Consider the following 72,089-nt stretch of genomic DNA (forward strand, 5'->3'; position numbering starts at 1 on the left):
AGGAAAATTGGCATAAATGAGCTAAGGTAGCACTTTCCCCCTGCTGGGAACAATTCATACATTTCCTCCTGAGTTCAGGCAGTCCTGGCCCCCCTCCTGAAGCGTTCACATGGAGCCGAGCTGGGTTTCTAAAAGTGGGGTCACCTGTTTCCTGTATCTCCGTAGCTCACACCCTTGTCTAATGTGGCACAAGAGCAATGCACAGGCACCACGTAATTAAGGAACAACCGATCAAAGGAGCTGGAGCTGTCATCTGTGAATCTCACATCCCTTCTCCTCCAGCACTTGTATACACTGCACACTTCTTGAGCAAAGCATCCCGTCTGTGGGATGCCCTTAAGCAGCTGTGAGTGGAGCATCCTCCTCCTGCTGCCTCAGCAAAGGAGCACTCACTGCTCCTCAGTCAGCGATGATTGCATTTTGCAGGCACATTTGGGTTGGCAGGTGAGTGATGGGGAGACAAAAGCTCCTTTTGTGCTCTGACGGTGGCAGTGGGAAGGCTGGGGAAGGCGAAGGGACTGCAGCAACGTGCAATCTTTCCTCTCAGCTACGGACAGATGATGACAAGAACAGTTTCAGGACTACTGGGAAGGAATCAAAGTGGCAATGTCATACATGCTCCTGGCCCAGTATAAACTGAGATTCATTCTGAATTCTCAGCCCTTCATCACAGGAGAGTTAGGTGTACTGGTTTGTTGTCTTGGTCCTTTCAAGAGTGGGATGTTGCCTGAGCTGCTGCCAGCTTCTCCATGCTCAGCTCTTCTTCCATGCACGGCTCCCTTTAATTTTGCTTTGTCTAAGCTTGGACTTTGCTCATTCATATTTCTCCTTTTCCTACAAGGGAAGCATGGTCCTAGAGTGGGCTACAGCATCATCCCAGGTAGGCCTGAGACTGACAGACTTGGAGCCATGCCTCCCCCTCATCAATTCATGAAGCCCCTTTCGAACTCAAAGCTTGGTTGCAGCTCTCTTATTTTAACCTCTAAATGCTTTGTGCAAATATTGGCTCAGTTACTAACTAAAACTAACAATAGCTATTTATTTATTAACACCCTAGAATACAACAAAAGTTTGAGAGCTAATAATGAATAGCGAAGTGAATGAAGCAAGTGGAGTTTCTGCCTCCTGGTTTTGTAAAAAAAAAAAAAAAAAGAAAAGTCTAATGTCTAAAATATTCATCTGTCTCCATTATTTTTTCTGTTCTTCTGAAGTTCAGCTGTTGATCTTGAGTTCCCCTTTGCAATTAGGCTTAGAGGATCCCAGCAGCACCCTCCTTTATTTCCAGAACAACTTATTTTCCTGTTCAGAAGTGGGTCCTGTTCTTCGCTGACCACTTGTCCCGCCTTCCATTGTCTTCCCCACTGTGGCACCAAGGACAGAGCTGCATGTACCAAAGCTTCTGCGTGACTCGTTTTCCCACCTGAAGTTTGCATTTTCTTTTTCCATCGTGGTATTCACACGATGGGTGCTGTGTGCTGGGTGAGGTCTGGGAATCAAAGGCTTCAGAGGGGCATGATACACATGGCTTCCCTCACTCCATGTCAGACGAGGTCTTGTTTCAGGTGGCTTGGCCAGTTCAGACCCACCTGGGACCTTTCCCATGTAATGCAGAGTGGCTCATCCATCCTGTATCTGTTACAACCATTTTTTTTTTCTGAGTGTAGCAGAACACTAAAAATAAACCCATGGCTCTCAGGCGGATTTCAACTGCTCCCATTTTCCAGTGGGAATCTACTTGTTTTGTACACTAGTATCAGTAATGAGCGGAGCAAATTTATAGCAAAGAAAACTTCCCAGCTCTCTAAATTATTATTGTAATGATATATTGTAAACCTGCACTACCAAACAATTGGCTTAGTTGTTTTACATTTATGGCAAAGATGATTTAGATCTCTAGTGGGAAATAAAATGCGAAGAAGTGAAGTTTATTATAGAAAAATACATTAAGAAACCATCTTTCAGGCAGAGTAGTGGGGGAGGTGAATGTGTACTGGTGATGGCTGTTTCAAGTGTCTTGAAATATGAGTTATTTCACCAGTTTAGCTGAGTATGCCTGTCAAGTATCTGTGAGGCTGAAATGCTGACCTCTAAAGCTGAACTTGCTCTGGAAGTATGTTAGATGTCTGTCATTCCCATGAGCTGCCAAGATCTATCTGGGAATTCATTGTGTACAGTCTGCATTGTACGAGGCTTTGCCAGACTCAAAATCAATACTTTGTGTGTGGTCAAACAGCACTGACAAGATCTGGTGTGGGAGACACAAAGTTTATTATTTGAACAGCTAGAAAATAAGTCTCTTCCAGCAGAAAATTATGAAAAAAAGAAAAAAGATCCCCAGCAAAATTCAATAGCAAATTTTGAATTTTTGATGTAAATCTAAATTTTTTTTTTTTTTTGTCCAGTGTTTTTCTCACCTGAGTTGCTATCACTGGAGTGTGCCTCAGGCTGTTGGTCTTATGGTCGTGGAGATTTTGGCACTGGTGAGGAGCTGCAGTCCCTCGTAGCACTGACATGGTCACCAGGCGGCAGGAGGAGCTGCGACCACAGCAGAGCATGGAGACATGAAGAAGCTGCTACAGCTCTGAAGGCAATATCACAGCAATATTTCAGCTGTGGGGAGCTCAGCAAGAACATACTGTTTCCATGGAGCATATGCACATTTTACACACACAAAAAATTGGTTTAGACAAAACCCCAAGTTTCTTTCAAAACACATTTGAGGCAGAATTTTTAACCAGCATTTTCTGTATCATCACATCATCTGAGACTGCAGTGCCTTCCCTTTTTCCAGTGTCTACATTTCCATCTCTTTGTCTGCCTGCTGAGCCTACAGCCATTTTCTGCTTGTAGTGGATTCTGCTTTTTGCAGAGGACATAAAACACTGTGCTCTCATTCTCTCTATTCTCTCTCTTCAATACTCAGCCCTTCTTATTTATTTATTTATTTATTTATTGCAGTAAAGAAAAAAAAACACAAGTGGAGAGTACTGCCTTTGCTTTTTTATGTATGAGAAATAAAGTAGGAAAGCAGTAGCACACAGGTACAGAACTTGTATACATTTAAGTGACACTAAACCTGCTGTTTCAAAGCATAACTACTATTGTCTATTAAAGTCACTTATGAACATTAGTAACACCACTCAAGAGTAGTTTGCTTCATAATTTAGCCCTACTCCTCTGTGACAGAAGGAGCAAATAGAAAAATGAAAACTGGTTGTGCATTATAAAACTCAATTGACAGAGACGTTGTTCTTGGAAGGTCTGACTACAAGACGGGTGGGTAATTGATACTCGTGCACAACTTAAAAATGGGGGCAATGCCTGGCCATGTTAATACATCTGCATTAAACCACTAATGTAGCTGTTGCTATGCCTACAACAGGTGCACCTGCACTGGCAGTGATACAGAGCTGGTGGTTACAGCTCTACCCTGGGTGTAGATGGCTCAGTCTCCTCTGGCTGGGCAAATGCCCCAGCCCCTGGACCCAGTGCCAGGGTGAGCTCATAGACACCCAAGAGCTCCCTACTCAGCTCTTCTGTGAGGACTTTGTCTCCTTAGCAGTTTCCTCCCTTGCCGTACTGCTTGGCTCGGGAGGTTCCTGCCATCAGAGCTGTCCCACTGACCTTCCAGAGCAGCTTGCCTGCTGGCCCCTGGTGAGGGGACTGCTCTCCTCACAGGCACCTCATGGGTTTTGTGGGAATTTTTGCCCACAGTGATGTCTATAAAGTGCATTACTGTTTATCTACATCCTTTTCTCCTTAGTCACACCTAGAACTCCTTGTAGAGCTTGGTATGTTGGCAGCTGCCAACTTTGTTCTACAACTGCCATGGTGAATCAGTCCTAACAGGCACATTTTTTCTTATACGCTGCCTTTCTAGATATATATTATAGTAAATTAGTTTAGAGACCTATCTACTCCTGGTGAAAGGCATGGCTGGTGGACACCCAACTGTGCATCCAGTAAGTAGGGGGCAGGACCTGACCACACGCTTTCCTGTCTCAGCACAGGAACGACTTTTAAATGATGCTTACTAAGAGCATGAACCAGCAGAAAAAAAATAATCAGAAAAAGCCAACAAACATCTTGCAAGAGGAGCTCCCTCCCTGATAATCTGAGCCACCAAGTGAAACTGGATGTGTAAAATGGCTCACACACTGATTTCCGTATTTCTTTAAACTGGAGAAATGTCATAGACCTGGTGGAAGGCTGGGCCTTTGTGGACAGTCAAAAAATTCAGGTGGACAGTATCTGAGCTGGCGTCAGGACTGCCGTCATACACATGGGTTTTCATGAATGTGAATACACTTACAAAGATGACAGGAAAAAGCCTGGAAAATAAATAATGGGAGATCACAGAATAGAATCATAGAATGATTCAGGTTGGAAAAGCCCTCTAAGATCATCTAGTCTATCCTTTAACTGAGTATGGACATGTCCACCAATAAATCATGCTACGAAGTTCTACATCGATATGTTTCTTGAAGACCTCCACGGACGATGACCCCACCACTTCCCTGGGCAGCCCATTCCAACGCTGCACAACCCTGTCAGTGAAGAAATTTCTCCTAATGTCCAACCCAAACCTCCCTCTGGCACAACGTGAGGCCACTTCCCCTCATCTTATCACTTGGTGCTTGGGAGAAGAGCCTGATCCCCGCCTCGCTACAGCCTTCTTTAAGGTAATTGTGAAGTACAATAAGGTCTCCCCTGAGCCTCCTCTTCTCCAGACTAAACACCCCCAGCTCCCTCAGCCGCTCCTCGTAAGACTTGTGTCCCAGACCCTTCACCAGCTTTGCAGCCCTTTTCTGGTTATGAAATCGGAGACAAATCTAGAACAAAGAAAATAAACATCTGCCTGTCCTGCATGGGGTAAACAGAGTAGCAGAGTACCAAGAGAAGACACATATGCCCCCTTCATGAGCAAGTTCAATCTTAAAACTTGATTTTTTTTTCTTCTTGCTTTTTTATTTTTCTTCTTTCTACTCACTGCTATCTGTGAGGCTGTGCCAGAGCCTCATTCCTCCAGCTGTTAGGAGCATTCTTCCAATTTCCAGCCTAAATTTATGTCTGGTCAATTTATAGACACATATCCTTGTGATAATATTGCTTTTAGCTTAAATGGCTCTCTTCCTCCTTGGAGTTTCTGCCAGTGAATTTATAGAGAGCAATATCCCTGCTAGCAGGGCTAGATTAGGAAAAAAAAAAAAAAAAAGGAAAAAAAAACAAAGGAAAAAAAAAAAAGAACACCTTCTCACCCCAAACTCTTTATGTTTTTCACCACGTAACATGTTTTTTCTCCATTGCTCATCATTCAAGGAATGCCCTCTTCAATTTGAGCCCTTCCTCATGACCACAAGTGAGCAGCGAGGGCACAACGAGAAGCAGATGGAGAGAGAGAGGCTGCTGCTTCCCTGCTGGAAATACTCTCCTGATTCATTTTGGACTGCATTTAAATGTTGATTATGTGCACGACACCTTCATTCTGTGATCAGACAGTGCATCAAGATCCATTTCGTCAGTCGCTGCTAGCTGATGAGCACTGGGAGAGCGGCGTGCAGCCATCCCTGCAGCCCCACGGCCAGTGTCTGCGGCAGCCCGGCCACCCCAAAAGGCATTCAGTGTCCTTCAGGGTGTTACTGGGGACTAGCAGGGCCACTGAGCCTGTCCCCATTCAGGCAGGCTAAAATTACACAGCAGGGAAATCACTCTTTGAAGGGACTCACACACAGTCGGTATTTCTTCCGCGTTCCTTCCTGCTGCCCTGCCTGCTACTGGCTCAACAGATGGCAGGGTGCAGGTGTGGGATGCTGAGCTTATCCCCTTGCCTTGTTGTCTCCATACAGAGGGGAAAATGCTTAGTTGAGGGCGCTTTGGAAGACTTGGTGGGTCACGGGGGCCCGAGCTCCTCCCCAAACACGCCACTGGCAAGGGCATGCAGTTACCGAAATGCAAGCCTTGACCCCAAGAGCGGGTCTCTGTGGGGATGAGTGCGGGACTGAAGGCTTGGGCATGTGCACTGCTCTGCCTCTTACGCACCCTGGGGGCCTACAGAAGTTGTTCCTGCAGGCCAGGCTTGGCAGGGCAGAACTGGCCTCAGCTTTGTGAGTCTATGGAGCAACAGTGGGGCCTGACCTTTAACTCTTGCAGGGGGAAAAGATTTTTCCATGGGAAACCTGCAGAGTACATCACAGCCTGGCAGTAATGCCATGGCCCCTTGTGCCCTTTATCACTGTCTCCTCAGGTATTCCCCATTTGTTTTTTCTCATTTGAGTTCTCTTTTCTGAGCTCACTGCTTCACATTCGTTTTCATTGAATTTTCTCTTACTCAGTTTGCAACGTTTCTCTTATTTATTGAGGTTAGTTTTGAACTCCAGCCCTGCTCTCCAAAGTATTTGCTCCTTACAGCAAAGGTTCACCCACAAATTTGTAAGTGCATTTGCTAGTCCATCATCCATGTCGTTAATAAAAACGCTGAACACAACCTGACCCCTGCAGGGCTCCACGTGCAGTGCCCAGCCAGCCCGGCAGCACACCTGCGATGACTGCTCTTTGAGCACTGTTTTGAAGCGCTGCTTCTGTCTGTTTGTCTCCTCTGCCCAGAGCTTCCCCCTTTTTGTTTAGTTTCATTGTCAGGGCATGTTCCCCTCTGGCCTTTGTATTTATAGGCAGCCTTTATTGAGTGCTCTCCCTGAGCAGATGTGCAGGCAGCCACAGGAAATCTGTGCAACACGGTGTTCAGATAGGCAGCTTAATAAATCACAGGTGCCGTGAAACAATCCGTCTCTGAAGAGCTGATGCAGAAGGAGTCACAGCCACATCAATGGGATGAGGAGCATATGCTGAGCTGTCTCTTGTCTTGCCAATGCTACAGCGACTGTCTGGTGGCACTGGGACTGAAATCACCTTCATGGGGGCATGGGCAAATGGGTATGGGGGCTGTCCTGGTATCACAGCCAAGGCTTTTGCTTTTTCTCCCCACGTCCTCTGCAGAGATCTGTATTGCCCAGCGATGCCATGTTGACGATGTAGCAAGCAAAGCTCCCCCAGATGTATAGCTTTGTCCTCTTTAAAAGCTGTTCTGGGCTGGTCAGACAGAAAATGTCAGGAGGAAACAAAAGGACAGGAACAGTGTGGGCGCCTTTCTGAGCAGGAGCATCCATCACTTGGAGGACAGGTTCAGGGTCTGTCCCCCTGCACAGAGTCAGCCAGGAGCCTCCTGCAGCTCCCTTTGACTTCAGCAAGAGCAACATCTCAGCATCTCCCAGGCCCTGGTGCTACCTAGCCTCTCAACAGCAGGCTCTGGAGGCATCAACATTACTGAGTGATGACACGATAACAGGGACAAGAGGATATGTTAGAATAATACAGCAGTGGAGAGGACATGTCTCTCTGAATGCTCCTCTCATCTTCAGCCAGCAGCTATGGGTTTGATGCAGGAGCCCAGGGTCAGGTTTCTGGATGGTTCCAGTAAGAATTCAGCTCTTGGCAGGTTATACTGGTATCTACAGCAGCAGATCTAAACATCTACAGCAGCAAAACAATGGAGACCAAGCAGAGCAGCATCACGGTGCCTGTGGGCCAAGCCTTGCATACTGCACCCAAACATCTGGGCTGCTGCTGTGACTCCAGCCCCTTCTGCCACCTCGGTAAGAAACCAGGCGGTGTTTCAGCTCCCTGCTCCATCACTGGGGAGGGAGAGGGGCTGGGGGGGCTGGCTTCCTCTTCCCAGCTGGCAGAGCTCTCCTTCCCCAGCAAAGTGCAGCCCTGCTGTCCATGGTGACACCGGATGGGGTCTGTGTGTCCCTGCTGAGAAAGCGATGTCCTGCCCCAGGGTGGTGGGCAAGGGAAGGAGGCTGTAGGACTTTGCTTGCGTTTGTATTCCAGCTCTCTCCAGAGAGCACACCCGTTTTGTGCTGACTTCTACAGACCCAGGCTTGAAACCCTGCGCTGGCATGAGAGCAGAGGAAGAGCTGATGCAGGGGATTTCTGTTAACGACCCCCATGCAGGGCAGCTCTTGCTATGGAACTGCTACATAAGGGGGAGGTATGCACATGCAACCATTAAAAATTAGAATCAGAAGTGATTCCTCAACCCTGTCTCTGAAATCCAGACTAAGGCTTTGCAATACACAAGCACTGAAAGCAATGACTTTTTGATCCCAGATGCTTGCCTGCCTCTCCCTTCCCATCCCCCTATCCCAGCAGGGGTTCCCTGCCCCATCTCCTAGATGCCTAATTATGCTCTAATTATATGTGGGTCAGGCTGTGTACAAGGTCTAAGACATGACAGAAACACACTGAAAAGATGGGGTCATCTATCCCAAGGGGAAGAGCAAAAAAGTGCTGGCCAGTGAGGGCTTGGAGGAGGAACTGGGATAGAAGGGGCTGGATGGTCCTAGGGCCATCCACGCCACAAAACAGGAGCAGCATGCAATCACGGCAAGTATTGGCACTCAGCAGGAATTTTACCCCTGATCTGGGACCAGAAACCCGACCACAGGTGATGCAGCTCAGCACTGGTAGCTCAGCTCTGTGGCTGAGCAAGAAGAGGCCAGAGCCCCCTGCACACATACAGACCTGGGCACAACCAACCTTCAGCCCCCGTGCTGAGAACCCCTCAGCTGTTGCCACTGAACACCCAACAAGCCCTGTGCACCCAATATAAGGTATGCACTGTCCTGTAGCTGCCATGGCCTAGCTTGAATACTTAATTTCAGGGTGACCCAGCCCTCCCAACAAATCCCTACATGCACAAACAATTGGACTCTAACCCCAATACTGCAGCATAGCTCAGTCCTTGCACCAAGCCACTGTACAAGCCAGCAATGGGCTTCCAGCTCTGTTTTAGCCTCATTTTGAGCTGTCAAGCATACAGCAACCCAATATGAGCACCAATCATGGCATGTCTGTAACCGTGAAGTCCAGGACAATCCCACTCCTAAGTTTGCAGACACAGTCAGGCCATGAAGCTGCATTGTCCTTGCTGTGTACTCCCGGATCTCAGCAACACCACAGCTCAACACTGAGCTCCCAGCTGAACACTCAGACCCAAGGATGCTCAGGATCAGAAAATCTCTTCCTGCCTACTCTGAACTTCTAGCTTGGCTCAGCTTTGACTCTTCATCATGCAGACAACCAAAAGTTTGCACATCCCACCTTGAAAAGCTCAGAGTCTGAGCTGAACAAGCCTAATGGATTGTCTGCATTGAGTAATCCCATGTTACATCAGCTCCCATCACCAGCAGTGTGCACAAAGCCCCCAGACCACCCCTCTGCCCAGGCTGCTGCCCTGCATCTCACAGACCCCTGGGGCTGCCCACTGCTGTGTGCTCGCCATGCTGAGATTGATCCACAGCAGTCTTTGTTCGAGGGCTGTGTCACATAGATCAGTGACAGCGTGCACAATGTGTGGGTGTTTGCTTTGTCAGTAATACTTCATCATCTTTTAATTCATTAAATATGTTTGTCATTCATCTCTATTAGAGGTTGACACTGCTGCTGTTTGCTCTGCCCTGTGTCAGTGTGCTTGTAAATTTATACAATAACCAAGAGAAAATCACATTTGTCTTCTTTTGGATTTAGAAAATGTACTTTAGGAGATGAGCTTTTCTTCATGTGTTCCCAAATCTCACAGCCTTCCACCCTCCGACCTCCCCTTCACCCTGCCCACCTCCCAGCCCCATCTATGCACTTCCCAGTCTCGCTCCAATACATCCATCACACATCCCAGCCCCATCCAGTACGTGTTCCAGTCCTGGGATCCTTCAGTCCCAGACCCTCTTATCTCCCACATGCATGTTCTCCTTTGCTCATGCCACAGTTTACTCCCTGCACCCTCCTACCCTGTCAACACACCTTCAGGGACCTGGGACCCATTTATTTTCTGAGAGATGGGTGCTGAGTTGAGAGGGGCCTTTCTGCCATCTCTCTTCTGGGAAGCTGATTCAGGGCCTGCCTCACCCTTGGTGTTCCCTGTTAAATAGAAGGATAATGTCATGCTCTACTGGCTACAAGGCTCCCTGCCACTTTCATCAATATCAGAGGTACAAATCTGGGGGTCTCAGCAAGGCTCAGCACTCAGCAGTGAGCTGAGACAACGCCTCCCAACGAGTGGGACAGACATCATAATGTGGCAGACACCACCTTTTCAATGTGCACTGCTACCCTCAGAATCAACAGCCGTGGGTGTGTGTGCATATGCCTGTGCATGTATGTGTGCGGGGATTATACTCTCTGGTTGCCCCTGGCTCTTCCGGCCCTTCCTTGATATCCCACCTGCAGTGCTGTGTCCAGTTTGAGGCTCCCCAGTGCAAGGAACGCATGGAGATGCTAGACTGAGTCCAGAGGAGGTATCAAGGTGGTCAGGAGCTGTAGGATGGGAGATGCAGAGGGATTCCCATAAGCCTGGAGATGAAAAGGTGAAGAGATTTTATCGGTGCCTTCACTCCTCTGATTTGAGGGTGTAGAGACAGAGGTGCACAGGGATGGGGCAAAGAACTGAGCCCAAGATGGTTGTGAAATTCCAGCCAAATACAGGAAGGAAATCTCCCACAGTGAGGGTGGGCAAATACTCAAACAGGGACACAGAGAGGTTGTACAGTCTCCATCTCCGGAGATATCTGAAACTTTGCTGGATGAAGCTTGACTAACCTGCTGTAGATATGCTCTTTGCAGGGATTTGGACCAGAAACCTTCTGAAGTCCCTTCCAACAACATTTGATCAGATTATTTCTTAATTTTCTGTCTCCAACCCCTATTTGGCTTATACACTCTGCCTGTTCCCCGGGTGAGGCAGGACCAGCATGCAGCCAGTAACAGCCTGGTCCTCAGAACCCTCCATGGCCAGGGCTCCAGCAGAGGCACCAATTAGGCCTGACAGATTAGCAGCTGAGAAGGTGCTGAGCAGGGTGATTTTGAGGTTTGAACCAGCAGCTGAGAAAAGGCAAAGGGAGCAGATCCCATTACTGGGCTTTGTGGTGGGAAAATGTCCTGTGTTTCAGCACATGCCGTCTTAATGATACAGTTGTGTTCAGCAGCTTTGAAGACCCAGGTGCCCCGATGAAAAGACTGCTCACTTTGTCTTTGATTACGTTGGATAATTAGGAAACGCAGGTCTTTGTGTCTTTAAAAGATGTGTTTGCTTTTGCTAAATGACACCATGTTCTGCTTGCTCTTTTCTATTAATCCCTAAATACTGTAACGGTGTGTTGCAGACAGAGATTTGTCAAGACTAATTCTATTACTGGGCAATGTTTGCTTTAAACTTTTATCTATTAAAAATAACAGGCATTTGCAGAAGGGCTTGCAGGAGGAGCAGCAAACCCAGAAGTACCCCATTCACAGACAAACCCTTCTAGCAGGCTGCTCCCCTGTTCTTAAGAAACCTTTCCCACTGAAGCTTGCTGTTCCTCTGGAAAAGAAAACAGGGCTAACTCTTCATGGATGCAGAGGAAGAACATGTCTAAAGCAGATGGAAGTGCAGCCTGAAGGTTAAAACTGTACTCACTCGTATAAAGTGATGAAAGTTCACACCTAGATTTCTGCAGTGTCTCACACCTGGATGAGACATAGATCCTCTGGGAGACATGCGTGGCTTTGCCCCGTGCCATTCCAGCTCCCTCCATTTAACCCACCCTCCCTGCTAGGTCACCTTTGTCTGCAGGAAGGAGCATGGGGAATTCCGACTGACTTTCTTGGATATCTTTACTGCATGGGAAAACACTGGAGGATAAAGGGATCCTGTACATTAACAATAACTGTTGCATCTGCACTTGTGCTTCTGCCACCTGTGCTGATGGTAGTGCACAGCAACAAAATACTGGGAGACTTCTGCTTCTGGCTTATTCACTTGCTCTGGAGCTTTGCTGTGCTTTTACCTCCCATTTGCAGCTGCCCAGTGCTGTGGCAGTCACAGCACAGTATGCTTGCTGTCAGAGCCACACTGTTGAGCAGTCCAAATAGATTTGTCTGGATGATCTGGGCTGGGAGCTCTATGGGGTATGCTGGTCAGGTCCTGCTGCACATGGTGCATCACACTCAGGATCCCATGAGCCTTCACAATGTGTCCACCTGAGGATCCTCAGCTTTCCTTGTGTGCAAGATCAGAATGATCAGCCTAAAGGCTTTGGATTTGCTTTGTTTATCCACAGCCTGTTTAATGTTTTGAAAGCAATACATCATGGATTAGGGTAGTTGCTAATACTCTTTCTGGCCCATCAGGGTTTTTTAAATCACTCATCCTATGCCTTTCATTCAGTACGCAACAATCACACCATTTGCTCTATCACGGCAGAGACTGATGCTTCTGTCTAAGAGCAGCAACATCCCCTGTGTCCAAAGGACCTGCCTTTGTGAGCATGTCTGCATAGCCAACTACCATACAGCTGCAAGCTCCTGCAGAGCACAGACCCAGCTGTGCTTGGATGTGCATGCTAAGACAGGAGAGCTCTGCAGCTGTGGGTGGGTGCTAGCTGTGATTACTATGTCTGTGGTTACAGAACAAAGCGTGCACCAAGGCAGCTGAATTGGTGTCAATGTGCAGCAAAAATGCAGCTGTCATGGAGTCTGAAGCAGGACAGACTAGAGGACCAGTGGTGCTTGTAATGAAAGGAGTCCTCTGAATGGGGAGTCTCAAATTCTGGTTCGTGTTTGCTCATATATTGTTGACTGCTGAATATAAATGGAGTCACAGGGCCAGGTGCTGCAATGTCAGTTTTCATCTGCCCTCTGAACTGTAATGACCAGTTAAGCGGTTCGCAGCCACCCAGAGTGCTCTGACAGAAGGTGCTGTGTGCAGGGCAGAGTTCTGGCACCTTTACTGCTCCTCTGTCCAGTCATCTGCAGCTCTTTAATTTCTGACATGGATGGGTCCCAGAGGAATGCTTTTCCTGAATCAAATGTTGGCTCATCCTACCTGTGCCCCATGAACATCAGTGTAGTTTATAGGGCAGTGAGAGATGGAGTTTAGCACAGCAGGCTGTTATGTGATGCTGATACTCCTGTGAGTCAGACAGAGAGAAGAGCAGATGGAACAATGGCTCCATATTCAGAATGCAACTGATTTGATCACACCGGTCTTTATGCTGACAGAAAATCATTTCAGGACAATGACAGAAATTGTTTGCATCTTCTGAGTCTCTGCTTGAGAGAGATTTGGTCAGTCAGTGTTTCTGGGAACAGGTTTTGGGGTGCCCAGGCTTGGATCTGGAGGATAATATGAGTTTTGCACTTTGTTTTCCCTAAATCTTTTCCCTCTTTTTGTGAACAAGCTGTAGTCATCATTGCTGGGGCAATCAAAGTCATTGGGAGAAGCATCAGTGAAACTGAGCTCCTCTGTCAGGGCTGCTGGGGCTGCTGAGTTTCAGCAGCAAGTAACTTTTATCTGCTCACGCTAATTCAGCATTGTCCCTTCAAAATGTGATCTTGTCACTGAGCTGAACTGTCTGAAGTCTGCTGTGCCAGGTGCACATCTGTGCTCAGATCCACTATTAACAATCATGAAACTGTGGCCTCAGTGAAATGAAGGGCACTCTTATCTCATCTCTTGAAAAAGTCGATGAGAAATGAGACAGTGATGACAGAGAGGCAGAGCGCAGATCTCAAGCAAGGCTCAGTCCATGAACCTCTCCACGCAGGAGGACAGAAAACTGTGCTCCCCTCTGAGCCAGGAATGCTTACCCTGAGACCTGGTCCTGCACTGGTCCCAGTTCTGCATTGGCACAAATTCTCAGACTACACCCAGCCTCTTATCGTGCACCTTTCATCCACCTGTGGGTTACAAAGTGCCCCAGAGCACCTCCATCTAAAAAAGAAATACTTGGGTAAAGAGGAGCTGTTTGGTCTGTCTCTACCATTTTATGGGAAAAGGCAGAGCCAGATATTATTACCAAAATGCTGGACAGGCACTACAACTGTAAGATGAGAGAACATTAAGCCACTCTACTGCAGCATATGGATGTTGTTGAAAAGACCAGAAAATGCAGTGGTTTTTTGTTGTTTTTACTATTGTTTGTCTGTTTTTTTTTTTTTTTCCTCTTTTACTTAGATATTGCCTGGTCATCAGCAGGTGAACCCCTAAAGAAGCTCTCCCTCACTGGGTTTGGGCCATGGGGCAAGAGTGCCCTCTGGCATGTCCTGCAGGAGCCTGCCCAGGCTACTCAGATGTGCCGCAGATTCCTCCCCACCCCTGGGCCTGAGCCGCCTCCCCTGCAATAAGGATCTGGGCTGGATGCATTGCTGGGCACCAGGCTGGGGGGGAGTACCATCATGGACACCCACCCCGAGTACAGATTCAGCCTTAACTGCTTGTCAGAGGTCTGCCGCCCATCACTGCTCACATCCTCATGCCGACGGTGCAGGCTCAGCTGCATCCCCGTCCTTTTTCTGGCATTTGCTGAGCAGGCTGTCTACAAAATGCCTCTTCTCCGAGAAGCTGAAAGAGAGAGAAAAGTACAGGCAAGGGGAGCAGACTGCGTGGCAGCAGCCAAGACCTGCCTTCTCCTGCCCCCACCCCATGTCCTTCCCCTCCCTGCCTCAGCCCTTCTCCAGCACTCACGGCATCAGACAGCCCACCTGCGAGGGTCAGGGCATGTACCTCAAGGCCTTTACTCCTCCTGGGCTGGGGCCACAAGGTGGACTCCAGGCTCGATCTGGACAGTGAGCGCCTTGTGCCCAGACAGCACCACTATGCACCGACCAGCCAGCTGTGTGGGAGGGAGAACCCCCACAGCTGGAGCCAAACAGGAGACCCGTGACCCCCACCCGCTCCCTGAACAGCTCCTGCAGCTGTGCTTGGCGCTGGCTGGAGCAGCCTGACGGAGAAATCATGCACCCCTCCTGACTTCAACAGACCTTGCCAAAACTAGGTTCAAGCAGAGTCCAGTGTGCTCTTAGCACAGCTCTTACATACACGGACCCCCATGGAAACTGAGCAGCCCTCACATATCCCACGGCTTGCGTAGAAATATTGCTCACTGGCTCCAGATAAAACATCTAAACAAATGCCTTTAAGAGAATGAGTCTAACAAAGGTTAGCTTTGAGAGTTAACTTTGGTACTTGGGGGAATCTGCAGGCTGCTGCTCTGTAGTGATGGAGCAGTGCTTTAGAAGACAATATCTGCACAGCAGCCAAACTGCTCCTGTCTTGGGCTGTTCAAACTGCCCCTCACAGAGCATCTCCCCACCCTTTTCTGTCCCTATTACCAGAGATGTGGCAGTGGCTCCTATGTGGCCCTTCCAGTCGCCACAGAGACTGAAGGAGGATTCATAATCCCCGTCTACATGCAGATGTAGAACTGATGTTCGTGGAGTCAGTGCTGGACACAGAAAATGACCGTGGTCAGCACCTTCAACTTCCAGCTCTCATGCACTTGCATCCAGCTAAGCCTCTGCTTTCTTTCCAGCTTGCCAGTCATCTTCCCTCTTTGTTATAGATAAAGCTGTGGAAGCTTTAAATATTTTTTTATGGATGGCAGAATGTGCATCCGCGAGATTTGGTCGAAAAGCCTTTTACGTGGAAAAACTGTAGAAGCTGGTGCGACAGGAAGGCTGGTATTCTCTCCATCTCAAAAGTAAACAGAGTCGACATGCACGACATGCAGCTGGGTGGGATTCTGCCCTCTTGAGTCCTGTGCTGCACCCCATGGTCCTCAGGAAGTGTTGTAGACCACGTAGAGAAAGCAGAGGTCACAGAAATGCTCATTCAGGTTTCTTGGCAGGTTTTCCCAAAAGACCCAGTTTAGGGACATAAATGGAGCATTTGAAGTTATTAAAATCATCAGCATACAGGAATGTCCCACGTCTTGCCATGACAATGCCGAGGTCTGCTCCGCGATCAGAGTCCAGGCTTTCCACGTCCCTCACTGGCTCTCAGCTCCCTGAAGGGGCTTGTGCAATTGTCCAGCCCTGCTGGTATCGATAATACATAAGTGACAAAATAAAATAGAAATTACTAATTTCAAGCTTCACTGGTAGTAAGGAAAAGAAAATCAATGCTTGGCAAATGGAACCAGGAGAAACTGGAAGAAAAGGAAGGCTCTCTCCTAGCTTCAGTAGCTTGTCTGTGACAAAGGCGGGGGGTGAAGCTGTAAAAAGGGGTCTTGACAGTGTTGCTGTTTCAGCTGCGGCATGTTAAAGCTGGCCTTTTGCATATTAATGGCAAAATAAGCTCCCTGTTTGTTCACACAGCTGTCTCAAGTCCCATTGACGTTGTGTCTGTGCTGTGCCCCTGCAGAGTGGCAGCGAGCTGGGCTGCACGGAGGCCCATGCTGCCCCGGCAGGGCTTGCACCCATTTTGCAGAGCAGGAGATGGCCTGCAGGAGGTAGCCCCAGTGGTGCTGGTGAGGTCCTGTGCCCACCCGCTCCCTCAGCTGTGCGCCTCAGAGACCTCTGTAGCCCATGGGCAGGATGGGTGCAGGAGGCACAGCAAAACCGGGGCGGGGGGAGAAAGCAGCCGGGATGCAAAGTGCTTCAGCCAAAAGCCAGGGCTCAGTTGTGCACTGCAACATTTGGAGAAGCTCATCGAATTTACAGGCACATCGGCTCCCAGGGTGCTGGGAGCTAAGACACAGAAGTTCAGAGTCAGATTTCAAAGGCACAGCTCACATTTAGAGACCCAAATAAGGGGCAGATGCTTGAAAAAGCTTTGGTCTTGCAGATGTCATTGTAGCACTGTAACAAGATGTCCTGGTTTCACTTAGGACAGAGTTAAGATTTTTAAAAGGCTAAGGGTCTAGGGGGGCTGAGGGCACAAAATGCGATCACGGGCTGCAGAAACTCTCCCTGAAACGAGGTGGAAATGATTAGGAAGTACTCCTATGGTGAGCAGATGAATAACGTCTGTTTAACTGCCTGTAAAACAGCCAGGTACAGATAAGTCCTCTCAGCCTCCTGACACAGGCAGAAGCATATTTTCAATTAAACTGAGAGATGGAAAATCCAGTGTTGATGAAAGGACATTATCTTTTGCACCGTGAGGTGGGATTCAGCTCCACGAGCTAGAGACATCTAAAACACAGACCTCTGCACCTGAACTGGCTATTTGAGGCTTCTCTTTAAGACAGTCAGGGGAGACAGGCATTTTCAAGTAGCAATTCGTCTGGCCAAATACAAATATCCATTTGCGGAAGCGATAACTCCATGCCTCACGCTCTGCTGACTGTATCTGCTAGATGTCTGCTGATAATAAGACTGACTAGGAAGGCCAGCTCAGGTTAGACACCTTGCCTAGTCACTTGAGTTTTTCTGTGGAATATTAAACCGTGGAATTTATTTCCACAAAAGGTTATGGAAGGCAAAAGATAAACTATATTCAAACAGAGACTGGAATAAATATGAAAAACAGGAATAGCCACAGTTATTACAGGTGATGTTAAGAGCATTTTGGAACAGATATAAAACTGCTTGCCTCTAGTCTTAAACTCATTTTAAACTCTTAGGATTACAATTAAGATCATCACACGGGGCACCCTATTTCATGTCTACCTGCTGGGTGATCAGAGGTAGGCTACTAATTTGGATGGACTGTGAATCGACTTGAAACTGTCAATATTTTTACCTGCACATGGTCTCCCAAGGTTTCCTGAAACTCTTAACAGCTGGTACTGAATTGCAAGTAGTGTGAAATCAGAAGTTTAATGGAATAGTATAGATTAGACTGGAATACAGCAGAATACAGTAGAATAGGATAGAAGAGGACTAGAAAATTAAAACAAATACACCTGTGAAGGAAACAAAAAGCACACGGAAAAGGATGCTTTGAATACCATCCACGAGTGCATGACATAGAAAATGCTCAGGCAGGTAGGTGGTTAACTCTCTTGGTCTCACAGTGGTTTTGGCATACAATTAGAGTTACTGTGGGATCAAATTATAAACCAGACAGTGCAACCCATCTGCAGGCCAGTGAGCAGCTTTATGAATGGTCCTAATGGAGTCAGCATAACTAGTTAGCATGAAATACACTCCACAGCACACCAAGCTGAGCCTCAGGACTGCTCCTTTCAAAAGTGACTAGAGAAGCAGCAGCACAGAAGAGAGCACGGTATGTAGACAGGAGCTGTCATTCCTATGGCAGATTCAGGGAACTGCGGTAAGCCACAGTACAGTTCAGAGCCCAAGAACAAACTGGCTTGGTTTTATGAGCTATAACTGCAGTGGCTTGTTTAAAAACATAAGAGAGAGAAGCACCCCTGTGATGAGGCAGTATGAGTGAGATTGGCTACGTGCCAGAAGCTATTGCCTCCTAAACCAGTGGAAGGAAGACCAGTTAAAATGTTGGGTACATGAGAAAACAAGCTCTGTCCACTGGATGATGCCGGGGAACAGCTACAGGTATTTAATTTCATATTAACTCAAAACTGCATCATTAAAGAAGTGATCAATGGACAAACCAAATGTGTTGCCCTCACTCTGAGCAGATCAGATCTGAACTTCAGCCTAGTTTCACAGAAATCATAGAATGGTTTGTGTTGGAAGGGATCTTAAAGACCATCCAGTTTCAACCCCCTGCCATGGGCAGGGACACCTCCCACCAGAACAGGTTGCTCAAAGCCCTATCCAGCCTGGGCTCGAACACTTCCAGGGATGGGGCATCCACAGCTTCTCTGGGCAACCTGTTCCAGTGCCTCAGCACCCTCATAGGAAAGAATTTCTTCCTTATATCTAATCTAAATCCACCCTCTTTTAGTTTAAAGCCATTAGCCCTTGTCCTGTCACTACATCCCCTGACAAAAAGTCCCTCCCCAGCTTTCCTGTAGCCCCCTTTAGGTACTGGAAGGCTGCTATAAGGCCTACCTGGAGCCTTTCCTTCTCCAGGCCAAACAACCCCAACTCCCTCAGCCTGTATCCATGGGAGAAGACTGTGCTGTGTGTTTCTCTAAACCATGGTTACCTAAACCAGCCTGATTTTGTTGGGTAGCTGGTTCTTGCTGTGAAAAGTTCATTCCTCTATAACAACCCATCTGTGACCACATCTTCTGATTCTTCTTCACTTGATAGTGGTTTTTGGTTTAACCCGGGAAAGCTAATTTGAGAATGTCTCAATCTGACAAAGCATCATGCAAAAATTTGTATAGATATCCTCTAGCATTATATATACTCTTCCTAGTGCTTCTGTGTAGATTTTCTGGTTGTTCTTCAGGTTAAGACCCATCTTTTAACTTTGTGTTTGTATAGCACCTATTGAACAGTTTTGACCCATGCCGTGGGCTCTTGGGTCTGTGGACTGAATTAATTGTCCAAGCATTCTGCCAGTATCCTTGAGTGAGGGTGTTTGGTTTTGTTGTAGCTATTCTTATCTTCCGAAACATACAAGGAATTAACATAAAGAGAGCAAGGGACAGAGAGGTTGGCTACAGCCCGGAGAGGGTGCTGCAGACCGCCATCATTCAGCAAGCCAGGCTGGCTGTGGCTGGTCTGTAAAAGTGAGAGACTCAAGGTAAGAGGTGACCAATTAGGGCAGTAGGTGTTGTCTTACAGTGTAGCACCAAAGCTACACATAGCAGGTGGATGGGGAAGTGTTGCTGCAAAGACTCTGCAGGAATACACTGGGCTGTTTGCAGTAGCTGAGCTGCTCATCGTGGCAGCATGGAGCAGGACATAGATAAAAGCAGGCTGCTGTCAATTCCCATTGTCCAAATGCTACTTGTGCACGGACGGGAGATGAGAAGCATACTCCACCTATATGAACATGGAACAGGTGGGGACCTAGAAGCACTCAGTGACCCTTTAAGACAGGCTTTTGCTCCCAGAACATCTTCCTCTTGAGTTGTAAAATCTTCCCCTAAGTGAAATTGGTTGTCTGAGTTATAACAGCCATCAAATACAGAGCAGGCACATGGAATCTTCCACCTAAACTGTAGCAATTACACATATCAAAGAACCGCAGCATCACAGAATGGCTGAGGTTGGAAGGGACCTCTGAAGATCATCTAGTCCAACCCTGCTGCTGAGCTGGATCACGTAGAGCACGTTGCACAGGATGGCATCCAGGCAGAGTTTGAATATCTCCAGAGAAGGAGACTGCTCAACCTCTCTGGGCAACCTGTCCCAGTGCTCTATCACCCTCACAGTAAAGGAGTGCCCCCTCATATTGAGCTGGAACCTCCTGTGCTTCAGTTTGTGCCCGTTGCCTCTCGTCCTGTAGCTGGGCACAACTGAAAGGAGACCAGCTCCAGCCTCTCAACACCCTCCCTTAGATATTTATGTACATTGATGAGGTCTCCTCTCAGCCTTCTCCTTTCCAGGCTACTCAGCCTGTCCTCGTACAACAGGTTCTCCAGTCCTCTAATCATCTTCATAGCCCTCCCCCTAAGCTCGCTCCAGTATTTCTGTGTCCCTCTGATACTGGGGAGCCCAGAACTGGGCACAATACTCCAGGTGTGGCCTCACCAGGGCTGAGCAAAGGGGTAGGATCACCTCCCTCAACCTGCTGGCAACACTCTTCTGACTGCACCCCACGGTACCGTTGGCCTTCTTGGCCACACGGGCACATTGCTGGCTCACGGTGTAGTGGGTTTACGTGACAAGGTTTTGGTAGCAGGGGGCCATAGGGGTGGCTTCTGTGAGAAGAATCTAGAAGCTGCCCCATGTTAGATAAGGGCCCCGCTGCTGACTGGAGCTGAGCCAATAAGTGATGTTGTTTGCGCCTCTGTGAGAGCATATTTAAGAAAGGGAAAAAAATGCTGCTACACAGCAGCTGGAAGAGTGAGAGGAGTGAGAAACAGCCTTGCAGGCGCCAAGGTCAGTGAAGAAGGAGGGGGAGAGGTGCTCCAGGCGCTGGAGCAGAAGTCCCCTGTGGCCTGGGGTGAGGATCATGGTGAAGCAGGTTGTCCCCCTGCAGCCCATGGAGTACCACAGTGGAGCAGGGTTCCACGCTGCAGCCTGTGGAGAAGACCATGGTGGAGCAGGTGGACCTGCACTGACGGAGGCTGTGGCCTGTGGAGGACCCCCACCGGAACAGATTCTGGGCTGGAGCTGCAGCCAGTGGAGAGGAGCCCACACAGGAGCAGGGGGTCTGGGTGGAGCTGCCGCCCATGGGGGACCCAGGCTGGAGCAGTTTGCTCTTGATGGATGTGCCCCATGGTATGGACCCATATGTGGAACAGTTCTTGAACAGCTGCTGCCTGTGGGAAGCCTACGCAGGATCAGTTCGTGAAGCCCACAGCACAGGGGGAGAGAGTGACCGAGAAGGAGTGGCAGAGACGAAGTGCTATAGACTGACCGCAGTTCCCATTTCCCTGTTCCCCTGCACTGCTCGCAGGGAGGAGGTGGAAGAGGGTGGATGGGGGGGAAGGTGTTTTTGGTTTCTTTCCTTTGTTTCTCACTTCTCTAGCTTGTTAGTAATAGGCAATAAATCTTACTGTCTCCCTACTCTGAGCCTGCTTTGCCTGTCATGATAATTGTGGAGCAATCTCCCCATCCTTATCTCAACCCTTGAGCCCTTTTCATCGTATTTTCTCTCCATTCCTCTTTGAGGAGGGGGAGTGAGAGAGTGGCCGTGGCGGAACTTGGCTGCCCACCCAAGTAAAACCACCACACACGGTCAGCCAGCTGTCCCCTAGGATTGCCAGATCCCTCTCTGCAGAGCTGCTCTCCAGCAGGTCATCCCCCAGCCTGTACTGGTGCTTGGGGTTATTCCTCCCTAGGTGCAGGACCCTGCACTTGCCTTTGTTGAACTTCATGAGGTTCCTCTTGGCCCATCTCTCCAGTCCGTCAAAGAAGCATGCTATAAGCATGGCTCAAGACCCATATGCCCAAGACACAGTAGGAATAGAGAAGAGCCTGTGGCAGGCACTGCTTTTGGGACATCTGATACAAGGCGTGGAGTAAGAACCATCATGTTTCCAGCTAGAACGCACTGAAGGCTGTTATATGGGTTTGGATAACAAACAAGAGGAACCGGAAGCCATCGTGCAGCAGGCAGGCTATGACTTGGTTGCCATCACAGAAATGTGGTGGGACCACTGTCATGACTGGAGTGCTGCAATGTCTGGCTACAGGCTCTTCAGAAGGGACAGGCAGCACAGAAGGGGTGGTGGTGTGGCTCTCTATATTAGAGAGTGTTTTGATGTTGTGCAACTTGAGGCTGGGACTGATAAGGTTGAGTCTCTGTGGGTTAGGATCAGAGGGACGGCCAACAAGGCAAGCATCCTGGTGGGGGTCTGTTATAGACCACCGAACCAGGATGAGGAGATGGATGAGGAGTTCTACAGGCAGCTGGCAGAAGTTGCAAAATCATCAGTGCTTGTTCTCGTGGGGGACTTCAACTTCCCAGACATATCCTGGAAGCACAACACAGCCCAGAGAAAGCAGTCTAGGAGGTTTCTGGAGAGCGTGGAAGATAGCTTCCTGACGCAGCTGGTTAGAGAGCCTACCAGGGGAGGTGCCCCGCTAGACCTTCTGTTCACAAACAGTGACGGACTGGTGGGAGATGTGGTGGTCGGGAGCTGTCTTGGGCAGAGTGACCATGAAATGGTAGAATTCTCTATTCTTGGTGAAGCCAGGAAGGGGATCAGTATAACCGCTGTCTTGGACTTCCAGAGGGCTGACTTTGAGCTGTTCAGGACACTGGTTGGCAGAGTCCCTTGGGAGGTGGTTCTGAAGGGCAGAGGAGTCCAGGAAGGCTGGGCACTCCTCAAGAAGGAAATCTTAAAGGCTCGGGAGAGGTCTGTCCCCACGTGCCCAAAGACGAGCTGGCGCGGAAGAAAACCGGCCTGGCTGAACAGAGAGTTGTGGTTCGAGCTTAGGAGAAAAAAGAGGGTTTAAAATCTTTGGAAAAGAGGGCGGGTCACTCACGAGGACTATAAGGCTGTTGCGAGGCTGTGCAGGGACAAAATTAGAAGGGCCAAAGCTCATCTGGAGCTCAATCTGGCTCAATCCGGTTAAAGATAACAAAAAACATTTTTACAAATACATCAACACCAAAAGGAGGACTAAGGATTATCTCCATTCTTTACTGGATGCGGGGGGAAATTTAGTTACAAGGGATGAGGAAAAGGATGAGGTGCTTAATGCCGCCTTTGCCTCAGTCTTTAGCGGCAAAACCAGTTGTTCTCTGGATACCCAGTATCCTGAGCTGGTGCAAGGGGATGGGGAGCAGGATGTGGCCCTCACTATCCACGAGGAAATGGTTGGCAACCTGCTACAGCACTTGGATGTACGCAAGTCGATGGGGCCGGATGGGATCCAGCTGAGGGTACTGAGAGAACTGGCAGAGGAGCTGGCCAAGCCGCTTTCCATCATTTATCAGCAGTCCTGGCTATCAGGGGAGGTCCCAGTCGACTGGCGGCTAGCAAATGTGACGCCCATCTACAAGAAGGGTTGGAGGGTAGACCCGGGGAACTATAAGCTTGTCAGTTTGACCTCAGTGCCAGGGAAGCTCATGGAGCAGATTATCTTGAGTGTCATCACGCGGCACTTGCAGGGCAACCAGGCGATCAGGCCCAGTCAGCATGGGTTTATGAAAGGCAGGTCCTGCTTGACGAACCTGATCTCCTTCTATGACAAAGTGACATGCTTGGTGGATGAGGGAAAGGCTGTAGATGTGGTCTACCTTGACTTCAGTAAGGCTTTTGACACCGTTTCACACAACATTCTCCTCGAAAAACTGGCTGCTCGTGGCTTGGACAGGCGTACGCTTCATTGGGTTAAAAACTGGCTGGATAGCCGGGCCCAAAGAGTTGTGGTGAATGGAGTTAAATCCAGTTGGAGGCCGGTCACTAGTGGAGTCCCTCAGGGCTCAGTACTGGGGCCGGTCCTCTTTAATATCTTTATCAATGATCTGGATGAGGGGATTGAGTGCACCCTCGGTAAGTTTGCAGATGACACCAAGTTAGGTGCGTGTGTCGATCTGCTTGAGGGTAGGAAGTCTCTGCAGGAGGATCTGGATAGGCTGGACTGATGGGCTGAGGCCAACTGTATGAAGTTCAACAAGGCCAAGTGCCGGGTCCTGCATCTGGGGCGTAACAACCCCAAACAGCGCTACAGGCTGGGAGATGAGTGGTTGGAAAGCTGCCTGGCAGAGAAGGACCTGGGAGTATTGGTCGATAGTCGGCTGAATATGAGCCAGCAGTGTGCTCAGGTGGCCAAGAAGGCCAACAGCATCCTGGCTTGTATAGGAAGCAGCGTGGCCAGCAGGTCTAGGAAGTGATTGTCCCCCTGTACTCGGCTCTGGTGAGGCCGCATCTTGAGTACTGTGTTCAGTTTTGGGCCCCTCGCTACAAGAAGGATGTCGAGGTGCTCGAGAGAGTCCAGAGAAGGGCGACGAGGCTGGTGAGGGGTCTGGAGAACAAGTCTTACGAGGAGCGGCTGAGGGAGCTGGGATTGTTCAGTCTGGAGAAGAGGAGGCTCAGGGGCGACCTTATCGCTCTCTACAGTTACCTTAAAGGAGGCTGTAGCGAGGTGGGGGTTGGTCTATTCTCCCACGTGCTTGGTGACAGGATGAGGGGGAATGGGCTAAAGTTGCGCCAGGGGAGGTATAGGTTGGATATTAGGAAGAACTTCTTTACTGAAAGGGTTGTTAGGCATTGGAATAGGCTGCCCAGGGAAGTGGTTGAGTCACCATCCCTGGAGGTCTTTAAGAGACGTTTAGATGTAGAGCTTAGTGATATGGTTTAGTGGAGGACTTGTTAGTATTAGGTAAGAGGTTGGACTGGGTGATCTTGGAGGTCTCTTCCAACCTAGATGATTCTGTGATTCTGTGATTCTGTGATACACCACTGCTCAGCAGAAAATCTGAATGCCACAAAAATAAACTTCTTACAGAAGTACAAATTCATAGCCAGCCTTTGCCTGATCCCTGGGGGATGGAGATAAGTGAATACAGATATAAAGAAGATAGTAATAACCCTCAAGTCTAAGGTCTGACTAAGATTTTTGACAGAGAGTACATGAAAACATATGGTATGGTAGAAAGTTCAGAGGCCATCTGTTTTCACTGACTATGAAAAACTTTATGCTGCAGCAGTGCAGTAATCATGATAATGACAGCTCATATAGTACTAGAAGTAAAAGAAATATGCAGCTGGTTATAAGTAGGAAAGTGCGGTAGTAAGTTGTTTTAAGTATGTCTTGAAACGAAGCGTAAGTTGTCTTGCCAGCCTGACCAGGGCCTACCAGCTGAAGGAAAAGCTGCAAGTACTTAGTTCTTCTTTAGTTTCAGATGAGAAGAGTTTTATTATCAGGAGACGTAGTTAACAGCTGAAGAAAGGAAATTAGGAGACTGAATTGGGGATAGCACAGATCCAGCAATGAGGGCCTGGCTAGAACTGGAGAGCAAGCCCATGACAGTAACTTCCATCTCGTAGGTGGCTGCTGCTAGTTCTTTTGGCCCCCACAGACTGCCAGGCACCCGTTTGCACGTTGCAGGGTTATGTGCTCATTTATCTTGGGTTGCATCTCAGGGAACCTAAGTCAAAGGCTTTCAAATGTAACTGCAGTCATAAGTGGGCCCTGAGCTTTGTCTGTGAAGTGCCTGAAAAAAGCAAAAGACTTCACTCCTGGAAATGTCTTTCCACAGGGCAGGTCAGCTTTTAGCTTTTCCAGTAGTTACTGCATTCATTATTAATATACTTTGCATGCTTTAAAGGGCTCTAAGCACAAGACTGACAAGCAGTACAGCTTCTCCTGGCTGTTAACAGCCATCTGGGCTGTCTCATTTCTGTGCCAGTATGTTCTGTTTTGAAGACCAGCACTAGTCTCCAAAGCAACCTAGTGCATGGTGTGGAAGATGCCTACCGTGCTGAGGGTAGATCTGTTCTCACACAGCTTTTCTTGACAGCAGCTCTTGTAAGATGCTAATACGTTGCATTACACATGCACCTTCCTGACAGCTAAGAGCTTAATACCCAGTACAATGCCTACCTTACAGAGCAATAGAGGTACTGCTGTTCTGCCTTTGTACAGGGAGCTGAATATTGCTTTAATGCATTCATATTTAGCTTAGGGTCCCCAGAGGGCTGTTGATTTATCTGTGCTCTTAGGCTTCCTATTTGGCACTGATATTGTGTGTCACAGAGCAGAAGGGAAGGATTTGCTGCACCTTATCTCCATTCAGATGATAGTGACGCTCCCTGATAACTCACTAATCCACAGAGATAAGAACACTGCAAGCAGATTTTGCAGCCCTTAGTATGAAATGTGTGCAGGGATTTATGTTATTCCTGCAAATACTGAAATCATACATTTTGCTGTGTGAGCCACAAACTTCATGTCACTACGACAATTAGCTCCCAGGATCAGGCGTGTTTCAAACAGCATTAACTAGATGAGCAGACAATGTGATATAATAAAGAGAAAAATAAGATCAGGTGAGCAAGACACTTAATGTAACATCACTTTTACCACTACATACTATTACCAGAGAAGCAGAATTAGAAGATACATTTTGTTGCTCCCCCCCCACCCCCAATAGATTTGTTATTTTGTTTGGAATTTGGTGGTAGTGGTGGGGAGTATGGAGATGAGAAGGAAGAGGAAAAATCTTCAGATTCTTGGGGAATAAATGTCTGCCACGGACATTTAAAACTCACTGAGAAGTGACAGCTCTGGACATAGGGGTTTCATCCTCTGAAGGCTTTCATGGCTGCAGTAATCATCAGAGCTGAACAACGTTTGGGTAGAAAAAGCCAAAGTTGGGCCTTGTGCATGACCTCCCCTCTGCCCCCGCACCCAGGCATTGTCCATCTCATTAATGCTCAGTGTCACATCCTTAAAGGGGATCTTGCATCTTATCTACTATAGCCATATTGATGTTCTGGTTACATTTATACAGTTGTTGTTTGTTTGTTTTGTTCGTTTTTATGCTACTTTCTTGGTTGTGGTGGCCTGTGCTGTCTTTACGGACTTGGACTCTTGCTGTGCTACAGTTCTGTATTTCAGTTCCCATGAGTTGTTCACTGGGACACCTTGTTTTTGTGTCTGACAGGCACACCTCAGAGCTGGCTCTTTCCCAGAGAACTGTCAGATTATAGCTGTGAAGTTTCAGAGAGTGTGAGCAGGTCTTCCTGCTCTTGGATGTACAAATCTGTGAAGCAGAAGGACCCAGCAGTCCCAACAGTAGCTTCTAGAAAGTGGAAAGTAGTCTGAAAATACAGATGGACCTGTAAAGCCAAAATATGTGATGAAAGAGAGCTGCAGCAGAGTGGTACAAAACCTGGGAACATATTCTAGGGACTAGAAAATTGATCCTACACAGCTCTCTCACAAATGCCGAGTTTAGCTTTGCTGTGAGTAAGTGGTTTAAAAGCTGAAGCAGGTGGGTTTTGGTAGTCCTTCTCCACCTCCCATGCTCACACAGTTGTCAGAGGTGTTACAGCCTGAGTGGAAGGTGAAGCATGTCCCTGTAGACTCAAAAGCCAGGATCTTCATTTGTCCATGACATCTGAAAAAGCATGGGAACATCCTTATTGCAGCTAAGCCCACCTAGCACCTGCAGAAAGTTTCAGGGTTTGTGCAGTAGCTGGGATGCAGAACAACAGTGTTTAACTCTTCTTTCTCCTTCTAGGCCTCCAAGTGACTTTTCACCACCTGCAATAAGGTTTAAGTACAAAACAAGAAGTGCAAATGTCTCAGAGGCCTCCCCGGCCTAGACCTGTAGGCAGACACAGCATCACAAGGCTGCTCGACCTAAAGGGCAAAATCCAAGGAGACCAGTGGCAGAGCTACAAATTGCCTTGAGAAACCAGATAGCAGTTCTTTATGGCAGCAGCTCTCCTACAGAGTTACTCTGGAGTCCAGTGCTGATGTTGCTGTGCTCCCAGTTATGTTGTCAGAGCTCAGAAACACTATCTTCCTCCAAAGGTTTCACTACTTCATTTATGAGAAAAGGGGCAAAACCTTTTAAAATGTTCCCAAAAGCCCCTTGGGTTTTTCATTCACTGAAAAAAAATGCTGGATTGATTCCATTTTGCATTCTAGAAACTCTGTCCAGGGATGTTTGAAAGGATGCCTCGAAGCAGAGATCCCTGTGTAATCAGAAATGTCGAGACGCCCAGCTAAAATAGAAAGGGAGAGACAAATGGCATTAAAAGCAGGGGTCCAATAAGAGGATAGAGAGCTTTGAGAATTAGTTATTTGACTCTTTTTGACCTAAATCTCTAGTTTAATAAAGCAAAATCTTTCCACGTGGTGCTTTTTAAAGCCCTTTAACAGAAGGTTTTTGCAGCCTGCCCAGGGACTCAGCAGAGGATAGAGCTTACCAAGCCTGTCAGCCGGCAAAAGGAAGGGTGGTTGAACCACTGCCTAATCCTGCTCACCCTATTCTGCACCTCACTCTGCACGCTCTGCTCAGCATGGAGTAATGATCTTTCCATTGCTGTAACCTTCACATTACCATGCATAGGGGAACGGGTGAAAGCTGCAAGGCTGAGACCAGGCGTTGATTTTCCTGCAGGGATGAAGCAGGGCAGTGCTTCCAGCACTTTGTGGGAAGGTAACTAGAAGAAAGGGGATGTCAGGGTGGGTGGTTTCAGCATAACACCGTCCCGCAGCCTGCCTCACCCTCCTCATGTGCTAGTCTGCAATTGTCTAAATGATGGGAAGGTGATTGCCTTGATGCAATTGCCTAACCATGGACCCCCCTCCCCCTGCTGGGAAGCGGCGTAGAAGCAGAGGACTGCAGAAGCAGATCCTGCCCGGGGTTTGCAGCCACTCCATGGAGCCAGAGCTGGAGGCTGTGGGGGATGGTGAGCGGTGATGAGCCTGGCATTGCAGCTGAGACAGCACAAGGGAGAGGGAATAAAGTCAGTGGTTATGTCTGGCATTACGGATTTCATGCTAGTAGTTGTGCTGGAAGGAGACCCCGCCAGAGGCTTGTGTCTCCTAGGGCTGTGTGTCCCTGACCAGGGGGCTCTGCTGCACTTCCCTGCTTGGCAGAGAATGAGTTCACCTGAGCATCCTCTGCTTGAAAAAAGGCCATCTTCCCTGGAAATGAAGAGACTGTTCACTGCTCTGAGCTAATCCAAATCCTCTCTGGCAGGCCCTTGCAGTAGGGAAGATTTCTGTGCTCCAGGATCTTCAGGATCTGCTCATCCCAGATGAGGGCTGACAGTGACAAAAAATACATGCTGTTTGTCAAAGCCTGTGCATACTCCTCCTCCAGTGCTTTGCTGAAGCTCTCTGACTGCAGAGCTGAGCTTATCTATCAGTGTTTTCACTTTTCCACCACTCAGCTCTGGAGTCTTGCTTCACTGAAAGAGCCTGCAGGGATTCCAGAGGGATCAGGGTTTCCATTCCAGTCCTTCATGAACTCTCTGGAAATCAAGATGACACCATCATTTCCAGCTATGAAGAAACTGTGGATGTCAGTTTAAAGACCATGTCTAAAGCTGGTCCAATTTCAGCCACCCACGTGCTGCTTAATGCATCTATGCCACTGCCATGCATGCTACTGCAGTGAGTTGAGCTTCAGATATGTAAATGCAGTGCTACAATGGCACCGGATTCTTGCACAAATTGGCCGCTCCCTCTAAAAAAACACCCCAAGGCCCCCCAGAATGGGACAGTCTTCAGGAAAAGTGTAGACTGGACAATTGGATCGGATTTGGCAATGTGAAGCAAGAAATCATTCCTATCAAGTACAGACCAGCACACAGCCTGGAAGTGAGACTACAGGGACCCAGGAATCTCTGCCATACATGTCTGTAGCTCCCAGCCCCACCCCTTTCTATCTAACCACAGCCAAAGTCAACCCGCTGCAAATGACAGTGCTTGTGAGATTTCTGGCCAAGTTTCCTACAACCAATAAATGCTCAGAAACCTCCCAACCTGATGATTGTTAAACGTCCCTGAGCCCTTCAAGCCGCCAGCAGCTGCAGTGTCTCCCAGGGCTAACCCCTGACATGCATACCGAAGGGTTAACTGGGCTGCTCCAGGCTTTGACAGGTTCTGGCAGCTTTGATTTACTCCATGTTCATGGTGAAAGGAGGGGTAGTTTTAGCCTTATAAATAAAGAGAAAATCCCAAATCTGTTGAATTAAAGTCTAAGCACCAGCTCCTATAATCACTCTGCAGAGTCCCTGGGATCTTCTCTCATTTATAGAGTGATTTTTTTTTTCACTTGAATGTACTGCACACGCCTGATTTCAATTAATCCTTCTCTGCCCAAGTCCTTTAGGCATATGGCCTGAGAGGTTCCTGGCATGGAGCGGGTAACTTTGAGACCTCCTAATCCAACGTCTGCCAGCTGATAAATCCCCATGCTCTTTTGAGCGGCCCAGTAATAACTTTAATCACCCCAACCTGTTCCAGCTTGCTTGTGTGATGCTTTCCCCCTTCCAGTATGGAAGGGTGATTTAACATCTGATGCTGCATTGGCAGACAGTCCTCCTGCTGTCCTCTCACAGCCACTGTCACTGATGTGGACCTTAGAGGACCGTCACTGGCCAGGACCTTGGAGCACGAGTTCCTCGGGGGGAAGAAAAGTGCCTGGTGTGCTGCACTGCCCTGCTGAGTGAGCAGACTAGAGCAGCTCAATGACTTCGCAGGATGCAAAGAAGTAGCTGTGCTCAGTAAGGAACAGCAGAACACCTCGGGCTACAAAAAGCCTGTGGAGCCCAGGAGGGGAATGATGAAGTCCAAAAATATGAGATGTCATCATGGGCTTCGGCTCATTTGTACAAAATTTCCCAGCTTCAGGATTTACAAGCCATACCATGTTCAAAAAGAGCCTACAATTTAGTGCCTGAAGAACAGTGGCCATTACAAGGTCAACGTCCAGCCTGAAGGAACATATAACACTGAAAGTCTAGAGCTTTGCATCCTGAAATAAAATGGTTAGGGGCTTTCAACCTCAGGAGGTGGACAGAGAGAACATCATGCAATAAGGTAGCACTACAGGATTCAATGGACAATATGGTTTCACAAAATATTTAAAGTTGGAATTTACTTGGGGGGTGGTGGGAGCCTGTTTCTGGCTTGTGCTGTGCAGAGCATTCAACCAAAAGATTATAATGTTCCCTTCTTTTTCTGTAAGTATCAGCATTGCGCTTGTTTCAGGCTGTATAGTCTTGTTTGCCTGTTTACCAGGTGCAGATGAAACTTCCCTACTGGCTGATAAATAGGGGAATTTACTCTCCTCTTCTGTTTGTTCAGTAGCAGAGTTGCCTCGGGAAGCAGAGGAATGGAAAATATTTATCCATGAATGACCTCGGCAAGGCAACGTTCCCGAGGGACGCTGTCTCTGAGATGGGGAGAGAATAAAGCATACATGGGTATGAAATCCTGGAGGAGCTAGGGCAGGCTTGTCCTCAGAGCAGGGAAGGACACAGTGCTGGTGATTACGTGTTAAGGTCAGGATGAACAGAGCATTCTGCAGCATGCCTGTTTTCTGAGTGCAGCATAGTGAAAGGGTTGGAAGATCCTGAAGATCCTGACATTCTCCAGCTTCCATTTTTTATGAGAATTTTGTTTAAATGCTATAAAATCACATGCACCACCCAGGATCCATACAGGAGGGTTTGGAGGACAAAAGGAGTTTATCTTGCCTGGGTTCCATCTGAAATGCATCTTGCCCAGTGAGGAAGCTGCAAATTCCAGTGAATACATTAGTTCATTCAGTCTCTTTGACAGTGACTGACATTTCCTTATCTCACCTGTCATTATACAGTATCACAGAATAATACACCAGCAACGTTCTACAAGGACTGTGTGCACTTCCACTCTGACTTGGTACTTACACCACAGCCCAGTGGCAGTGGTGCATGTGACTAATTCTATTCTGTCACTGGTTTCCAGTTCTGCTGTCTCTCTATCAGTGTTTCCAGAGGCCTGGTGGATGACGGCTTGGTAGAGTTAATTTGTAAAAATGATAAGCAGGCTTCTTCAGCCCCAGAAGTTACAGAGAATTTCTGAGGAGGTTCCGACTCATGCTATTTGTCTCCCTGCCTGGCAGGTCAGATTAATAATGCAGCTTCCTATTGCCTAATGTCAGTGATGCTGTCTCAGCAGTGCACAGCCCCCCAGATGCTGGGAAGTCACATGTCTGAAGGGGAAATGACTGGAGTGGACACAGATAGTCTCACTGAGGCCCCGTCTCCAGCAGCTCAATTTGATTAAACAAGTAAATCAAAAGGCTGCAGGAGATCAATGTTCCTGACAGATGGAGGCCTTTCAGGAGTGGCACTTGCTCTGAACTTGATCCATCATTGCTGTGGGAAGGGATCCCAGAGCTGCCATGGGATCTGGCTGCCCTCTTGTGCAGAGGCAGAGCTATGTGCAAGTGAGAGCCTGTCTGGCAAAAGGCAGCAGGTACAGCACAGAGTGGTGAGGAGCTAAAGGTCTCCCTCTGGCTGTCCTGGCACTCCTGATTCCCCTCAGGCTTCTTTCCCCAGTTCTAGGTTGTGGCCAGACGTGGGCCCTCACTGTTTTGTTCAACATAGCACATTTCCCTGGAACGCAACATGGCGTTCATATTAGAAGTGTGGCAGGGAGGATGAAAAATGAGGAAGTGGGGCTCAAATGGCTTAAATCAAGGGCTGGGTGGTGGCAACCACATTGGGGCCTGGGCTCTTCTGTGGTCTTCTGCTCTGCCCTACTCAGAGGCTGCTGCCCAGCAGGGAGGTTCACACTCCCAAGTTCGGCGCATATGCACACAAGCAGCTGCTGCCCTATCCAAAGGCCTCACTCTAACAGATCCTCCACCTTTGTGTGAGCAGAATCCACCAGCAACCCCCTTGGGTGGTTTCTCTCTGCTGGTGAGGTCTGGACAAGGCAGTGCTTCAGCGAGCACAGGGTCAGGAAGGAGACCTGGGACAGCGGGAGACTGCACGGGGAAGGTGAGCTGCATGGCAGGATCCTATGCCAGACCAGGGTTGGGAGAATGGCCATGTCCAAGGGGACAGATGCTGTCACCTCTCGGACAGAATGGGAAAGTTCTCTATTTTTGAGGAAGCTTTTGGTGGGGCTGTAGCAAAATCTCTTCCCAATCTGAAGATGGTGTCATATTTTCTGGCTACTAGGGCTGTTCTTCAGGTGTGATGTTTTCAGCCAAGTTCACCTGTCCCCTGCTAAAATAAAGTATTTGCCTACCTGGCCATTCTTCTTGCCCTGGAGTAGTCATACAAGAAGTCTGTATAGACTGGCAAAAGTTCAGTATAGACTGACAAAGATATTGGGTAGGGGTGGAGGACCAACTGCGATCTGCTAAGCAACTTTCAGTGGTTACTGAAAAAATCTGGTTGCTCACTGTGCTCTCAAATACCCATCTTTTGGTATGTCTCCCCAGACCCTCTAAGCTATTGCCATGATTATTTTGGATCCACTGTGGCGGTTGGCTAATTCAATTACTGTTGGTGTCTGGAAAGATGCTGAGAAGGAAGGAAGGTACAGATATGACCTGTTGATTGAGCAAAAACAGTTTCTTTGTGCAGGAGCCTTTAGAATGGTTATACAGTACATTTCCATGAGTAGTAGAAGGCTTCCCAGATTTTCTTGAGGGTAATTTTAAAAGTTCCAAAGATATTGTTCTAAAATATGATTCATTTGTTGGTTGGGTCATCCTGTGGGATGCTTAGTGGAAGAGAGGCAAGAAGCTTGATTTTGAAAGATTTACGAGCTTGTGATAGGAATCCAGGTCAAACAGAGCTTTCAGGTGGAAAAAAAACCACCTCTGTTTGCTTACCTTCAGGCTTGCCTTCACTCCAACAACCTTTTAAATTTCATGGATTGCAAACAAACTCGACATGGTATTGTGTGGTATCAGGAAAAGCCTTTTCCCTTCCATCATACCCCAGACTTGGCTGCGTATCTGCTGCCTGGTCTCAGGACTCATTTTGCCTGGCTGGACCAGCCGATCTTTCTTCTTCTTCCATGTATCCATCCAAACCTTTCTAAATATGTTATTTTCCAGCACTGAAAACAATCTGTGGCAAATTCCACAGACAATTTACACACTCTATGGATAGACTGTTTTTTTTTTTTCCTGCTTCTTTTGAGCCTGCCGTCTGACAGATGCAGAATGCTTCTTGGAAGAAATGGCAAACAATTGTCACCTCTTTTGCAAGCTGGAGATTCATGGTCTGTTTATCTATTTCTCACACAGATGTCATTTGTTACCTTTCATCATCTCTGATGCCCTTTTCTATGTTTTCTTCGCAGTTTTACAAGTCTTTCTGAGATGGGGAGATCAGGATTGCAGAAAATATTCAAGAAGTGAATACACCATGGATTTCCACAGTAGCATGAGGTTGTTCTCTGTACTGTTTTCCACTCATTTCTGACTTAGCAAGATTTACTTTTTTGATTACTGACAGAGGAAAAATCCCTATCTTTTATCTATCTCTCACTGGATTCTTCTCTTGAAGCATTCTTCAGTGACTGTCAGGAGGAAGAAACCCTACCCTGGGAGTCCAGCTCTTCTACTCTGCTCAGGGCAATGCAGAGATTAGCCAAGGGTACTGTATCCATTTATTATTTGTGCCATGTTGACTGGAGGAAGATTCACATGACGATTTATTAGATATATATCTAAAATACTAAGGACTACCAAACACAAGGCTGTTGAATATGTGTTACTAAACTGCATCCTCTTCTGCCTTATTATCCTACGTATTTAAAGCAGCATGGTCATGATATTAGTTTCCTGTCCTACTGTTTTCCCTGCAGAGACCCACATGAGTTAATATGAGGAATCTTTGCAATTATCATAGTGTAATTATCTGTAGCAAAGATACACTTTGAGATGGAGGAGAGATGACTAGTTAATGCTACAAATCTATAGTAATTAGAATTAAATTCTTAGAGTATTGGATTCCCCTCAGTGACCAGCTCATTAATCTCCTGAGTCATTTAAAATATATTTTATTATTAACATTCTTTTGTGAGTTTTTTTTTTTAATTTCAAACGGAAATTTTATTTTCTTTCCTTCCTGCACTGGAGTGTTTATGGGCCTCAACCACCACAACTAGCAGTTTCAAATTTGCATTTTTTATCAAAGCTTTTTCTTTTCTTTTTTTACTGGTTATCTAGGACCATTTTCAACAACTGATAATCACCAGCATTTTTCTTGAACTTAAGGAATTAGCTAGATTTTGAGCTAATTTTCTGCACTGTAGAAATGGATTAAGCCGACTTTCATCAGGCCTTGCCTATTAACACTGTCTGATGACCTGACCAGTTTCTGTCATACAGTGGAGTCAGTTTTGACCTTACGCTGCTGTCTGACAGTGACCAAATATGGATCTGAAGGCTAGAGCCATATACATGAATTTGGGGAAATCTTGATACAAACCTCAGTCTTTAAATAAAGAATTGTTTGTGGTGAGGATGTAGACCCAAGAAACTGAATTAGTAGTTACTGGTTAGAATCCAGAAGCAGCCGCAAAATGCAGCCAGTTGTAAACAGTGTAGGTACAATTTGAGAAAGGGACCAATACTTCAAAGATTTTTTTTTTCTTTCTGCTAGAATAAATCTCAATGATGCACTTCCAGTTGCAGTAAGGAAGCAGTATTTTAAACTAAGTGAGGCATCCCCTGGAACATTTGGATTTTTTTGGGTAGATTATCTTGATGAATTTACTTGTGGGTTCATGCATCTCAATAGCACCTCCAGAAAGCATCAGCCTTTGTGAAATTGCATTAAATTAGCAGTTAAGTGTTTGGAGACTTAGTTTCTTAATATTGTTTAGCCAACCATATCATGCAGATTGTGAAAAGTGCTTTAATCTGCAACATACAGGACTTCCTGAGGGATTAGCCACAGCCCTGATATGTTAATACTGCAAAAATGGATGATCCAATTAAGCTCTGCTAAACCATAGCAGAATGTAAGGTCCATATGTTGGCTTATCCTTATGGTTTGTGTATTAGTTGGAAATTGCTAGGCAGCCTGTACTGGTCACTGGATTCTGAGGCTTCATCAGGGTTGGTAGAGAAAGTGAAAGCTCTTTGCCTTTCTGAGGAGGGCTTTCCCCCTTCCCTTTACAGTGTATGCTCTCTCACAGGGCAGTTTTCCAAGAAGAAAAGCATCTGTGTGTGACCAGCCCATTTTTGGAATAGCCCAGGAAAGCAAAAGCTTTCCCTGTATGCTTCTGGGCCCTAACACCATTCCCAAAGGGCAGCTAAGTATGAAGAATTATTTTCATCAGCAGGTAGAAAGGTGCCTTGATAACTTCAGTATGACTATATCTGTACTCTCACCTAGGCTTAGTACAAAGGACTGACCTGCTGGGAGACAGGAAATACGGTTAACAGGTCTGCAGTGGGTCCCGGACCTATCATGCATTTGTGTCTCCACTCAAGCCCATGGGAAATACTGTTCTGTGAGCTGTTTGATAAGTTTTTTTTTTCCTCAGTGTGCTTTGTGCGGCCTTGTCATCTCCACACAGACCAGACTCCATCAGAAAACGCTTTGCAAATGAGTTCCCTGCCCACCCTCAGCAGTGTTTCTGTGTTGCTTATGTGGGAGATGTAATACCTGGGCTCCAGAAGCAACTGGAGTTGAATAAACTGTTTCGGGTTGAGGTGGGAAAAGCGGTCCTCCAAGCTGCTTCTAGGGCAGTCCTGTTCTCTGCCACAAGACATGCCCTGCTGTCCACCTTTGCAGACTCTTGTTGAAGAGATTTCCTGCTGGGTGACTGCTCACAGCAGCTCCTCCAACTTGTTAGCTCTTCTGAAGAGGGAGGAGCTGACAGAAGCCACAAACAATTAGGATTTCCCACTACAAAAACTATAGTAATAATACTGCAGGGGCATATCCTGAATGAAGATTTTAGGTTTCTGCCTCTGTACTGGGACTCTGAATATGAAAGTCAATCAGCAGTCTGGTGATCACCTTAATTATGTGCATTACTGCACAAAACATATGGCTCTACATTGCATGACTTCCTTATAACGTTATATTTTGTCCTAATGGTTTTCTGTATGTACTTTTCAGTCTGACATTACTGCCATAACTAGGAACTATACGTGTAACTGGTTACCTGTGTACCCTGAGAACCACATGACAACCAAAATGAGTAAGTGATTGGAGAAACTATTATACGAGAAGAGATGAGAAGTATATGGCTTGTTTGGTATGACTAAGTGAAAGCTGAGGGAAGATATGATTGCTGGCTATAGAGTTGTCAGCAAATAAATATCCAGAGACAGAAGCTAAACAAGATTCTATTGAAACAAGAACTAATAGATGAAAACTAACTTTGAGCAAATGTAGGCAAGAAAGCAGAAGATGACTGGTGCTTTGGAATAATCTCCTAATCAGAACAACTGGAAGAAAAAATCAAATGTGTTCTAACGTAGCTTAAGACTTTTATGGATTATACAATGCACTACTTAGTAGCAGTGGCCTAGCCTTTACCATGTGCAGATTCCTTGCACCACTATTTCAGGGCTAGGGCTTGTGTTTTTAAGCACAGATTTTTTTTTCTTTTTTTTTTCTTTTTTTTTTCCCCTCGAACTATGTTCTTTGTTTTAGCATTAAACCAATAAATATAGGCTAATTTACACTGTATTGCTGGTGGATTTCTTAATAAGAACGTCACACATGCAGGTTGAACTTCTCACATTGCCCAGAGAAGCTGTGGATGCCCCATCCCTGGAAATGTGTAAGGCCATGTTGGATGGGACTTTGAGCAACCTGCTCTAGTGTGAGGTGTCCCTGCCCATGGCAGGGGGTTGGAATTAGATGATCTTTAAGGTCACTTCCAACCCAAACCATTCTATGATTCTACGAAATGATTTTTGCCAGAGGCTGAACCAGAGATCACCAGTTCCCCTCCAATCTGTAGCATTCTCTAAGTCTATAACCAGAACTTGTAGAAGCCATCCTTTTCTTTTGTCCCTCAGAGCTGCATTCCTAGCACTGCTGGCTGGCAATGACCATTCACTGTGCAAGGCCACCACACCAGAGGAGAGTTTGCTGCTACTATTTGTGATGCTGGGTCAGGTAAACACACAACATCCTCGAAAATGATGTCTATTTGATGTTCTGCTGTTGCCTGATGCATGCAGTGCACCAGTTGTCACAAGTGTGCTACCCATCTGCTTGTGGGAAGCCAAGTTTGTCTTGTTTAGAATTCCAGGACTCCTCTGCACTGGTCTGTCTCACGTCATTGAGACTGTGCTGCTGCTATTTTGTGATATTTTTGTTCTTTTTTTTTTTTTTTTTTAAAAGGACATCTCTGTTACTCTTAAATTGTGAATTAAGAACAGAAGACAGTAGTTACACCTATAGTTACTAATTTCCTGTGGTACAGAGAATAGCATACAACACCTTCTGGTGCAGAGAAATAGTTCAGGTTTTTCCCTTTTGGAGGTACAGATACACGCTGCCATTTCTTGGGGCACTTCTGAATCCTTCTAATTTTTTCAGCTCTCTTTGTGATTGTATTACAGTATCCCTTCCCCCATATTTCTAGCTGTTATTTTCTCTTATTGATTATTTCTTTTTCAGACTGGGACAATATTAGCATACTGTAGCTTTTAATTATCTTTCAAAAACTTGGCCCTTGGACTTGTTCAACTGGCTTGAATACAAATATATTGCTTTGCCAGTTAGGATTAAGAGAAGACACTTTTCTTGCCTCTTTCTTGTCCTTGGCATTCCCAGCTAAGAGTAAAGTTCATACTGGAAGACATGATTTTATCTTCTTTCTTTCCTAATAGTTTAAGGAATTTTGCATTTAGAGAGGTTCAAAAGTTCACCAAGCAACACGATGGCTCTCTGCTTATTATGGAGTATTCTGGTTAGTTATACAAATTGCAAAAAAGTTTAAAGTGTTATAGACACCTGCCTTCCTTATCAATTCATTCATGTTTATGTGCTTAAATTAAAAGGCTAAAAAATATGTATGTTTGAATTGTAAGCTCTTTGCTAATGTGCCAGCTTCTACCAAAAGATGGAATGATGTTCTGAGGACATTTAAAAATAGCAACCAGTAAGGGCTGGGGCCATTTTCTTGATACACTGAAGTTCATCATTTACACTCAGCACTGCAGAGCTGGGTGATGATCATTATTGGATTTCAAGTGCAATTTTGGTGATAGCTTTGTGCTCCTGGGAGGTAAGACATTTCAAAGGAAGAACAGGGTCTCTCCCATTCTCAGTAATGGTTACAGTCCTTGGGCGCAAGGCAGATACCATGCTTGTGAATCTCTCCTTTTATTTTCCTTGCTTTTTTTACAAGTGCACAAAATAAAACATTTCATTTGGGAATGCATGAAATATTTCATGCTGAATGGAACACTGTGTTTGTTTTTTTTTTTTTGGTTTAGCAAGATAAATAACATTCCAGTGTGATCCAAGTAAAACCTTTTTTTCCACTTGATTTTTCAATTTTGCTGTCAAACTGAAAAATCAGCTATTCTCCGAGACCAATAACAGGCAGCTCTGCTCTCCCATATGGAACAGCAATGTCCTGATGCTGAACAGAAGAATATTTCCTGACAGCATTATTTGTTGTAAGTCTTAAAAGATACTCTGATCACAAAGAAGAAAGTGGAGCAGAGACTCCAGGCTTTCCTCACCAGTAGTGCAGCTGATCAATTTCAAGAGGCACCAGCAGGAAGCCGGTTCCTTTCCCTGCATCAGGAACTTCAAAACATCCCAAAGAAAAGTGATTTTATTCCTTTTTCTGTCTCACAGGCTCTTAAAACAAGTGACTTGCACCTTCAACAATCCTGAAGGAAGTGTTTTCAAGATGAAAAGGGGAAATGAGCATTCACTGAACCATTGTGGATGTCATGTGGGCCATCAGAGAAGTCTGGTCCCATCAAGCAGAGACTCCTAGGGAGAAAAAAGACTAGCCCAGAAGGAAACTAACTGCTTCAGCTCAGAACCATCTGGGGTATGGTTCCCAAGCCCTTTGGTGCAAGAAGTGTCTGGCCCTGGTTATTAGTAGCTAGTTTGGCGAACTCCAGAGTAACCAGCTGAGATCATGGTGCCTCTGCCTGTGCTACCCTTCACTCTGAACTTGAAGGTATGGTGGCATGGCAATGCCAGCTGAGGTATGCAAAACTGCAATCTTCAATTAACATAGCTTGGATACAGCCACTCCAGCAAAAACAAACCAGAAGGGTTTATTCTGTTCTGGGGAAACTCTAAGTGGAAGAGTGATTCCATTTTGTGCAGCTATTTCAAATACTGTTTTTTTTCTGTTTCAGAAAACAAAGAAACAAACAAAAAGCACCACCAAAACCAAAATTAAACAAAACAAAAATCAGACCATAACTAAACTGAAAACCTAACAGAATTAGAAATTCTCCGACAGAATGGTGCGGGCCATTCTGTTCAGGGCTAGGTGGCAGGCTGCCAGGGATGTGGCAATACAGTAATCCTTGGTGTTTCTTCCCATTGCAGCACCCTGAATGAACCTGGGAGGATGGTCTCCCATGACTTCAGACACTCATTACCCTTCCAGCCTATGGAAAATGAATTTGGATGCCTCAGTATTGGAGCAGTAAGAGATACTGAGTAGTGGAAGTGAATCCACAACTGGAACATTTTAATAAACAAGCCAATGAAGCTTGAAGGTAATGAAGCGCTACTAACCTTGAAGGAAAACCAGGGCCATAGTAGAAATCAACAGTTCTAGTGGAAGGTAGTATCTTTATAATCAAATCTGGATCATGGCTGTAGAAAAACAAAACAAAAACAAACAAACAAAACAGTTTACATGAGCTTTTTATTCCTTTGTAAAATGGAAACCACTTAGAACAGAAGGGATTCAGGTGTTCCTCCAAACCACCTCCCTGACAAAGGCAGGAGCAACTGGTGTGACTCCTGTTATTTCTACCCACCCTAATCTTGAGATTCCATGGAAAAGAAGGATGTGCACTTTCCCTAGGAAAACCTACTTCATTACTTTATGAGCTTCTCTGCTAGACAGATCTCTCTAATGTCTAACCACATTGTTCTGTGCTGCACTTTCAGCCCACACTGAACAAGGACAAAAATATTCCTAAGCTTTGTTTAAGTGTCCTTTGTATATTTGAAGACAACTACCATGTCTGCTCTCAGTTATCTGTTCTCTAGACTAAAGGGACCCCAGGTCCCTTTAGGTTCATCTAGACTTTCATAAAACGTAGAGAAACACCAAATTTAGGCAAGGTGGCTCAGGACACTTCCCACACAGGTCATGTTTCCAGGCCTTTTATTTCCTGCTTCTGGACCTTTTCCAATAGCTCCACGTTGTTCTTGGAACAATGCTCACAACAGAAGTTCTCAAAACAGAGGCAACTATTGCAGCTGAGACATTATAGGAAGCAAGTGGTCTACAGCACAGATTGCATGTGTCTTATATGTTATATTTGTCCTTCTGTAGGCCTCATACCTTACATGAGGTGTATATATATATATATATATGAGGTATATATATATGTGTGTGTGTGTGTATATATATATATATATATACACCTTACATATACCTTCTGTAGACCTCAACCCTTATATGTTATATTTGTCCTTCTGCAGACCTCAGATAGGCCACAGGATAACTATCTTGGTCATGAGGTTACAAGCTCAGTCCCTACCTTCCAGTTCTTTTACTTCTCTGTCTCCAGAACTGTTCCCCTAGTGTTTTTTTTCTTTTTGGCAATTAGTGTTTTTTTTTTTTCTTTCTCAACTTTATAATTGTGCATTTGTCCTTTCTGAAATGCATATTTTTTTTTTCCCATTGGTCCAACTTGTCGAGAACATTCTGAATTCCAACCCCTTCTACTAAAATGTTTCCAGCCCCTTTTATCTTAAGGTCATGTGCTAACATAACCACACGGTTCATTCCCTCTTTTAAGTTAGTGATAAAAATATTGACTACTATCTGGCCTGGGTCAATGTCCACAAAATCCCATCTGACTCAATGTTTCAGTTTAATAGTAAACTGTTGATAACTGCTCCCTGAGTGTAGCTTTTAAACTTCTCAGGAGAGCTTTCATCCAGAAGATGTTTGTTCAACTTTCTGATGAGAATATCACATGAGCCTGTGGCAGAAGTCTCTCTAAAATCAAGATATATGATTTCTACCACATCTTCCTTCTCTACAGAGCCCATTACTCTGTCAAAGATGGAAATTGCATTAGTTTGACATAATTTTTTCTTTACAAATCTGTTAGCCGTTGTTATTGCCTAGCTGTCTTCTGGGTGTTAAAAAAATATATGATTTTGTATTTGGATCTGCATTTCTCTAGGAGTCGTTAAGTCTATAATTCTGATTCATCTTTATTTTATGTGTAAAGAGATCCCAGTCTGCCATTTTTCATCCTTTTGAAAACTACTCCATCTTATTTTCAAAGAAAACCACAAAACTGTGTTGAGATTACAGGCCTCTGAGAAGTGGCTGAAGCAGTGATTTTTTTCTTAGGTCACGATGATTTGAAAGAATTTATGAACAATATCATACCTTTGTTAGATGATGAACTTTACTTCAAGTAATTAATCCTGTTTGTTAATAGAAGCTTTCCCTCCCTACTGACTAGTAACTGGTGCTTTCCTAGGTCTGTCTCTTATTTCTGAAGTGTTTGCAGTATGTCTCCTCCTGACATTAACTTTCTGACATTAACTATCTCTTAAGGAGATAATGAGATTAAGGAAGTACATGCTAAACATAGAAGACTATAATACGCAACTTTTTGCCCAAAATATGCTCATTGTCATCCCAGGGTGGGACAGATAAGCTTAGGATATAAAAGTGTTAGGAGGTAGTGGTAAAGAAGTTAATGACAGCAAAACCCTAGAGTGAGGAAAAAAGGGAGAGCTGGGGAGTTGGGGGGGAGAAGAAAAATTCAAAACCTACAAGAGGCAGTCGATGTTCTGTGCTCCTTCTCCACCAAGACAGGGACACCTCCTTGGTAAGCTCTGCACCTTCACCTTCACTTTGGTGAGGAATACCTGCGGTAGCATTTATATGTTAAATAAACATATTAACTGCCTATTAGGTTAGGGGCATAGATTCATTTTAGCTGCCTATCGGGTCAGTGGAATAGACCCACAGGAAAGAGGACAATCCCTTGTCATGAAGACCTCAGGGTTCTCCCATTTGGCTGCACCTGTTCAAAAACCAGCCTGCATACAAGCGATGCAGGAGAAGGATCTCTTACGGAGATCCCCAAAGCTAGCCCTGATTGATCTGGCAAGGTTAACTCCCCCTTAGCTGTAGCCTCCCAGAGAGCATAAAGACACATGTAGCTAGTCTCCAAGACCACATACAAACTGCCTGTGCTATCAATGCTGCCCTGGATGCCACACAGCTGGCAGATCTGGTTTGCCAAAACCTTGTGGCTACCTCCACATACAGATTTACTTTGGGATCCTGCCCTCAGATCGCTTCAGGCTAGGTACCTGACAACTTTGCCCAATTTCCGACAGAGGTACCTGCCTGGGTACCTTCACTTCCCGTCCCTCATCTTGTTTTCCAGAACTTCTGGGCTAGCTCCAAATAAACAACTGCTTGTCAATACCAGCTGAAGACCCCTCCACGTTACGTCTCTCTCAACTTTGGCCCTACTTTGGACGTAGCTGCATGCCTGCTAGCTACCTCTGCTTCCTCCACAAAAGTTTCTCAAAATGTATGCGATTCTGCCTGAGACACATTTAGCTCTGGGTACCAGCTGCAAAGCCCTTCAGGGTAGGGACACCACAAGTTTGGCCAACTTTATGCATAACTGTATGCCTGGTAGCTACCCTTGCCTTCTCACCTCGGCATGCTTCTAGAAAAAAGACTTGGCTTCCTCCAACAGAGATTTTTTCTTTGGGGATCCTAAACTCGGATTCCCCTGGGCTAGGTAACAGAGAATTTGGGCTACTTTGGAGGGTGGTACACGGCCGGTAGCATACTTTGCCTCTGCCAGATTGTACTTAGGAAAAAGTTTTGCCTACCTGCGGCAGTTCTGGACAAAAGCAGCGTACCCGTCTGGGGTAGCTACCGGAATTTTGGCCAAATTGGGAATTATGTGCATGCCCAGTAGCTACCCGTTCCTCCTCCCAGGCATACTTTCTGAAATGTTTTGGCCTCTTCCAGAGAGAGAGCGACTTGTGGATTCGGTCCACAGAAATCTTCAGGCTGGGTACCTGAGTACTTGGGGCAATTTTGGAGGGAGGTGCATGCCAAGAGACTTCTCTTGCCTCTGCCTGATCTGGTTTGCCAAAACTCTGTGGCTCCCTCCACATACAGATTTACTTTGGGATCCTGCCCTCAGATCGCTTCAGGCTAGGTACCTGACAACTTTGCCCAATTTCCGACCGAGGTAACTGCCTGGGTACCTTCACTTCCCTTCCCTCATCTTGTTTTCCAAAACTTTTGGGCTAGCTCCAAATAAACAAGTGCTTGTCAATACCAGCTGAAGACCCCTCCACGTTACGTCTCTCTCAACTTTGGCCCTACTTTGGACGTAGCTGCATGCCTGCTAGCTACCTCTGCTTCCTCCACAAGAGGTTCTCAAAATGTATGGGATTCTGCCTGAGACACATTTAGCTCTGGGGACCAGCTGCAAAGCCCTTCAGGGTAGGGACACCACAAGGTTGGCCAACTTTATGCATAACTGTATGCCTGGTAGCTACCCTTGTCTTCTCACCTTGGCATGCTTCTACAAAGAAGATTTGCATTCCTCTAACAGAGATTTTTTTCTTTGGGGATCCTAAACTCGGATTCCCCTGGGCTAGGTAACAGAGAATTTGGGCTAGTTTAGACGTTGGTACATGCCCGCTAGCTACCTTTGCCTCCGCCAGATTGTACTTTTGAAAAAGTTTTGCCTCCCTGCGGCACTTCTGGACAAAAGCAGTGTACCCGTCTGGGGTAGCTACCTGATTTTTGGCCAAATTGGGAATTATGTGCATGCCCAGTAGCTACCCGTTCCTCCTCCCAGGCATACTTTCTGAAATGTTTTGGGCCTCTTCCAGAGAGAGAGGGACTTGAGGATTCGGTCCACAGAACCCTTCAGGCTAGGTACCTGAGAACTTGGGCCAATTTTCGACGGAGTTGCATGCGAAAAGGCTTCTCTTGCCTCCCGCTTATCTTGGTTGCCAAAACTTTATGGCTACCTCCACATACAGATTTACTTTGGGATCCTGCCCTCAGATCGCTTCAGGCTAGGTACCTGACTACTTTGCCCAATTTGGGACCGAGGTACCTGCCTGGGTACCTTCACTTCCCTTCCCTCATCTTGTTTTCCAAAACTTCTGGGCTAGCTCCAAATAAACAACTGCTTGTCAATACCAGCTGAAGACCCCTCCACGTTACGTCTCTCTCAACTTTGGCCCTACTTTGGACGTAGCTGCATGCCTGCTAGCTACCTCTGCTTCCTCCACAAGAGGTTCTCAAAATGTATGGGATTCTGCCTGAGACACTTTTACCTCTGGGTACCAGCTGCAAAGCCCTTCAGGATAGGGACACCACAAGTTTCGCCAAGTTTAGAGGGAAGTGTATGCCTGGTAGCTACCCTTGCCTTCTCACCTCGGCATGCTTCTGCAAAGGATTTGGCTTCCTCCAACAGAGATTTTTTCTTTGGGGATCCTAAACTCGGATACCTCTGGGCTAGGTAACAGAGAATTTGGGCTACTTTGGAGGTTGGTACATGCCCGGTAGCATACTTTGCCTCCGCCAGATTGTACTTAGGAAAACGTTTCGCCTCCCTGCGGCTGTTCTGGACAAAAGCAGCGTACCCGTCTGGGGTAGCTACAGGAATTTTGGCCAAATTGGGAATTATCTGCATGCCCAGTAGCTACCCGTTCCTCCTCCCAGGCATACTTTCTGAAATGTTTTGGCCTCTTCCAGAGAGAGAGGGACTTGTGGATTCGGTCCGCAGAACCCTTCAGGCTAGGTACCTGAGATCTTGGGCCAATTTTCGACGGAGGTGCATGCCAAGAGGCTTCTCTTGCCTCCCGCTTATCTTGGTTGCCAAAACCTTGTGGCTACCTCCACATACAGATTTACTTTGGGATCCTGCCCTCAGATCGCTTCAGGCTAGGTACCTGACAACTTTGCCCAATTTCCGACGCAGGTACCTGCCTGGGTACCTTCACTTCCCTTCCCTCATCTTGTTTTCCAAAACTTCTGGGCTAGCTCCAAATACACAACTGCTTGTCAATACCAGCTGAAGACCCCTCCACGTTACGTCTCTCTCAACTTTGGCCCTACTTTGGACGTAGCTGCATGCCTGCTAGCAACCATCGCTTCCTCCACAAAAGCTTCTCAAAATCTTTGGGAATATTCCTGGGAGAGATTTAGCTCTGGGTACCAGCTGCAAAGCCCTTCAGGGTAGGGACACCACAAGTTTGGCCAAGTTGATGCATAACTGTATGCCTGGTAGCTACCCTTGCCTTCTCACCTCGGCATGCTTCTGCAAAAGATTTGGCTTCGTCCAACAGAGATTTTTTCTTTGGGGATCCTAAACTCGGATTCCCCTGGGCTAGGTAACAGAGAATTTGGGCTACTTTGGAGGTTGGTACATGCCTGCTAGCTAACTTTGCTTTTGTACACTTGCTGAGGCGACCGGCTCCGGGGCAGACCCGTGCTGCAGCGGAGCGCGGGATCGGGAGAGGCAGGGCTATTTTTCGGGCATCGAGCCTACGTGAGGGAGCCGCCAGGCACTGGCAGCCCTCGTGAGGGAGGCTGACGAGGCGTAGACGGTGCCAGCAGCGTCAGCGACAGCTCCTCCCCCCGGCCGTTCAAAGGCAGCCCTTAGGGAGCGCGAGCGACCAGGAGCGCGGCGAACAGGGCCGGCAAACAGGGAGTGACGCGGCAGTTAGCGAGGCAGTGAGCGCGGGCAGGAAGTACGGGCAGGAAGGGCGGGGACCCATCGTCGCTCTGTTGCAGCTACCTCTCCCTTCCGTGCTTGTAACCTGCTTGCGTAGAACCTGACCATGGTATCAACCAGGCAGAAAACCGTGGCCTCCGCATCTCGTGCGGCATCTCCAGCCACGGTCACCACGGTGGCTACTCAGACGGAGGGATCCGGGAAAAACGCAGCCGTCCAGGTCCTGGGCTGCAGAGTGTGCCCCAGCCTTCTGTCGGTCTCCGACAGCAGTGGTGGGTATGCCTGTGGGAGGTGTGCCCAGGTTGAAGAACTGCTCAGCCAGGTAGCAGTGCTCCAGGAGGAGGTGAACAGGCTCAGAAGCATCAGGGAATCGGAGATGGAAATTGACTGGTGGAGGTGCACTCTACCCTCTCTGAGGCAGGCTCACGAACCTGCCACAGCACAGGCGTCTCCTGTTATGCAGAAAACGGAGGTTCCCTCCTCCTGCCAGGCAGCGGGAGGAGACCTAGATCAAGGGGGGGAATGGAGGCAGGTGCCTATTCGGGGTGGTAGGCGAGCCCTCTCTCTGCCCACCTCACCTTCTCATCTACCCTTAAATAATCGATATGAAGGACTAGAACAAGACAATCTGAATGACAAAGTAGATAAAAACCCGTCCCAGCTGGAGGGGGCGCCTAAGACAAGGCGACCTACACATCACATTGCCACATCATCCTTCAAAAAAGAAAGAAGGGCTATTGTTATGGGGGGCTCCCTTCTGAAAGGGACAGAGGGACCGATATGCCGACCGGACCCAACCCGCAGAGAAGTCTGTTGCCTCCCTGGGGCTCGGGTGAGAGACTTCGCCAAGAAAGTCCAGCGCCTGGTACGGCCCACTGACTACTACCCGCTACTGGTCTTTCAGGCTGGTAGCGATGAAGTAGCAACGAGAAGTCCGAAGGCGATCAAAAGAGACTTTAGGGATTTGGGGTGACTACTTAGAGGATTAGGGGCGCAGGTTGTGTTTGCCTCTGTCCTTCCGATAGGGGGGATCGAAGCTGAAAGGCGTGCTGTTCACATAAACTCGTGGCTTCGAGACTGGTGTGACCAGCAGAACTTTGGGTTCTTTGATCATGGGAAGGTCTATACTACACAGGGCCTGATGGCACCGGATGGGATGTGCCTCTCTCGGAGAGGGGTAAGGATCTTTGGTCAGGTTTTGGCAGGGCTGATAGATAGGGCTTTAAACTAGAGTCGAAGGGGGACGGGGCTAAAACCAGGCACGCCGGTGAAAACCTAAGGGAAGGTACGCTAGAATCAGAGGGGCTGGGTGCCAGTGAGGTCCTTCGGGCAGATCCACAAGGTGCTGAGTGTAAGGAGACGCACCTGAAGTGCTTCTACACGAACGCACGCAGTATGAGGAATAAAATGGATGAGCTAGAAGTCCTGGCCCAGTCCCGCAACTACGACATCATCGGCATAAGCGAAACCTGGTGGGATGAGTCCTGTGACTGGGGTGTTGCGATAGATGGTTACAGGCTCTTCAGGAGGGACAGGCAGGGTAGGCGAGGTGGTGGGGTGGCGATATATGTGAAGCAGGGGCTGGACTGTGTAGAACTTCAGGTCGGCGATGGCAAAGTTGAGAGCCTCTGGGTAGGGATCAAGGGACGAACGAATAAAGGGGATGTCGTTGTGGGAGTCTATTACAGACCGCCTGGCCAGGACGATAGCGCCGATAAATTATTCTTTACAGAACTAAGAGAGGCCTCGAGATTAACTCCCCTTGTCCTTATGGGGGACTTCAACTTGCCAGACGTTAACTGGGAGTGCCACACGGCTGACACGAGCAAGTCCAGGAGGTTCATGAAGCACCTAAATGATAACTTCTTGGTGCAGGTGCTAACGGAGCCAACTAGGAAAGGTGCCCTCCTAGACCTGTTGCTAGAAAACAGAGAGGGTCTGGTGGGAGATGTGGTGATTGGTGGCCGCCTTGGTCAAAGCGACCATGAAGTGGTTGAGTTCAAAATTTACGGTGACAGAAGGAAAAGTGCCACCAAAACCTCATCCCTAGATATGGGGAAAGCGGACTTCAGGCTGCTCAGGGAACTAGTCAGCAAGGTCCCCTGGGAAACTGCTCTTGAAGGCCTCGATGTCCACCAGTGCTGGTCATTCTTTAAGCGATGCCTCCTAGAAGCACAAGATCAGGCAATTCCTAAATATCGCAAGTCAGGCAGGCGGGGCAGGAGGCCGGCGTGGCTGACCAGGAACATTCTAATGGAGATTAGGCGGAAACAGAGAGTGTTTCACTACTGGAAGGAGGGCCAGGTGTTATGGAAAGAATACAGGGATGCTGTTAGTGTTTGTAGGCAGAAAATTCGTGTGGCCAAAGCACACCTAGAGTTGAAGCTGGCTGTGTCTGTGAGAGAAAATAAAAAGGGCTTTTTCAGATATGTGAATGGAAAAAGGAGAACTAAAGAATACATAGGGCCGCTCCTTGATAGGGAAGGTCTCCTCACAGACAATGACATAGGCAAAGCAGAGACGCTTAACGCCTTCTTTGCCTCTGTCTTCAATGCCGATGATGGGCTTCGGGACCCAGGGTGCCCTGAGCTAGAGGACCGGGACGGTGGGGATGACAAACTCCCAACCGACCCTGAACGTGTGTGGGATTTGCTACTCCACCTGGATCCCTACAAGTCCATGGGTCCGGATGGGATTCATCCCCGGGTGCTGAAAGAGCTGGCGGATGTCATCGCGGAACCTCTCTCAATTATTTTTCAACGATCCTGGGAATTTGGAGAGGTCCCGGTAGACTGGAAGCTGGCAAATGTTGTGCCGATTTACAAGAAGGGTCAGAAAGAAGACCCTAGCAATTACAGGCCTGTCAGTCTCACGTCAGTGCCTGGTAAAATCATGGAGAAGATGGTTCTCAAACTTATTGAGGCTCACCTGGGGGACAAAGCAGTCATTGGTCCCAGCCAGCATGGGTTTGTGAAGGGCAGGTCCTGCCTAACTAACCTGATTTCCTTTTATGATAAGATCACCCGTATGATGGACCAAGGGAAACCAGCTGATGTGATTTTTTTGGACTTCAGCAAGGCTTTTGACACGGTTTCCCATAGGATCCTACTGGACAAAATGTCCACCATACAGCTAAATAAAAACATCATACGATGGGTGAGCAATTGGCTAACGGGCAGGGCCCAAAGGGTTATGGTAAATGGGGCTGCGTCAGGCTGGCGGGCGGTCACCAGTGGGGTCCCTCAAGGCTCCATTTTAGGGCCGGTACTTTTCAATATTTTTATAAACGATCTGGATGTAGGAATAGAAGGTATTTTGAGCAAGTTTGCTGATGACACCAAACTTGGAGAAGTTGTGGACTCGAATGAGGGTGGAAAGGCCTTGCAGAGGGATCTGGATAGGTTGGAGAGCTGGGCGATCACCAACCGCATGAAGTTCAATAAGAGCAAGTGCCGGGTCCTGCACCTGGGACAGGGAAACCCTGGCTGCACATACAGACTGGGCAATGAGACGCTGGAGAGCAGCCTAGAAGAGAGGGATCTGGGGGTCGTGGTAGACAGCAAGTTGAATATGAGCCAGCAGTGTGCCCTGGCGGCCAGGAGGGCCAACCGTGTCCTGGGGTGCATCAAGCACGGCATCGCTAGTAGGTCAAGGGAGGTGATTGTCCCGCTCTACTCTGCGCTGGTGCGGCCTCACCTCGAGTACTGTGTGCAGTTCTGGGCACCACAGTATAAAAAGGACATGAAACTGTTGGAGAGTGTACAGAGGAGGGCTACGAAGATGGTGAAAGGCCTGGAGGGGAAGACGTACGAGGAACGGCTGAGGTCACTGGGCCTGTTCAGCCTGGAGAAGACGAGGCTGAGGGGAGACCTCATCACAGTCTACAACTTCCTCGTAAGGGGGTGTCGAGAGGCAGGAGACCTTTTCTCCATTAACACCAGCGACAGGACCCGCGGGAACGGGGTTAAGCTGAGGCAGGGGAAATTTAGGCTCGACATCAGGAGGGGGTTCTTCACAGAGAGGGTGGTTGCACACTGGAACAGGCTCCCCAGGGAAATGGTCACTGCACCGAGCCTGTCTGAATTTAAGAAGAGATTGGACTGTGCACTTAGTCACATGGTCTGAACTTTTGGGTAGACCTGTGCGGTATCAAGAGTTGGACTTGATGATCCTTAAGGGTCCCTTCCAACTCAGGATATTCTATGATTCTATGATTCTATGAAGTTTGGTCAAGTTTATGCATAACTGTATGCCTGGTAGCTACCCTTGCCTTCTCACCTTGGCATGCTTCTAGAAAAAAGATTTGGCTTCCTCCAACAGAGATTTTATCTTTGGGGATCCTAAACTCGGATTCCCCTGGGCTAGGTAACAGAGAATTTGGGCTAGTTTGGACGTTGGTACATGCCCGGTAGCATACTTTGCCTCTGCCAGATTGTACTTAGGAAAACGTTGTGCCTCCCTGCGGCTGTTCTGGACAAAAGCAGCGTACCTGTCTAGGGTAGCTACCGGAATTTTGGCCAAATTGGGAATTATCTGCATGCCCAGTAGCTACCCGTTCCTCCTCCCAGGCATACTTTCTGAAATGTTTTGGCCTCTTCCAGAGAGAGAGCGACTTGTGGATTCGGTCCGCAGAACCCTTCAGGCTAGGTACCTGAGAACTTGGGCCTATTTTCGACAGAGGTGCATGCCAAGAGGCTTCTCTTGCCTCCCGCTTATCTTGGTTGCCAAAAATTTGTGGCTACCTCCACATACAGATTTACTTTGGGATCCTGCCCTCAGATCGCTTCAGGCTAGGTACCTGACAACTTTGCCCAATTTCCGACGGAGGTACCTGCCTGGGTACCTTCACTTCCCTTCGCTCATCTTGTTTTCCAAAACTTCTGGGCTAGCTCCAAATACACAACCGCTTGTCAATACCAGCTGAAGACCCCTCCACGTTACGTCTCTCTCAACTTTGGCCCTACTTTGGACGTAGCTGCATGCCTGTTAGCTACCTCTGCTTCCTCCACAAAAGTTTCTCAAAATGTATGGGATTCTGCCTGAGACACATTTAGCTCTGGGTACCAGCTGCAAAGCCCTTCAGGGTAGGGACACCACAAGTTTGGCCAAGTTTATGCATAACTGTATGCCTGGTAGCTACCCTTGCCTTCTCACCTTGGCATGCTTCTAGAAAAAAGATTTGGCTTCCTCCAACAGAGATTTTTTCTTTGGGGATCCTAAACTCGGATACCTCTGGGCTAGGTAACAGAGAATTTGGGCTACTTTGGAGGTTGGTACATGCCCGGTAGCATACTTTGCCTCCGCCAGATTGTACTTAGGAAAACGTTTCGCCTCCCTGCGGCTGTTCTGGACTAAAGCAGCGTACCCATCTAGGGTAGCTACAGGAATTTTGGCCAAATTGGGAATTATGTGCATGCCCAGTAGCTACCCGTTCCTCCTCCCAGGCATACTTTCTGAAATGTTTTGGCCTCTTCCAGAGAGAGCGGGACTTTTGGATTCGGTCCGCAGAACCCTTCAGGCTAGGTACCCAAGAACTTTGCCCAATTTTCGACGGAGGTGCATGCCAAGAGGCTTCTCTTGCCTCTGGCTGATCTGGTTTGCCAAAACCTTGTGGCTACCTCCACATACAGATTTACTTTGGGATCCTGCCCTCAGATCGCTTCAGGCTAGGTACCTGACAACTTTGCCCAATTTCCGACGGAGGTACCTGCCCAGGTACCTTCACTTCCCTTCGCTCATCTTCTTTTCCAAAACTTCTGGGCTAGCTCAAATAAACAACTGCTTGTCAATACCAGCTGAAGATCCCTCCAAGTTACGTCTCTCTCAACTTTGGTCCTACTTTGGACGTAGCTGCATGCCTGCTAGCAACCATCGCTTCCTCCACAAAAGCTTCTCAAAATCTATGGGATTCTGCCTGAGACACATTTAGCTCTGGGTACCAGCTGCAAAGCCCTTCAGGGTAGGGACACCACAAGTTTGGCCAACATTATGCATAACCATATGCCTGGTAGCTACCCTTGCCTTCTCACCTTGGCATGCTTCTAGAAAAAAGATTTGGCTTCCTCCAACGGAGATTTTTTCTTTGGGGATCCTAAACTCGGATTCCCCTGGGCAAGGTAACAGAGAATTTGGGCTACTTTGGAGGTTGGTACATGGCTGGTAGCATACTTTGCCTCCGCCAGATTGTACTTTTGAAAAAGTTTTGCCTCCCTGCGGCAGTTCTGGACAAAAGCAGCGTACCCGTCTAGGGTAGCTACCGGAATTTTGGCCAAATTGGGAATTATGTGCATGCCCAGTAGCTACCCGTTCCTCCTCCCAGGCATACTTTCTGAAATGTTTTGGCCTCTTCCAGAGAGAGAGGGACTTGTGAATTCGGTCCGCAGAACCCTTCAGGCTAGGTACCCGAGAACTTGGGCCAAATTCAACGGAGGTGCATGCCAAGAGGCTTCTCTTGCCTCCCGCTTATCTTGGTTAACGAAACCTTGTGGCTACCTCCACATACAGATTTACTTTGGGATCCTGCCCTCAGATCGCTTCAGGCTAGGTACCTGACAACTTTGCCCAATTTCCGACCGAGGTACCTGCCTGGGTACCTTCACTTCCCTTCCCTCATCTTGTTTTCCAAAACTTCTGGGCTAGCTCCAAATAAACAACTGCTTGTCAATACCAGCTGAAGACCCCTCCACGTTACGTCTCTCTCAACTTTGGCCCTACTTTGGACGTAGCTGCATGCCTGCTAGCAACCATCGCTTCCTCCACAAGAGGTTCTCAAAATGTATGGGATTCTGCCTGAGACACATTTAGCTCTGGGGACCAGCTGCAAAACCCTTCAGGGTAAGGATACCACAAGTTTGGCCAACATTATGATAAACTGTATGCCTGGTAGCTACCCTTGCTTTCTCACCTTGGCATACTTCTAGAAAAAAGATTTGGCTTCGTCCAACAGAGATTTTTTTTTTGGGGACCCTAAACTCGGATACCTCTGGGCTAGGTAATAGAGAATTTGGGCTACTTTGGAGGTTGGTACATGCCCGGTAGCATACTTTGCCTCCGCCAGATTGTACTTTTGAAAAGGTTTCCCCTCCCCGCGGCAGTTCTGGACAAAAGCAGCGTACCCGTCTGGGGTAGCTACCTGAATTTTGGCCAAATTGGGAATTATGTGCATGCCCAGTAGCTACCCGTTCCTCCTCCCAGGCATACTTTCTGAAATGTTTTGGCCTCTTCCAGAGAGAGAGGGACTTGTGGATTCGGTCCGCAGAACCCTTAAGGCTAGGTACCTGAGAACTTGGGCCAATTTTCGACGGAGGTGCATGCCAAGAGGCTTCTCTTGCCTCTGCCTCATCTGGTTTGCCAAAACTTTGTGGCTACCTCCACATACAGATTTACTTTGGGATCCTGCCCTCAGATCGCTTCAGGCTCGGTATCTGACTACTTTGTCCAATTTTCGACGGAGGTACCTGCCTGGGTACCTTCACTTCCCTTCGCTCATCTTGTTTTCCAAAACTTTTGGGCTAGCTCCAAATACACAACTGCTTGTCAATACCAGCTGAAGACCCCTCCACGTTACGTCTCTCTCAACTTTGGCCCTACTTTGGACGTAGCTGCATGCCTGCTAGCTACCTCTGCTTCCTCCACAAGAGGTTCTCAAAATGTATGGGATTCTGCCTGAGACACATTTAGCTCTGGGGACCAGCTGCAAAGCCCTTCAGGGTAGGGACACCACAAGTTTGGCCAAGTTTATGCATAACTGTATGCCTGGTAGCTACCCTTGCCTTCTCACCTTGGCATGCTTCTAGAAAAAAGATTTGGCTTCCTCCAACAGAGATTTTTTCTTTGGGGATCCTAAACTCGGATACCTCTGGGCTAGGTAACAAAATTTTGACTATTTTGAATGTTGGTACATGCCCGGTAGAATACTTTGCCTCCGCCAGATTGTACTTTTGAAAAGGTTTCGCCTCCCTGCGGCACTTCTGGACAAAAGCAGCGTACCCGTCTGGGGTAGCTACCTGAATTTTGGCCAAATTGGGAATTATGTGCATGCCCAGTAGCTACCCGTTCCTCCTCCCAGGCATACTTTCTGAAATGTTTTGGCCTCTTCCAGAGAGAGAGGGACTTGTGGATTCGGTCCGCAGAACCCTTCAGGCTAGGTACCCAAGAACTTGGGCCAATATTCGACGGAGGTGCATGCCAAGAGGCTTCTCTTGCCTCCCGCTTATCTTGGTTAACGAAACCTTGTGGCTACCTCCACATACAGATTTACTTTGGGATCCTGCCCTCAGATCGCTTCAGGCTAGGTACCTGACAACTTTGCCCAATTTCCGACGGAGGTACCTGCCTGGGTACCTTCACTTCCCTTCCCTCATCTTGTTTTCCAAAACTTCTGGGCTAGCTCAAATACACAACTGCTTGTCAATACCAGCTGAAGACCCCTCCACGTTACGTCTCTCTCAACTTTGGCCCTACTTTGGACGTAGCTGCATGCCTGCTAGCAACCATCGCTTCCTCCACAAGAGGTTCTCAAAATGTATGGGATTCTGCCTGAGACACATTTAGCTCTGGGTACCAGCTGGAAAACCCTTCAGGGTAGGGACACCACAAGTTTGGCCAACTTTATGCATAACTGCATTCCTGGTAGCTACCCTTGCCTTCTCACCTTGGCATGCTTCTAGAAAAAAGATTTGGCTTCCTCCAACAGAGATTTTTTCTTTGGGGATCCTAAACTCGGATACCTCTGGGCTAGGTAACAGAGAATTTGGGCTACTTTGGAGGTTGGTACATGCCCGGTAGAATACTTTGCCTCCGCCAGATTGTCCTTAGGAAAACGTTGTGCCTCCCTGCGGCTGTTCTGGACAAAAGCAGCGTACCCGTCTGGGGTAGCTACCTGAATTTTGGCCAAATTGGGAATTATGTGCATGCCCAGTAGCTACCCGTTCCTCCTCCCAGGCATACTTTCTGAAATGTTTTGGCCTCTTCCAGAGAGAGCGGGACTTGTGGATTCGGTCCGCAGAACCCCTCAGGCTAGGTACCCAAGAACTTGGGCCAATTTTCGACGGAGGTGCATGCCAAGAGGCTTCTCTTGCCTCTGGCTGATCTGGTTTGCCAAAACCTTGTGGCTACCTCCACATACAGATTTACTTTGGGATCCTGCCCTCAGATCGCTTCAGGCTAGGTACCTGACAACTTTGCCCAATTTCCGACGGAGGTACCTGCCCGGGTACCTTCACTTCCCTTCCCTCATCTTGTTTTCCAAAACTTCTGGGCTAGCTCAAATAAACAACTGCTTGTCAATACCAGCTGAAGATCCCTCCAAGTTACGTCTCTCTCAACTTTGGCCCTACTTTGGACGTAGCTGCATTCCTGCTAGCAACCATCGCTTCCTCCACAAAAGCTTCTCAAAATGTATGGGATTCTGCCTGAGACACATTTAGCTCTGGGTACCAGCTGCAAAGCCCTTCAGGGTAGGGACACCACAAGTTTGGCCAACATTATGCATAACCATATGCCTGGTAGCTACCCTTGCCTTCTCACCTTGGCATGCTTCTAGAAAAAAGATTTGGCTTCCTCCAACAGAGATTTTTTCTTTGGGGATCCTAAACTCGGATTCCCCTGGGCTAGGTAACAGAGAATTTGGGCTACTTTGGAGGTTGGTACATGCCCGGTAACATACTTTGCCTCCGCCAGATTGTACTTTTGAAAAAGTTTTGCCTCCCTGCGGCAGTTCTGGACAAAAGCAGCGTACCCGTCTAGGGTAGCTACCGGAATTTTGGCCAAATTGGGAATTATCTGCATGCCCAGTAGCTACCCGTTCCTCCTCCCAGGCATACTTTCTGAAATGTTTTGGCCTCTTCCAGAGAGAGAGGGACTTGTGAATTCGGTCCGCAGAACCCTTCAGGCTAGGTACCCGAGAACTTGGGCCAATATTCGACGGAGGTGCATGCCAAGAGGCTTCTCTTGCCTCCCGCTTATCTTGGTTAACGAAACCTTGTGGCTACCTCCACATACAGATTTACTTTGGGATCCTGCCCTCAGATCGCTTCAGGCTAGGTACCTGACAACTTTGCCCAATTTCCGACCGAGGTACCTGCCTGGGTACCTTCACTTCCCTTCCCTCATCTTGTTTTCCAAAACTTCTGGGCTAGCTCCAAATAAACAACTGCTTGTCAATACCAGCTGAAGACCCCTCCACGTTACGTCTCTCTCAACTTTGGCCCTACTTTGGACGTAGCTGCATGCCTGCTAGCAACCATCGCTTCCTCCACAAGAGGTTCTCAAAATGTATGGGATTCTGCCTGAGACACATTTAGCTCTGGGGACCAGCTGCAAAACCCTTCAGGGTAAGGATACCACAAGTTTGGCCAACATTATGATAAACTGTATGCCTGGTAGCTACCCTTGCTTTCTCACCTTGGCATACTTCTAGAAAAAAGATTTGGCTTCGTCCAACAGAGATTTTTTTTTTGGGGACCCTAAACTCGGATACCTCTGGGCTAGGTAATAGAGAATTTGGGCTACTTTGGAGGTTGGTACATGCCCGGTAGCATACTTTGCCTCCGCCAGATTGTACTTTTGAAAAGGTTTCCCCTCCCTGCGGCAGTTCTGGACAAAAGCAGCGTACCCGTCTGGGGTAGCTACCTGAATTTTGGCCAAATTGGGAATTATGTGCATGCCCAGTAGCTACCCGTTCCTCCTCCCAGGCATACTTTCTGAAATGTTTTGGCCTCTTCCAGAGAGAGAGGGACTAGAGGAATCTCACCGCAGAACCCTTCAGGATAGGTACCTAAGATCTTCGGCCAATTTTTGATGGAGGTGCATGACAAGAGGCTTCTCTTGCCTCTGCCTCATCTGGTTTGCCAAAACCTTGTGCCTACCTCCACATACAGATTTACTTTGGGATCCTGCCCTCAGATCGCTTCAGGCTAGGTACCTGACAACTTTGCCCAATTTCCGACGGAGGTACCTGCCTGGGTACCTTCACTTCCCTTCCCTCATCTTGTTTTCCAAAACTTCTGGGCTAGCTCAAATAAACAACTGCTTGTCAATACCAGCTGAAGACCCCTCCACGTTACGTCTCTCTCAACTTTGGCCCTACTTTGGACGTAGCTGCATGCCTGGTAGCTACCTCTGCTTCCTCCACAAACGTTTCTCAAAATGTATGCGATTCTGCCTGAGACACATTTAGCTCTGGGGACCAGCTGCAAAGCCCTTCAGGGTAGGGACACCACAAGTTTGGCCAAGTTTATGCATAACTGCATTCCTGGTAGCTACCCTTGCCTTCTCACCTTGGCATGCTTCTAGAAAAAAGATTTGGCTTCCTCCAACAGAGATTTTTTCTTTGGGGATCCTAAACTCGGATACCTCTGGGCTAGGTAACAGAGAATTTGGGCTACTTTGGAGGTTGGTACATGCCCGGTAGAATACTTTGCCTCCGCCAGATTGTACTTAGGAAAACGTTGTGCCTCCCTGCGGCTGTTCTGGACAAAAGCAGCGTACCCGTCTGGGGTAGCTACCTGAATTTTGGCCAAATTGGGAATTATGTGCATGCCCAGTAGCTACCCGTTCCTCCTCCCAGGCATACTTTCTGAAATGTTTTGGCCTCTTCCAGAGAGAGAGGGACTTGTGGATTCGGTCCGCAGAACCCTTAAGGCTAGGTACCTGAGAACTTGGGCCAATTTTCGACGGAGGTGCATGCCAAGAGGCTTCTCTTGCCTCTGGCTGATCTGGTTTGCCAAAACCTTGTGGCTACCTCCACATACAGATTTACTTTGGGATCCTGCCCTCAGATCGCTTCAGGGTAGGTACCTGACAACTTTGCCCAATTTCCGACGGAGGTACCTGCCTGGGTACCTTCACTTCCCTTCGCTCATCTTCTTTTCCAAAACTTCTGGGCTAGCTCCAAATACACAACTGCTTGTCAATACCAGCTGAAGACCCCTCCACGTTACGTCCCTCTCAACTTTGGCCCTACTTTGGACGTAGCTGCATGCCTGCTAGCAACCATCGCTTCCTCCACAAAAGTTTCTCAAAATGTATGGGATTCTGCCTGAGACACATTTAGCTCTGGGGACCAGCTGCAAAGCCCTTCAGGGTAGGGACACCACAATTTTGGCCAGGTTTTCAGGGAAGTGTATGCCTGGTAGCTACCCTTGCCTTCTCAACTCGGCATGCTTTTAGAAAAAAGATTAGGCTTCCTCCAACAGAGATTTTTTCTTTGAGGATCCTAAACCCGGATCCCTCTAGGCTAGGTAACAGAGAATTCTGGCTAATTTGGACGTTGGTACATGCCCGCTAGCTACCTTTGCCTCCACCACATTTTACTTAGGGAAAATTTTGCCTTACCTGCATTACTTCTGGAAAAGCAGCTTACCTGTCTGGTATTTGTTACCTGCCTGTGTCTGCATGTCCTGTAGCTCTCACGGATTACCTCAAATTGCACGGAGGTTCCCCACTTTTTTCTCCATTTGTTGAGGTCTGGTCCTGTTTGACCCTTAAGGCTCTTTCCAAGCATCTCTTTGAGCCTTTCCTTTTGGCATTCTCTGAACACAGCTGAAACCTCGGCTTGCTGCCTCCTCCAAGGCTGTTGCTCTAATTCCTTTGTGTCCATCGGTGTACGTTCCCAACCCTGCAACAATGGAATAGACAGTTTTTCTTTGATTTTGTTTTGTTTGGGTGTTTCTTTGCATTACGACCTTTTCTTTCTTTGGTCTTTCCTTCAATCCTACCACTTTTGTTACTTTGAATCTCCTCTTAGTTTTGTTGTTTCTTTGCTTTTTTCAAACATCAGCACCCCACCCCATATTCCTTGTGCACCGCCTCCCTCATAGAATCCTACAATGCCTGGGGTTGGAAGGGACCTTAAAGACCATCCAGCTCGAGCCCACCTGCACTGGTGCCCCAGGACCCTGTTGGGAGCCGCACGTCTGGGCTGGGGCCAGCTCTGCCTTGGGGGTGACTGAGGCTGTGCCTGTCAGCCCTGCACTGGGACATGGCGGTTGCCTAGCACCACTCCGGGTCACAATATGCACTGCCCCTCACAGCACAGGGCTGCCATGTGGTCACGGTCCCTGTCCTTGGCTTCCCAAGGAGCTGCGTCCCCATGCTTGGTCCTGAGCGAGGTGCTGCATGTGCGAGTCCAGGAGTCCCCAAGTGCCACAGGGCGGACTTCTCTCTCTTTCCCCTGGAGATGAACACTCTCTTTTGGTTCCACCATACCTGTGCCCCTGAGAAGCTCCGCAGCCAGGACGTCCATGGCCCAGCTCTCTCAAGCTCACGGCTGGGCTGTCCTGCCCCAGGGGGTCCTGACAGGTGCCTGGAGCACACTGGAAAAGTTGGGCCTACATGCCTTAGTTCTGAACAAAAGCAGCATACCCAGGCTGTGACAAACCCTCTTTGGGCATCAGAACAGAATCTTGAAGTCTGCGGTGCCCAAAGTGAAACCTTTTTCTTCACTCCTTATAAAATAAACATTAAAGTTAACTCTTAAGGAGATAATGAGATTAAGGAAGTACATGCTAAACATAGAAGACTATAATACGCAACTTTTTGCCCAAAATATGCTCATTGTCATCCCAGGGTGGGACAGATAAGCTTAGGATATAAAAGTGTTAGGAGGTAGTGGTAAAAAAGTTAATGACAGCAAAACCCTAGAGTGAGGAAAAAAGGGAGAGCTGGGGAGTTGGGGGGGAGAAGAAAAATTGAAAACCTACAAGAGGCAGTCGATGTTCTGTGCTCCTTCTCCACCAAGACAGGGACACCTCCTTGGTAAGCTCTGCACCTTCACCTTCACTTTGGTGAGGAATACCTGCGATAGCATTTATACGTTAAATAAACATATTAACTGCCTATTGGGTTAGGGGCATAGATTCATTTTACCTGCCTATCGGGTCAGTGGAATAGACCCACAAGAAAGAGGACAATCCCTTGTCATGAAGACCTCAGGGTTCTCCCATTTGGCTGCATCTGTTCAAAAACCAGCCTGCATACAAGTGATGCAGGAGAAGGATCTCACGGAGATCCCCAAAGGCTAGCCCTGATTGATCTGGCAAGGTTAACTCCCTCTTAGCTGTAGCCTCCCAGACAGCATAAAGACACATGTAGCTAGTCTCCAAGACCACATACAAACTGCCTGTGCTATCAATGCTGCCCTGGATGCCACACAGCTGGCAGATCTGGTTTGCCAAAACCTTGTGGCTACCTACACATACAGATTTACTTTGGGATCCTGCCCTCAGATCGCTTCAGGCTAGGTACCTGACAACTTTGCCCAATTTCCGACGGAGGTACCCGCCTGGGTACCTTCACTTCCCTTCGCTCATCTTGTTTTCCAAAACTTCTGGGCTAGCTCCAAATACACAACTGCTTGTCAATACCAGCTGAAGACCCCTCCACGTTACGTCTCTCTCAACTTTGGCCCTACTTTGGACGTAGCTGCATGCCTGCTAGCTCCCTTTGCTTCCTCCACAAGAGGTTCTCAAAATGTATGTGATTCTGCCTGAGACACATTTAGCTCTGGGTACCAGCTGCAAAGCCCTTCAGGGTAGGGACACCACAAGTTTGGCCAAGTTTAGAGGGAAGTGTATGCCTGGTAGCTACCCTTGCCCTCTCACCTTGGCATGCTTCTGCAAAAGATTTGGCTTCCTCCAACAGAGATTTTTTCTTTGGGGATCCTAAACTCGGATACCTCTGGGCTAGGTAACAGAGAATTTGGGCTACTTTGGAGGTTGGTACATGCCCGGTAGCATACTTTGCCTCTGCCAGATTGTACTTAGGAAAACGTTTCGCCTACCCGCGGCTGTTCTGGACAAAAGCAGTGTACCCGTCTGGGGTAGCTACCTGAAATTTGGCCAAATTGGGAATTATGTGCATGCCCAGTAGCTACCCGTTCCTCCTCCCAGGCATACTTTCTGAAATGTTTTGGACTCTTCCAGAGAGAGAGGGACTTGTGGATTCGGTCCGCAGAACCCTTTCAGGATAGGTACCCGAGAACTTTGCCCAATTTTCGACGGAGGTGCATGCCAAGAGGCTTCTCTTGCCTCTGCCTCATCTGGTTTGCCAAAACCTTGTGCCTACCTCCACATACAGATTTACTTTGGGATCCTGCCCTCAGATCGCTTCAGGCTAGGTACCTGACAACTTTGCCCAATTTCCGACAGAGGTACCTGCCTGGGTACCTTCAATTCCCTTCCCTCATCTTGTTTTCCAAAACTTCTGGGCTAGCTCCAAATAAACAACTTCTTGTCAATACCAGCTAAAGACATCTCCACGTTACGTCTCTCTCAACTTTGGTCCTACTTTGGACGTAGCTGCATGCCTGCTAGCTACCTCTGCTTCCTCCTCAAAAGTTTCTCAAAATGTATGGGATTCTGCCTGAGACACAATTAGCTCTGGGTACCAGCTGCAAAGCCCTTCAGGGTAGGGACACCACAAGTTTGGCCAAGTTTATGCATAACTGTATGCCTGGTAGCTACCCTTGCCTTCTCACCTTGGCATGCTTCTAGAAAAAAGATTTGGCTTCCTCCAACAGAGATTTTTTCTTTGGGGATCCTAAACTCGGATTCCCCTGGGCTAGGTAACAGAGAATTTGGGCTACTTTGGAGGTTTTTACATGCCCGCTAGCTACCTTTGCCTCCGCCACATTGTACTTTTTAAAACGTTTCGCCTCCCTGCGGCAGTTTTGGAGAAAAGCACCGTACCCGTCTGGGGTAGCTACAGGAATTTTGGCCAAATTGGGAATTATCTGCATGCCCAGTAGCTACCCGTTCCTCCTCCCAGGCATACTTTCTGAAATCTTTTGGCCTCTTCCAGAGAGAGAGGGACTTGTGGATTCGGTCCGCAGAACCCTTCAGGATAGGTAGCTGAGATCTTGGGCCAATTTTCGACGGAGGTGCATGAGAAAAGGCTTCTCTTGCCTCCTGTTTATCTTGGTTTGCCAAAACCGTGTGGCTACCTCCACATACAGATTTACTTTGGGATCCTGCCCTCAGATCGCTTCAGGGTAGGTACCTGACAACTTTGCCCAATTTCCGATGGAGGTACCTGCCTGGGTACCTTCACTTCCCTTCGCTCATCTTGTTTTCCAAAACTTCTGGGCTAGCTCCAAATACACAACTGCTTGTCAATACCAGCTGAAGACCCCTCCACGTTACCTCTCTCTCAACTTTGGCCCTACTTTGGACGTAGCTGCAAGCCTGCTAGAAACCATCGCTTCCTCCACAAAAGCTTCTCAAAATGTTTGGGATTATTCCTGGAGAGATTTACCTCTGGGTACCAGCTGCAAAGCCCTTCAGGGTAGGGACACCACAAGTTTGGCCAAGTTTACAGGGAAGTGTATGCCTGGTAGCTACCCTTGCCTTCTCACCTCGGCATGCTTCTAGAAAAAAGATTTGGCTTCCTCCAACAGAGATTTTTTCTTTGGGGATCCTAAACTCGGATTCCCCTGGGCTAGGTAACAGAGAATTTGGGCTACTTTGGAGGTTGGTACATGCCCGGTAGCATACTTTGCCTCCGCCAGATTGTACTTAGGAAAACGTTTAACCTCCATGCGGCTGTTCTGGACGAAAGCAGCGTACCCGTCACGGGTAGCTACAGGAATTTTGGCCAAATTGGGAATTATCTGCATGCCCAGTAGCTACCAGTTCCTCCTCCCAGGCATACTTTCTGAAATGTTTTGGGCCTCTTCCAGAGAGAGAGGGACTTGTGGATTCGGTCCGCAGAACCCTTTCAGGATAGGTACCCAATAACTTGGGCCGATTTTCGACGGAGGTGCATGCCAAGAGGCTTCTCTTGCCTCTGCCTGATCTGGTTTGCCAAAACCTTGTGGCTACCTCCACATACAGATTTACTTTGGGATCCTGCCCTCAGATCGCTTCAGGCTAGGTACCTGACAACTTTGCCCAATTTCCGACGGAGGTACCTGCCTGGGTACCTTCACTTCCCTTCCCTCATCTTGTTTTCCAAAACTTCTGGGCTAGCTCCAAATAAACAAGTGCTTGTCAATACCAGCTGAAGACCCCTCCACGTTACGTCTCTCTCAACTTTGGCCCTACTTTGGACGTAGCTGCATGCCTGCTAGCAACCATCGCTTCCTCCACAAGAGGTTCTCAAAATGTATGCGATTCTGCCTGAGACACATTTAGCTCTGGGTACCAGCTGCAAAACCCTTCAGGGTAGGGACACCACAAGTTTGGCCAACTTTATGCATAACTGTATGCCTGGTAGCTACCCTTGCCTTCTCACCTTGGCATGCTTCTAGAAAAAAGATTTGGCTTCCTCCAACAGAGATTTTTTCTTTGGGGATCCTAAACTCGGATTCCCCTGGGCTAGGTAACAGAGAATTTGGGCTACTTTGGAGGGTGGTATATGCCCGGTAGAATACTTTGCATCCACCAGATAGTACTTAGGAAAACGTTTCACCTCCATGCGGCTGTTCTGGACAAAAGCAGCGTACCCGTCTGGGGTAGCTACAGGAATTTTGGCCAAATTGGGAATTATGTGCATGCCCAGTAGCTACCCGTTCCTCCTCCCAGGCATACTTTCTGAAATGTTTTGGGACTCTTCCAGAGAGAGAGGGACTTGTGGATTCGGTCCGCAGAAGCCTTCAGGCTAGGTACCTGAGAACTTGGGCCAATTTTCGACGGAGGTGCATGCCAAGAGGCTTCTCTTGCCTCTGCCTGATCTGGTTTGCCAAAACCTTGAGCCTACCTCCACATACAGATTTACTTTGGGATCCTGCCCTCAGATCGCTTCAGGCTAGGTACCTGACAACTTTGCCCAATTTGGGACCGAGGTGCCTGCCTGGGTACCTTCACTTCCCTTCGCTCATCTTGTTTTCCAAAACTTCTGGGCTAGCTCCAAATACACAACTGCTTGTCAATACCAGCTGAAGACCCCTCCACGTTACGTCTCTCTCAACTTTGGCCCTACTTTGGACGTAGCTGCATGCCTGCTAGCAACCATCGCTTCCTCCACAAAAGCTTCTCAAAATGTATGGGATTCTGCCTGAGACACATTTAGCTCTGGGGACCAGCTGCAAAGCCCTTCACGGTAGGGACACCACAAGTTTGGCCAACTTTATGCATAACTGTATGCCTGGTAGCTACCCTTGCCTTCTCACCTTGGCATGCTTCTAGAAAAAAGATTTGGCTTCCTCCAACAGAGATTTTTTCTTTGGGGATCCTAAACTCGGATACCTCTGGGCTAGGTAACAGAGAATTTGGGCTAATTTGGAAGTTGGTACATGGCCGGTAGCATACTTTGCCTCCACCACATTGTACTTTTGAAAAAGTTTTGCCTCCCTGCGGCAGTTCTGGACAAAAGCAGCGTACCCGTCTAGGGTAGCTACCGGAATTTTGGCCAAATTGGGAATTATCTGCATGCCCAGTAGCTACCCGTTCCTCCTCCCAGGCATACTTTCTGAAATGTTTTGGCCTCTTCCAGAGAGAGAGGGACTTGTGGATTCGGTCCGCAGAACCCTTCAGGCTAGGTACCCAAGAACTTCGGCCAATATTCGACGGAGATGCATGCCAAGAGGCTTCTCTTGCCTCCCGCTTATCTTGGTTAACGAAACCTTGTGGCTACCTCCACATACAGATTTACTTTGGGATCCTGCCCTCAGATCGCTTCAGGCTAGGTACCTGACAACTTTGCCCAATTTCCGACGGAGGTACCTGCCTGGGTACCTTCACTTCCCTTCCCTCATCTTCTTTTCCAAAACTTCTGGGCTAGCTCAAATAAACAACTGCTTGTCAATACCAGCTGAAGACCCCTCCACGTTACGTCTCTCTCAACTTTGGCCCTACTTTGGATGTAGCTGCATGCCTGCTAGCTACCTCTGCTTCCTCCACAAACGTTTCTCAAAATGTATGGGATTCTGCCTGAGACACATTTAGCTCTGGGGACCAGCTGCAAAGCCCTTCAGGGTAGGGACACCACAAGTTTGGCCAACTTTATGCATAACTGCATTCCTGGTAGCTACCCTTGCCTTCTCACCTTGGCATGCTTCTAGAAAAAAGATTTGGCTTCCTCCAACAGAGATTTTTTCTTTGGGGATCCTAAACTCGGATACCTCTGGGCTAGGTAACAGAGAATTTGGGCTACTTTGGAGGTTGGTACATGCCCGGTAGAATACTTTGCCTCCGCCAGATTGTACTTAGGAAAACGTTGTGCCTCCCTGCGGCTGTTCTGGACAAAAGCAGCGTACCCGTCTGGGGTAGCTACCTGAATTTTGGCCAAATTGGGAATTATGTGCATGGCCATTAGCTACCCGTTCCTCCTCCCAGGCATACTTTCTGAAATGTTTTGGCCTCTTCCAGAGAGAGAGGGACTTGTGGATTCGGTCCGCAGAACCCTTAAGGCTAGGTACCTGAGAACTTGGGCCAATTTTCGACGGAGGTGCATGCCAAGAGGCTTCTCTTGCCTCTGGCTGATCTGGTTTGCCAAAACCTTGTGGCTACCTCCACATACAGATTTACTTTGGGATCCTGCCCTCAGATCGCTTCAGGGTAGGTACCTGACAACTTTGCCCAATTTCCGACGGAGGTACCTGCCTGGGTACCTTCACTTCCCTTCGCTCATCTTCTTTTCCAAAACTTCTGGGCTAGCTCCAAATACACAACTGCTTGTCAATACCAGCTGAGGACCCCTCCACGTTACGTCTCTCTCAACTTTGGCCCTACTTTGGACGTAGCTGCATGCCTGCTAGCAACCATCGCTTCCTCCACAAAAGCTTCTCAAAATGTATGGGATTCTGCCTGAGACACATTTAGCTCTGGGGACCAGCTGCAAAGCCCTTCAGGGTAGGGACACCACAATTTTGGCCAGGTTTTCAGGGAAGTGTATGCCTGGTAGCTACCCTTGCCTTCTCAACTCGGCATGCTTTTAGAAAAAAGATTAGGCTTCCTCCAACAGAGATTTTTTCTTTGAGGATCCTAAACCCGGATCCCTCTAGGCTAGGTAACAGAGAATTCTGGCTAATTTGGACGTTGGTACATGCCCGCTAGCTACCTTTGCCTCCACCACATTTTACTTAGGGAAAATTTTGCCTTACCTGCATTACTTCTGGAAAAGCAGCTTACCTGTCTGGTATTTGTTACCTGCCTGTGTCTGCATGTCCTGTAGCTCTCACGGATTACCTCAAATTGCACGGAGGTTCCCCACTTTTTTCTCCATTTGTTGAGGTCTGGTCCTGTTTGACCCTTAAGGCTCTTTCCAAGCATCTCTTTGAGCCTTTCCTTTTGGCATTCTCTGAACACAGCTGAAACCTCGGCTTGCTGCCTCCTCCAAGGCTGTTGCTCTAATTCCTTTGTGTCCATCGGTGTACGTTCCCAACCCTGCAACAATGGAATAGACAGTTTTTCTTTGATTTTGTTTTGTTTGGGTGTTTCTTTGCATTACGACCTTTTCTTTCTTTGGTCTTTCCTTCAATCCTACCACTTTTGTTACTTTGAATCTCCTCTTAGTTTTGTTGTTTCTTTGCTTTTTTCAAACATCAGCACCCCACCCCATATTCCTTGTGCACCGCCTCCCTCATAGAATCCTACAATCCCTGGGGTTGGAAGGGACCTTAAAGACCATCCAGCTCGAGCCCACCTGCACTGGTGCCCCAGGACCCTGTTGGGAGCCGCACGTCTGGGCTGGGGCCAGCTCTGCCTTGGGGGTGACTGAGGCTGTGCCTGTCAGCCCTGCACTGGGACATGGCGGTTGCCTAGCACCACTCTGGGTCACAATATGCACTGCCCCTCACAGCACAGGGCTGCCATGTGGTCACGGTCCCTGTCCTTGGCTTCCCAAGGAGCTGCGTCCCCATGCTTGGTCCTGAGCGAGGTGCTGCATGTGCGAGTCCAGGAGTCCCCAAGTGCCACAGGGTGGACTTCTCTCTCTTTCCCCTGGAGATGAACACTCTCTTTTGGTTCCACCATACCTGTGCCCCTGAGAAGCTCTGCAGCCAGGACGTCCATGGCCCAGCTCTCTCAAGCTCACGGCTGGGCTGTCCTGCCCCAGGGGGTCCTGACAGGTGCCTGGAGCACACTGGAAAAGTTGGGCCTACATGCCTTAGTTCTGAACAAAAGCAGCATACCCAGGCTGTGACAAACCCTCTTTGGGCATCAGAACAGAATCTTGAAGTCTGCGGTGCCCAAAGTGAAACCTTTTTCTTCACTCCTTATAAAATAAACATTAAAGTTAACTCTTAAGGAGATAATGAGATTAAGGAAGTACATGCTAAACATAGAAGACTATAATACGCAACTTTTTGCCCAAAATATGCTCATTGTCATCCCAGGGTGGGACAGATAAGCTTAGGATATAAAAGTGTTAGGAGGTAGTGGTAAAAAAGTTAATGACAGCAAAACCCTAGAGTGAGGAAAAAAGGGAGAGCTGGGGAGTTGGGGGGGAGAAGAAAAATTGAAAACCTACAAGAGGCAGTCGATGTTCTGTGCTCCTTCTCCACCAAGACAGGGACACCTCCTTGGTAAGCTCTGCACCTTCACCTTCACTTTGGTGAGGAATACCTGCGATAGCATTTATACGTTAAATAAACATATTAACTGCCTATTGGGTTAGGGGCATAGATTCATTTTACCTGCCTATCGGGTCAGTGGAATAGACCCACAAGAAAGAGGACAATCCCTTGTCATGAAGACCTCAGGGTTCTCCCATTTGGCTGCATCTGTTCAAAAACCAGCCTGCATACAAGTGATGCAGGAGAAGGATCTCACGGAGATCCCCAAAGGCTAGCCCTGATTGATCTGGCAAGGTTAACTCCCTCTTAGCTGTAGCCTCCCAGACAGCATAAAGACACATGTAGCTAGTCTCCAAGACCACATACAAACTGCCTGTGCTATCAATGCTGCCCTGGATGCCACACAGCTGGCAGATCTGGTTTGCCAAAACCTTGTGGCTACCTACACATACAGATTTACTTTGGGATCCTGCCCTCAGATCGCTTCAGGCTAGGTACCTGACAACTTTGCCCAATTTCCGACGGAGGTACCCGCCTGGGTACCTTCACTTCCCTTCGCTCATCTTGTTTTCCAAAACTTCTGGGCTAGCTCCAAATACACAACTGCTTGTCAATACCAGCTGAAGACCCCTCCACGTTACGTCTCTCTCAACTTTGGCCCTACTTTGGACGTAGCTGCATGCCTGCTAGCTCCCTTTGCTTCCTCCACAAGAGGTTCTCAAAATGTATGTGATTCTGCCTGAGACACATTTAGCTCTGGGTACCAGCTGCAAAGCCCTTCAGGGTAGGGACACCACAAGTTTGGCCAAGTTTAGAGGGAAGTGTATGCCTGGTAGCTACCCTTGCCCTCTCACCTTGGCATGCTTCTGCAAAAGATTTGGCTTCCTCCAACAGAGATTTTTTCTTTGGGGATCCTAAACTCGGATACCTCTGGGCTAGGTAACAGAGAATTTGGGCTACTTTGGAGGTTGGTACATGCCCGGTAGCATACTTTGCCTCTGCCAGATTGTACTTAGGAAAACGTTTCGCCTACCCGCGGCTGTTCTGGACAAAAGCAGTGTACCCGTCTGGGGTAGCTACCTGAAATTTGGCCAAATTGGGAATTATGTGCATGCCCAGTAGCTACCCGTTCCTCCTCCCAGGCATACTTTCTGAAATGTTTTGGACTCTTCCAGAGAGAGAGGGACTTGTGGATTCGGTCCGCAGAACCCTTTCAGGATAGGTACCCGAGAACTTTGCCCAATTTTCGACGGAGGTGCATGCCAAGAGGCTTCTCTTGCCTCTGCCTGATCTGGTTTGCCAAAACCTTGTGGCTACCTCCACATACAGATTTACTTTGGGATCCTGCCCTCAGATCGCTTCAGGCTAGGTACCTGACAACTTTGCCCAATTTCCGACGGAGGTACCTGCCTGGGTACCTTCAATTCCCTTCCCTCATCTTGTTTTCCAAAACTTCTGGGCTAGCTCCAAATAAACAACTTCTTGTCAATACCAGCTAAAGACATCTCCACGTTACGTCTCTCTCAACTTTGGTCCTACTTTGGACGTAGCTGCATGCCTGCTAGCTACCTCTGCTTCCTCCACAAAAGTTTCTCAAAATGTATGGGATTCTGCCTGAGACACAATTAGCTCTGGGTACCAGCTGCAAAGCCCTTCAGGGTAGGGACACCACAAGTTTGGACAACTTTATGCATAACTGTATGCCTGGTAGCTACCCTTGCCTTCTCACCTCGGCATGCTTCTAGAAAAAAGATTTGGCTTCCTCCAACAGAGATTTTTTCTTTGGGGATCCTAAACTCGGATTCCCCTGGGCTAGGTAACAGAGAATTTGGGCTAGTTTGGAGGTTTTTACATGCCCGCTAGCTACCTTTGCCTCCGCCACATTGTACTTTTTAAAACGTTTCGCCTCCCTGCGGCAGTTTTGGAGAAAAGCACCGTACCCGTCTGGGGTAGCTACAGGAATTTTGGCCAAATTGGGAATTATCTGCATGCCCAGTAGCTACCCGTTCCTCCTCCCAGGCATACTTTCTGAAATCTTTTGGCCTCTTCCAGAGAGAGAGGGACTTGTGGATTCGGTCCGCAGAACCCTTCAGGATAGGTAGCTGAGATCTTGGGCCAATTTTCGACGGAGGTGCATGAGAAAAGGCTTCTCTTGCCTCCTGTTTATCTTGGTTTGCCAAAACCGTGTGGCTACCTCCACATACAGATTTACTTTGGGATCCTGCCCTCAGATCGCTTCAGGGTAGGTACCTGACAACTTTGCCCAATTTCCGATGGAGGTACCTGCCTGGGTACCTTCACTTCCCTTCGCTCATCTTGTTTTCCAAAACTTCTGGGCTAGCTCCAAATACACAACTGCTTGTCAATACCAGCTGAAGACCCCTCCACGTTACCTCTCTCTCAACTTTGGCCCTACTTTGGACGTAGCTGCAAGCCTGCTAGAAACCATCGCTTCCTCCACAAAAGCTTCTCAAAATGTTTGGGATTATTCCTGGAGAGATTTACCTCTGGGTACCAGCTGCAAAGCCCTTCAGGGTAGGGACACCACAAGTTTGGCCAAGTTTACAGGGAAGTGTATGCCTGGTAGCTACCCTTGCCTTCTCACCTCGGCATGTTTCTAGAAAAAAGATTTGGCTTCCTCCAACAGAGATTTTTTCTTTGGGGATCCTAAACTCGGATTCCCCTGGGCTAGGTAACAGAGAATTTGGGCTACTTTGGAGGTTGGTACATGCCCGGTAGCATACTTTGCCTCCGCCAGATTGTACTTAGGAAAACGTTTAACCTCCATGCGGCTGTTCTGGACGAAAGCAGCGTACCCGTCACGGGCAGCTACAGGAATTTTGGCCAAATTGGGAATTATCTGCATGCCCAGTAGCTACCAGTTCCTCCTCCCAGGCATACTTTCTGAAATGTTTTGGGCCTCTTCCAGAGAGAGAGGGACTTGTGGATTCGGTCCGCAGAACCCTTTCAGGATAGGTACCCAATAACTTGGGCCGATTTTCGACGGAGGTGCATGCCAAGAGGCTTCTCTTGCCTCTGCCTGATCTGGTTTGCCAAAACCTTGTGGCTACCTCCACATACAGATTTACTTTGGGATCCTGCCCTCAGATCGCTTCAGGCTAGGTACCTGACAACTTTGCCCAATTTCCGACGGAGGTACCTGCCTGGGTACCTTCACTTCCCTTCCCTCATCTTGTTTTCCAAAACTTCTGGGCTAGCTCCAAATAAACAAGTGCTTGTCAATACCAGCTGAAGACCCCTCCACGTTACGTCTCTCTCAACTTTGGCCCTACTTTGGACGTAGCTGCATGCCTGCTAGCAACCATCGCTTCCTCCACAAGAGGTTCTCAAAATGTATGGGATTCTGCCTGAGACACATTTAGCTCTGGGTACCAGCTGCAAAACCCTTCAGGGTAGGGACACCACAAGTTTGGCCAACTTTATGCATAACTGTATGCCTGGTAGCTACCCTTGCCTTCTCACCTTGGCATGCTTCTAGAAAAAAGATTTGGCTTCCTCCAACAGAGATTTTTTCTTTGGGGATCCTAAACTCGGATTCCCCTGGGCTAGGTAACAGAGAATTTGGGCTACTTTGGAGGGTGGTATATGCCCGGTAGAATACTTTGCATCCACCAGATAGTACTTAGGAAAACGTTTCACCTCCATGCGGCTGTTCTGGACAAAAGCAGCGTACCCGTCTGGGGTAGCTACAGGAATTTTGGCCAAATTGGGAATTATGTGCATGCCCAGTAGCTACCCGTTCCTCCTCCCAGGCATACTTTCTGAAATGTTTTGGGACTCTTCCAGAGAGAGAGGGACTTGTGGATTCTCACCGCAGAACCCTTCAGGATAGGTACCTGAGATCCTGGGCCAATTTTCGACGGAGGTGCATGACAAGAGGCTTCACTTGCCTCTGCCTGATCTGGTTTGCCAAAACCTTGAGCCTACCTC

General features: G+C 47.8%; 1 long non-coding RNA gene across 1 annotated transcript; it reads right to left on the reverse strand.

The window, feature by feature from the left end:
- Nucleotides 1-25,737: 25,737 nt before the first annotated feature.
- LOC310883723 lies at nt 25,738-59,239 on the reverse strand. Its single transcript, XR_014573683.1, has 3 exons — nt 59,106-59,239; nt 40,488-40,568; nt 25,738-27,995 (listed from the first exon to the last, which is right to left on the reverse strand). It is a non-coding gene; the product is annotated as an uncharacterized lncRNA (long non-coding RNA).
- Nucleotides 59,240-72,089: the final 12,850 nt, after the last annotated feature.

This window comes from Anser anser (assembly GCF_964211835.1).
Source record: "Anser anser genome assembly, chromosome: 18".
Taxonomy (NCBI): Eukaryota; Metazoa; Chordata; class Aves; order Anseriformes; family Anatidae; genus Anser; species Anser anser.